This window comes from Coptis chinensis, chromosome 7 (genome assembly GCF_015680905.1).
Source record: "Coptis chinensis isolate HL-2020 chromosome 7, ASM1568090v1, whole genome shotgun sequence".
NCBI classification, from domain to species: Eukaryota; Viridiplantae; Streptophyta; class Magnoliopsida; order Ranunculales; family Ranunculaceae; genus Coptis; species Coptis chinensis.
This window is the reverse complement of record NC_141462.1, coordinates 19,692,532-19,760,834: the sequence shown is the minus strand read 5'-3', so window position 1 is coordinate 19,760,834 and position 68,303 is coordinate 19,692,532. Positions and strand designations below refer to the sequence as shown.

General features: G+C 37.4%; 4 protein-coding genes and 1 pseudogene across 4 annotated transcripts; 3 read left to right on the top strand and 2 right to left on the bottom strand.

The window, feature by feature from the left end:
• Positions 1 to 33,598: 33,598 nt before the first annotated feature.
• Positions 33,599 to 34,956, bottom strand: LOC147486484 (uncharacterized). Its single transcript, XM_086573748.1, has 3 exons — positions 34,776 to 34,956; positions 34,203 to 34,680; positions 33,599 to 33,608 (listed from the first exon to the last, which is right to left on the bottom strand). Exons 1-3 carry the CDS (start codon positions 34,954 to 34,956, stop codon positions 33,599 to 33,601), a joined length of 669 nt encoding a protein of 222 aa, XP_086429874.1.
• A 77-nt stretch (positions 34,957 to 35,033) lies between these two features.
• On the top strand, positions 35,034 to 36,269 carry LOC147486483 (uncharacterized). The gene is made up of 2 exons (XM_086573166.1): positions 35,034 to 35,559; positions 35,642 to 36,269. Exons 1-2 carry the CDS (start codon positions 35,503 to 35,505, stop codon positions 35,930 to 35,932), a joined length of 348 nt encoding a protein of 115 aa, XP_086429292.1. The 5' UTR covers positions 35,034 to 35,502; the 3' UTR covers positions 35,933 to 36,269.
• A 2,458-nt stretch (positions 36,270 to 38,727) lies between these two features.
• LOC147486482 (uncharacterized) lies at positions 38,728 to 39,300 on the bottom strand. Its single transcript, XM_086573747.1, has one exon. The coding sequence runs from the start codon at positions 39,298 to 39,300 to the stop codon at positions 38,728 to 38,730; it is 573 nt and encodes a 190-aa protein (XP_086429873.1).
• A 14,602-nt stretch (positions 39,301 to 53,902) lies between these two features.
• Positions 53,903 to 55,693, top strand: LOC147486480 (copper transporter 6-like). Its single transcript, XM_086571677.1, has one exon. The coding sequence runs from the start codon at positions 54,960 to 54,962 to the stop codon at positions 55,449 to 55,451; it is 492 nt and encodes a 163-aa protein (XP_086427803.1). The 5' UTR covers positions 53,903 to 54,959; the 3' UTR covers positions 55,452 to 55,693.
• LOC147486481 (copper transporter 2 pseudogene) lies at positions 54,039 to 54,491 on the top strand (annotated as a pseudogene).
• Positions 55,694 to 68,303: the final 12,610 nt, after the last annotated feature.

The following is a 68,303-nucleotide window of genomic DNA, read 5'->3' as shown; positions in this document are numbered from 1 at the left end:
TCGGTTGGTCTAAACCTTCGAACTCATGTGTGATGCTAGTGACTATGCAGTTGGTGCAGTCTTGGGACAAAAACTAGATAATAAGTCCACTGTTATTTATTATCCTAGTAAAACCTTAAACGATGCTCAACGGAATTATTCAACTACCGAAAAAGAATTCTTAGCTGTTATTTATGCTTTAGATAAGTTTCGTCCTTATTTGGTTGGTTCTAAAACTTTAGTTTACACGGACCACGCAGCCTTTGAGTACTTTCTTGTAAAGAAGGATGCTAAGCAGAGATTAATCTGATGGATCCTTCTCCTGCAAGAGTTCACATTAGAAATAAAGGAGAAAAGAGGGGTCGAAAACGTAGTTGCCGACCACTTATCTAGACTCACAAACGACGATCAGAGTGATTCTGAGTCCATAACGGACTCTTTTCCTGATGAGCATCTATATGCGATTTTTTCAGCACCATGGTATGCTGACATTGTAAATTATTTAGCGGCTGATGTTATGCCTTATAATTGGTCAAGAAATGAATATAAGAAGTTCTTGGCCAGAGTTAAGTTATACTACTGGGATGAGCCATACCTTTTTAAGTATTGTGCGGATCAGATTATTCGTCATTGTATTCCCCAGTGGGAATATAATGAAGTTCTATCGTTTTGCCATGACAAAGAGTGTGGTGGCCATTTTAGTGGAATGAAAACAGCCGCTAAAGTGCTTCAATGTGGATTTTATTGGCCTACCCTTTTTAAGGATGCCCAAGTGCATTGCAAGATGTGTATTCGTTGCCAACAACTTGGGCGAATCACGAAACGTAATATGATGCCATTAAATCCAATCTTGATAGTATAAATTTTTGACGTTTGGGGCATTGATTTCATGGGTCCTTTCCCTGTTTCCCACGGTTTCATTTATATTCTAGTTGCCGTGAACTACGTGTCTAAATGGATAGAGGCCCTAGCTTGCCGTAGCAATGACCATAAGATCAAGTATTTTTATTAAAGAATATATTTTCTGTCGGTTTGGCATTCCTAAAGCCATCATTAGTGATGGTGGAACACATTTTACAACAGAGTTGTTGCATCCCTAGTGAAAAGTATGGAGTTACACACAAAGTAGCAACTCCTTATCATCCACAAACTAGCGGACAAGTAGAAAGTTTCTAATAGGGAAATCAAAAAGATTTTAGAAACAACTGTAAACCCCGATAGGAAAGACTAGTCGGTCGAGCGCCTATCGGATGCCTTATGGGCGATAGAAGTGCTTTCAAAACTCCTATAGGTATGTCTCCCTTTAGACTTGTATTTGGGAAACCATGTCGGCCCGTTGAATTAGAGCACCGTGCTCTCGTGGGCTATAAAAAGCCTTAACTTCAATATTGATGAGGCAGGTGTCAAACGCAAGTTGCAATTGAATGAGCTTGAAGAAACCGTGAGCGATTCTTACGATCTCGCTAGGATTATAAAGCTAACATGAAACGTGTTCATGATAAGCAAATCTTCGCGCAAGAGTTTGTGGTTGGTCAAAAGGTCTTGCTTTACAACTCCCGCCTACATATTTTCCTAGGGAAACTAAAACCCGTTGGTTTGGCCCTTTTTTGGTTATCAAGTCACCCCTTACGGGCAATCACCTTGGTAAATCCAAATGACAACAATACCTTTCAAGTTAATGGTCAACGGTTAAAACATTTTCACGAACTTCGTCCCCTCGATGTAGAGGAAGTCCTTTACAGACCCCGCTATGAGGATTGACCTTTGTCATTGGTGTACTTCCTTTCACTTCCATATAGTGGTAAGTGCACCATTCAGTAACCGGCCCCTCCCTATGGAGTGTGTGGCTGTAAGTACCGGATCCTAAGTCCACGGTTAACATAATTCACGTTTTCCACTTTTGCATGTTTTCTCGGTTTTTGAGACATGTTTCTCTATGGGGTGAATTATGTATTTATTGTTTTTTGTTTTTCTTATAATAAACTAAAAAAATAATAATAATAAATAAATAAATAAATAAAAATAAAAAATTCTAAATAATAGAAATATTAATCCAACACATCTAGGGAATCTGACTTTAAACGACCCGCGTTAGAACAAATTTTGTGTTTAAAAATTTGTTTGGGGGTGGGCAATCGGTCTTTCCATCTGGATTGCTCGAACTTTCCATTTGTGTTGCTTAGGCCCATTACTTGTAGTTCAATTGGGTTGACGTAATCTAAACTTATATTTCCTTCGTTCGCATAACTTACGTCATACACGCACTTCGAGACATTTTTCCACCCTTTTATACGTCACCCATGGTTGGAATTGAGTGTTTTATGGATCATTGGATTGGAAATTCTCTACTGATCATTTCCATAACTCATTCGCCAAAATCGGGCTAGTAACGAAGCGGCAAATTGAATTTGAAATTGCGCGAAAAATCAGAAAATTTCGGAATTCAAATTGGACTTGGGCCCAAACCGCACGCACGTTTGTGCGTCTCCTTCCTTTCCAAAAACGCACAGTTCTTTCCTTTTCAATCCCGCCAGTTACCAAGGTTTAAAACAAACCTTAAACACCAAAATTAAAAAAAAAAAAAAAAAAAAAAAAAAAGGAAACCTAACTACACCCACGCCAAGAAATTCAAGTCCAACTAAAATCCTATCGAAACCATTACCACCACCAACCTAACTCCAAAAAACAGCCACCAATTCAAGTAACCACCGCCACCACTGTTGTTTTTAGTTGTTTTTCTTCAAACTCGCCTCCCCCACAGTCTACAAAACCATTAGTTGTCTCAGAAACTTCAATGGCGCTACGACGAAGAATTTTGTCGGAGCACGCGTTTGCTGCCGACAGCTTCGCGCCATTTTACGACGCGGAGATGATTAGGAGGGATTGGAACGGACTGTGGTACTCGACTGAGGAGTTCTATCACTATGATGTGGTAGAACAGTTTTATAAAAAGCGAGAATTGGAGGGGGATAGGATTTTTATAAAGGTAGCAGGAACGAGGAGGGAAGTAACGAGACAGTTGTTGGCTGAACTGTTAGGAATTACGCTTGAAAGCAACCTCGTAACGACAATTCAGGAATCCCAGTATACTGGAGTTCCTGCTTTGATGAAAGATACTATCGTGGGGGGGTGAATACAATCCGACATCTCATTGCGTCCGCCAATCGACCGAGAACCAATCAACCGGCTGAGCTCGGTGGATTGGTAGGAACGCCTCTGAAAGACAAAGTCGATATCGGCCTGCAATGTCCGCGACGTTCTCTCGGATTTTGCAAACAAATAAGTATAATTTTTGCATCCTCGATTTAATGTTTAATGTGATTAGAGGAGTGGGAAAGACCTTGGCGCCTCTTCCCGTATTGATCACTAAGATCATGCTCCCTTTTAGAGCTGTCGCAAAATCTGCTCCTATTAAGATCAAATTGCATTCTAATGCAAGTATCTATACGGATTGCATCCAAGAGATGTGGCCATTGTCTGAAGGAAAGGTTGTTGAGTCGGAGGATGAAAGGGAGGATATGACATGTCTGGATGACGATGCATTAAATACTTGTAGTTCTAATTTAGAACGCATGCAAGTGTTGCAAACTGGCCTTGCATTGGCGTTTATGGTATTTGTGAAGATATCCGAGATAGACAGATTGTAGTTCGAAGAAGCAAACGAACCTTCGACGAGACTTGAAATGCTTTCGAAGGGTTCGGGACGATATCTTGTCTAACATGGAGACTATCCGCCAAAGATCAACAAGCCCAAGATGCGCGATCGACCGAGATGGATGGAAGCTTTGTTGTTCGAATAGAGATGCTACGACGCATGCCACCCGTGGAGGACTCTGTTTCAGCCGAGTCTGACAGGCATGAGCGTCGTCGCCGAAGGACAGATGGTTCAAGCCATTCTCCATCCCAGGGCCAATCTCCATCTCAGGGTCCATCTTCATCACATAACTAGGTGTTCACCATCAGTTTGTGTTCGCTGTTTTTTCATGATTTTGTTTTATTAGTTGGATTTTAATTCAGTTGTTAAATTTAAATATTAAGGTGTTTGTTTTATGTTGTTTGGTTTTAAATTTTAGTTTTAATATAATTCGCTTATATGATCATCCTGGCGTAAAGTTGTTTTTTGGGAGGAAAGGTTGAGAATTTGGCCGATATCGCATATCTATGATTTGTGTGGTGGTAGCAAGAAATGTAGGAGAGTTTAGAAGTTACTATTCTAAATCCAATATGAAAGATACCGTGGATTTTTAGAAAATCACGAAAATGGTTTGTTTCCGCTTTCGGTTTGAATTTTTCTATTTCTCGAAATTGCCTTAAAACAATTTGGGAACTTGCCGATTCGCTTTGGAAGCTCGTAACCTATTTAAACTCCCTTCATTCTACACTAACAAACCACACTACACCCCAACATCATCCCCGCGACTTTCACTCCAAGCCTTTCCTTCTTTTTCCTCTAAACTCCTCGCTTTCAAAGATTCTACGAAGCTGCCTGCATTACACTTTCACAAAGTTTAGTCGGATGACCAGCGCCCTCTCCTTGAGTCGCGACCCACGCCCAAACTCTGTAATTCTAAAACTCGAGCGACCAATTCGCTTGACCTGCTTGACTTCTTCTGAAACACCGTAATTCTAAAACCCACGAGCGACCAGCGCCTTCAAAGCGAAGCGCACCTGCCCTGCCATCCGTGGAACACGGAAAGTTCCAATTTTTGAGGGTCATTCCGTGATTTTGAACTGTTCAAGGAGTCGCTCGGATGACATCTCTTATAGTCATACCTCGAACAGTCTTTTCGAGACGTGTTGGGAACCGGTGACCTATGGCCATTGGTTCCGGCCACGGATCCTGCGCAGATTAGGATGGCGTCATCTACTAGTAAGTGATGACGATTCATATTCACCACAACTTACTGCTTATTTCTACGACCACGTTAAATTCTATTGTAATCAGGATGGAGAACAAGAATTCTCCGTCGTAGTTGATGACACGACACATAAATTCAATAAACATGTGGTCGCTTTAGTTTCGTGGATTACCAATACCTGATCCTGCTCACACATGGGCATATATGACCGATAATGCATATCTTTATGATTATACATATTTCCATGAGTATTATGGGGGAGGGGTATTTCGAGTAATGGACTAGGGGCGATATAGCATTGCCCTTGGTAGCCTTTCCCTAAACGTAGGCACCACCATGTTATTCATCCTGATGAATATTTTGGGAGAATGGCAATTCATTTCTGCAAACAGTACTGCTGGTGACATTTTCCTCGCTTTAGCTGAGGGACGTCGCCGATATGACATTCCCCGAGTTTTAGTCGCTAGTCTTAAGAGAGCCCAAACCTTGAGGTGTAAGTATCTTCTTATGCCTATGTTGGTAAGCCGCATCATGCGTAGTTGTTTACCTGTATTCTGTGCACAATTCACAGATAGAAAAAGGGTTGAAGTCATGAGACCCACCAATGGGGTAGTTCACTCATTGCGAATAATGACTTGGCCGGGATGGCAGGTGCAGCCTTATTTGGTCGCCTGCACATCCCATCGCATATAATAACACTTAACGGTTAGCATTAGTAGATGATAAATGGCGGCAAGCTTGGCAAGTTATAATGGATGGCGGGATCTTGAAGGAACCTCATCTCTTTAATGAGGAGGAGGATGCTGCTTGCGGGGAGATAAGGTAAGTTTTTAGTTTTGTTATTGTCTGCTTATGTCCCAAGCAATTTAATTCTGTTAACCCCATAATGGGTGGAACTCTTATAGAGTTCGCGTCCAGGTTTTTATTTCCTATATTAGTATGTTCTAACCTTGTTTTGCAGATATTCCAGAATTTCACGCATTTCCATGGTATTTTTCTACCCTCTTTATTTAAATGCTTTGAGGACAAAGCAGACTTCTTGTTTGGGGGGGGGGGGCATAGAAACATGTGTAATAAATTAAGGCATCTGTTAGGATATAGATATGTATAATATGCATTTGTTTTCAAGTTAAAAATTTCAAAAATATAAATAAATAAGTTTATGTTATACACTTAGGAATATTGGTATTGTTTTCTTTCTCTATGCTCTTAACAATCTAGAAGTCTCACATAGTTTTTGCATCAGAATAATTGTTAGAAACTTAGGTTAATATGTAGGTAATAATCTTTGCATCTATCTATAAATATATTACATGAGTATCTATGATTGTTAGCAGTAAGTTTCTGAAATCTAGGCTAAAGTACTTATTCTACAAATCCTGTGAGAATATAGCCTAAAGCCTTATATGAGCGAAACATTTGAGAAATGACACAAGGGAGAAGTATACTCCGAATAGAGAAATCACACGTCCACTTGCTTGATCACTATGCCATATCCTAAGCGAGAATTTAGGCCCTCTTTGGATCGATATAGTAAGAAATTCAAACCTATGAATTATTTTCCGCTAGTCGCCCTCTCGAGCCTTTCCTTAGCCTTTCATAACCCACAAAAATCCTTTACCCCTTTACAAAAAACAAAACAAAATAAAAAAAAAAAAAAAATCAACCTACCCAATCTAGAATAAGTCCGAGAATAGAATGAGGAAGAAAGAAGAAGAGAAAACCGTGTAAAACAAAAGTTAGTTAATTGCTTTAGAAAATAAAGAAAAGAAGTTTCCATCCAAAGAAAAGAAAAATAAAAATAAATAATAAAAGGAGTTAAAAGCCAAAAAAAAAAAAAAAAAAAAAATGGCTAAGGATGGAAACAAAGTGTAGAAGCAAAAAAAAAAATAACAAGGTTTTCTCTAAGTTACATAATATGAGACTCTACTATCTCGGACTTGTCCTTTTGAATATCCATTTCCTTCCTTCTTAAACCATCTCCTAATCCCATGAACACCTAATAAAGACCTCTAGCTCAATTAGGAATAGGTTAGTGTGATAGTAAGTGGCGATGTGTTTGATCGACTCCGCTTCCTTTGTTGTCATTGAGATTGTAAGGTAAAGTGTGCCCAATCAGACAATCGGAGTAGCTAAACTTGGCGAAAAATCAGTGTGGTTTTCGCCTTGACATTTATGTGAGGACCTACTTAAGGACGCTTATTCGAAGTTTTCAGAAATGAACCCGCTAGGCATTTCATAGTATTACTCATAGTATTTATATTTGTATCATAGATGATTGATTATTATGCATATATTAGCTTAGGTTTTGACTTGGTTATTCTTATTCATTTGCTAGTGAGATGTATAGATAGTTGGGACATGAATGAGGAAACAATAGTTTTATTTCTTAGTCGTTGTAGTATAGTTGAAGTTTGTGAGTACCTTTTTCGAAAACTCTCACGAGGTTATAACTTCGTCCACTAGGGAATTCCTAGTGGTTTATGGCCTTGTCTGTTGATATGGTCAATACAATCGCGACTCAAATAAACGAGAGTAGTTAGAACTCCATTTTTGGTCACTTATTCTAATTTCTCATCTTTGCTTAAGGACAAGCAAAATGCTGTTTGGGGTGGTTTTATAAGAGCCCAAAACTGTAGTTTTAACCCCACATAGTCATACTTTTAGACCAATTATGTGAGTAATAATTAAGAGTTAACACCGACATTACGTTTTTATGCATTTCAGGTTTCAAAGTCCATTATGTGCAGAAATGTGCCACTTTAGCGAGATAAAGGAGCAAAGGTCGGTTACTAAGGAGTTATGTGATTAAAGGCCAAGATTCAAGAAGACAAAGCCTTTCTAAAGCCCGGTCAAAAGCTGAAAAGTCGACGCAGGCAGAAATAGCACACAAGTCAGCAGAACTTCCGAAGGCCGTATCTTTGGACTCAGACCTCGGAATGGGGCCTACCTTATGTCAAAACGACCGGCTCGGAAAGAGCTTTCCAATGGTCTAAGTCTTGATCCAATCAGAAGAGCAAAAATGGATAAAAAGTCTGTTGAAGCCAACTGCAGCTGAAGAGGCCTTTTTGGACTGAAAGAATTGGGTTTTGGGCCTGATTCTCTGGCCCAAAACATGGCTCCAATCCCATGCACGATTTTTGGATCTGAAAGTATAAAAACCAAACCTTAACTCTTTGTTAAGGGTAGCTAGTTAGACCTAAAACTATATAGAACTCTAGATCTAGTTTTCAGTAGAGTAATTAAGTTTAAGTTCCATTTCCAATTCTTGTTTTAGATTAAGTCTTTGAATCATTGTTCTTGATTGATTAGATAAATAAAATAGTTATTTCTGTCAATTTTGATTTTTGTTATGTCAATTTATAGATCTAGTTTTAATTCTTGTTGATTATTATTTCATAGTTTAAGTAGATTGAAGCATTGTTAGTTAAATTAGTTAAGTTAGAATTTTAATATGATGTGTAGTTATAATTCAATGGGAAATGATGGGTTGATGACTCAAGGCTAAAACCTCCATTAGAGGGGTTGATGAAGCTTTGATGAAAACTTAGTGGTATAGTGTAGAAGCATTGTAGAATCTATTCCACTCTAGAAGGTCGTGATTCGCCATGAGAATGGGTGGACGACCTTACATGCTAGTTAGTATTTGGTAGAAATGCCATGAACACTAGGGATTAGAATTTGAAATTCTTGATGTAAGAACGTAAGAATCGAGATACAAGAATCTATGCTAGGTTATTAAGTTGGATTCGAGGTGGATTCAATTCCCCTGTAATCCTTTATCTAGATTCAAAAAAACAATCATATTTCCATAGCATTCGTAGTTTAAATTCAACATAATCAATTTCAAATTGTATCGTAGTATAACACCCTTCGTAAATCTCTCATTAGACTTAAGACCGATTAATTAGATTAGAAAACATTCCATGCTAGAGAACTAGGAGTGGAACGAATTTGTTACTCCACTCTATTTCGATAGAATAGAGAGTAGAAACTTTGATAAATATAGACACGTAAATAGTTTTAGTTTACTTACGTTTTGAGTTCATCGTTCATTTCGTAGGTAAACTATTCATTTTAACGTTTATCACATTCCAAGACACGGAGTTTGCGTTTGTGATACCAAACTCTGTGCATTCAAAGTCATAGAGTTTGCGTTCGTGATACCAAACTATGTGCATTCCAAGACATGGAGTTTGCATTTGCGATACCAAATTCTGTGCATTCAAAGTCATGAAGTTTGGGTTTACAATACCAAACTTTGTGCATTCGAAGTCATGGAGTTTGTGTTTGAGATACCAAACTTTATGCATTCATATCATGGAATCAGTAATTGCAGTAACAGACTGTATACATTCAAGCCATGAAATTTGGTCTATGATACCAAAAAATATACAATTAACACCATAAACAGGTTAACATTTCAATGTTTATGCTTGAGTTAATTATAAAAGTTATATGAGCATTACGTATTCTATTTACTGATTTAAACAAATCAGTGATAAGATTCCATTTTCGGCATACGTTCAATTGGATATACGCTAAATGATGTCTTAGACTTTTTCAATAAATGATCAGTGGAATATCCAAGTTAATTGGCTTATTCATATCAATCTCTCAAACAATATCAACAACAAGAGAGTTTTTTTTTTTTTCACTAGGTTCTCGTCGAAATTTAATGGATAGTTCACCTTAATTTGTTACCTTGAAACCAAAAGAGGTTATGTTATTCAAAAATCTCAAAATGAAAAATCTTCAACGGTTAGAGACTGTAAAGGTGCAGAGAACATCAAAATTGATTGATCAACATGTACACAAATCTTCAGTCATAAGCTAATATCAACTGGTTTGGAAATGGAAAAACTAGTGTTCGCCTCCATTTTGTTGTATTACCCTTGCTTTGGCAACAATCAGTCAATCACGTAGTACTTACATAACAAAGCTAAAGCTATACAATTGGATTTGTTGATGGTTGTACGTGAGTGGGACATTCCCATTTCTAATATTTTCATCCAGATTTCAGATGGTAGAGTTTCCACTAATTGTCCCTTGACATGATTTTTCTGTCCTGAAAAACTGAAACCTATAAGAGCATGGAAAACCTTCTATCTCCATCTAATATTCTCCTGAGAATGGAAGAATAAAATTGTCACTTCAGTTGAGAATAGGCCGGTATAATTAGAGAATGATATGTCAAGTAGCTTCTGAATCTGACAGTACCAATGGAGCTTTCCAATATTATTGTTGGCATGGGTACACTATGCACAAATGCACAATAGTAAGCTTCCATCACAAATATTTGGCAGCGTAACCTCCCAATTAGAATTCTATTCACTCTGTCAAATAGTTATTCTAAATTGTAGAATTGTCAAACATGATCGAATAAGAAGACACACACATCCATTTTCTCTATCCGAAATCTTATTGTAATGCATAGACTACTGTTCCTATGCTACCATAATTACTGTGACAAGGTAAGATGTCCTCGTAATAACATCCATGTGAATTATACATTTTGGTGGGCACCTATCGCGGCATGTGTCCTAGCCTTCCTGTTCACTCCTGCAATTAGCATCATAACTGCTACAACAAATTAGACGCCAGGGTTGAACATCATCACAGAGTACTTGATGGGTCTCGTGCACAGGACATCCTATCGCTAATGTGTGCTTTAAAACTTATGGGTATATAAGCATGGCTCAGGCTGTCTCCTTTCTCAGTGATTTCAAGCTAGGCCACTACATGAAGATCCTGGCCAGTTAAAAATCAAATGAATCTGTTCTCTTGTCTCAGTTTCATTCCAAATGTACATTGAAAAAAAGGAAAAGAAATTGAATCCCAATGATATGGTATCAAGTCGCTATTCAGTAGTTGTCAATTAGCATTTCCCAACAAGTAATAACGACTAGTTTGCAAAATCATCATAGTTTAACACTCATAATCACAAATAGAACTTAAATACTTATTCAGCTCATTGCAAGGGTGTCAAAGTGTCGACTTATTCTAAAAGTGAGGAACTCCAAAACTATACAAAACATATACGATCTAATCCGGGCAAATAAATTATATATTATTGAGAGGGAAATCAGCTGGTCTCAGGTAGATGAGTAGATGACTATAACGTAAATACTAAGTCTACGACAAATAGTAACAATTTAAGACGACTGTTCGTCTTCTTCTTTAGAAGGGGTAGAATCTCCTCCTAAATCAGCTTCTAAGCCGAGATCTTCAATGGCGTCTTCTATAGCACTAGGAAGAAGTATACCATCATTTTCTTTTAATGGACGAGAATCATATAGCAAAGTATAATGTTCCAGAGTGTTTTTTAGCACATCACGCGTTCCATTCAGCAAGTCAACATTCTTCTTAGCTGAAGACTCTAGCTAAGTGTTTTCAAGCAACGCTGCGGAGAGCTTTGGATTCAATGCAGCTAGCGTACCTTTTTCAACGCGCAATTCTCATGCAATTTTCTTATAATCTGTCTCTTTCACTTTTAATGCTTTCTCCATAGCCATTTTTTGCTGCACCAAACAACCTTTTTCATGCTCTAAAGCAGACACTCGTTCTTTTAAAACCGACGACTCATTACTAACTTTGGCAACCTCAGCTGTAGCCTCGTCTTTATCATTCTGAAGCTTCTCTATCATCCGTGGTGATAGACCCTGTTTTTTTTCTTTACCAAGCATTATCATTGCTTTAGCAAAACTCTCTTTAGCCTACAAAAATAAATTTATTACTACAATAAACTATGATAAATTCTATAATTTAAGTGCAATGGAATACTAACCTCTTGCAACTTTTGCATCCCCATATTGCAAAAATCTGAAGTATCACCTATACACATCAAGTTACCAGATAGAGGGTTCTCTCCAGAAGTGGGCTGCATCAAATGTTTGTTAACATAATCATCGAGCATATCAAAATCAAGAACTTCAGTAGTTCTTAACGCATCTATCATGTCTTCTTCCAGAAAACCAATTGAAGTGGGTGCAGTAGCTTCCATTATTGTGGCATTTACAGCTTGTGAAGGGGCAACAACATCTTGCGTAGAGTATCAACAATAGCATGAACCTCATTGGCCTGGGAAAGTCCACTCCTTGAAGGCTGCAGTTGGGTATCTTCAGTTTCTAAGCTAATTTCTATAACAGGTGAAATAGTAGTTGCTGCATCTTTGTTAGTTGCGACGAGGAATGCTTTAGCAGCACTTTGAGGAGCATTATCTTCACATGCTTTGGGCTCCACAACATCAATAGAATGGCTTTGTGAGATTGTGGACTCAACGCTACCGCTAATAAAGTTTTTGTCAACTTTTTGTTTGTTCCTTCTATCTTCCTCTTCTGATGCCTTAGTTGACACTTCAGGCGTTTTTCAATCTTCCCAATCATCATCTTGCACTTCATTGGTTAGTTTTCGCTTCTTTTGATTTGAGCCCTCTCCAGAATTGAGTGATAATTTCCTTGGCAAGCAGTCACTTCTAAGATTCGTTCCATTACTTCGGCGCCTATCTGCCAATTGATCTTTGGATGCAACATATTGCTCTGGATGCGTTTTTGCCCGAAAAGTTTCTCTCGCGATCATTTTGTCTCTCGCTATGCCAACCCTAATAAGCAACCTCATTAGGCCAAGATAAATCAAGAATGTGTTCCTCACGGTCACTACTAAAATAAAATTGTAAGTTCTATGCAGCTCGTTTTCCAATCTCGATATTTGGAATAATAGGGCGTTCATCTATAGAGGATCACAAATAAATAACGTCATTTAAACATACAAATATACAACAATCAAAATCAATAAAACTCAATATGAGAATTTAATGCTTTTCGTACCTCGTATTTTATTTGGAACACGTATTCCATGGGGATTCCATGGTCCTCGGAGGAGAAAACAATATTTATCCCAGTCTTTGTAACCTTTCGGTAAGCCTTTAAACTTCTTCTCAGTCTTCCAGTCCACGGTAAAATATGATGACCTATCTTCCTCAATGCGACGTTGCGGTCGCAGCAAAAGAAACAATTCTTCAAAACCAAAGGGACGCTTGTAGCTTTTTGCCAAGGCTTTAGCTCATGCAAATACCAACCATAGCGGCATCCCGATTTGTATTGGTGCAATCTGCCATAAAGACAATAATCGTGCAGCGTCATAATCTAGCGGGATTGTTAAACCTTGGTCCATTTGCGCACACGTTACGACCATTTCTCCCTCTTCCACGGGATGATTTGTGCTGAAATTTTCAAGTTGCTTGACATCAAAGTTCTTCAGCTGGCAAAGACCCTTAATTCCTTCTGTACCAGTTACGCGAATAATAGATCTTGGCACAGGCGAACGCTCTAACCATCGCCGTCAAATAATTTCACCAGTACATGTTACCATCGACATTCTCGCATCTTCATGGCTACTTCGGACTTTCACGTCATATTTATTTCCGCTCATAATTACCATATATAACGATCGGGTATGTTACACTTAGAAACGATGTGTTCCTTAAACACAAGTGAGATACTTACTCTTACTTAACAAAAGTGTATGTAACCTTTTATAAAGATAAACTATATTAATCCTTATTAAATAGATAAAGATTAATCCTTTTATAAAGCTACCTCCTGGTAAAATGGGATACATGCTCTTACTTCAAGACCATCGTAATCCAGTTTTTTCACAGTCCCTATTAATCAAAACACCAATTCCACTTTGATCCAAATTAATCCTTATCTATTTAATTATCAAAATATACCAAACAGACCCTAATTCCTGGGATGATCCGTTGTCGTTCAAGCCAGTGCGCTTCTTAAGCTCTGATATTGATTTTAAGGGGCAAGCTAGATTTTAAATTTATTCTGATTGGAGCAGGACGCCGGATGTACATGGGCATAACAATTGCGGAACGCATGCTCCCCCTTGCGATATGTATAGTAATTCATTGTTTTGAATGAAGTCTTATAAATGGTATTGCACCAAAAAATATGGACATGAGAGAGAAGTTGGGTATCACATTGTGAAAGACCAGTCCATTGAAAGCAGTCGTGTGCAAGAAATTACATGCAAGTATCCCAATACATGGAACAGAAACTGGTGCTAATTATTATTTTACCTAATTGGATATATGAAACTGCGTGCAAGTTCTGGGGTTAAAGTTCTGTTGCTTTAGATTAAGCTGTAATCCTTAGGCTTAGGCCTCTAATTTTATATCAAATATTCCTAATCTTGCTTAAAAATAATTGATTTTCATCCTTTTTATCTTAATCATGCCATTTAGGCATATATTGTACATGGTCTAAACACTATACCAGTTATTATGGTTCTGTTTCTTTTCCCTATTTATTCTTTGCCACATCCAATCAATTCCATATGACAAAGAGGGGGCAATGTACGTACCTCCACATTCGTACCCTGGCTAACGAATTCATTAGGGACTTAGTCTTTATATTAAGTCTAAGTGACCGATCCTCGGTTACCTGGACGGCTCACAGTTCCAGTTAGCCACTTGGACGGCTCACATGTCCACTTAGCCACCTGGACGGCTCACAGCTCGAGTTAGCCACTTGGACGGCTCACATGTCTACTTAGCCACCTAGATGGCTCACATGTCCACTTAGCCACCTGGACAGCTCACAACTCTAGTTAGCCACTTGGATGGCTCACGTGTGAAGTAGACATCGGGACGGCCCAGTCAGTCACCTGAGCCAATCACATGTTCAGTTAACCAGTCCTATCTAGTAAGAGTCCTTGTGCTCTCAGGACTCTTATTTTCTATTTCTATAAATAGGACTCTTCACTTAACAAAGAACTACGCTTTTTAGAGACTTGATTCTGGATACATATTCTGGATACGTAGGCAGCCATTAAAGGCACAGTCTCATTCTTTATACAATATCTCCCCTTGCAGATTCAATAGTGTGTCTGGGTGAATTCTTACCCAAACAGTTATCTATTGTAAACGTCAACGCACACGCATATCTAGAATATCACACACTACACATGCATCAATGGCTGAAGAAGTAGTGACTCCTCTATCTGATTTTTACAAAGCCCTAAACGATGGCCTTAAGTCATGTATCATTCTTGCAGACCCAGTGGGGGATTTTTGAATTCCCTCGAATATTTTTAATTTGTTACCCATTTTTCATGGTTTAGACCACGAAAAGCCTTATTAGCATATGCGTAGGATTGAACAAGCTCTTACTACATTCCATCATCCTAACGTAGGTTCTAAACAAATTAAACTGATGGTGTTCCCTTTCACCCTAGCCGATAAGGTGGCGTCTTGGTTAGCTTCCCAAACTTGTTCAATTGTTCATGGAACAGTTTTACCCACCACTGAAGACAGATGAAATAATTCAAAAAATTTATTTCTTCCGTCAGAACCTTCATGAATCCTTTTCAGAGGCCTGGAACCGGTACATTGATCTTCTTATAGAGTGTCCACATCATAACCTTGCGAAAGACACGCTTGTTCGTGCCTTTTTCAAGGGGCTTTCACATCATCATAAGGAGGTTCTTGATATAATGAATGGGGGTAGTTTTCTTAGTAAAGGAGCCTCAAAGCCTTATAGGTTTTTAGAAGATCAATCCAAGCGTAATAATAACTATGGGGGTAACGATATCCCCCGCTCCACTACTTTTTCTTCTTCCACAGCTAAGGTTGTCAGTATGTTTGAGGTTAAACCCGATCCCGAGCTTAGAACTCTAATTGAATCCCTCACAAAAAAGGTAGAAGCCATTTCTATTCAACATAAGCCTACTCCTGTCATGAACATCAACTCTCTTCCATGTAATTTTTGTTTTAGTCTTGAGCATACCGACTCCTATTGTCCTCTCGTCTATGAACAACCACCCGCACAGCCGGATAATATTTGCTCTGTAAATAGCCTTTCTAAGGTACCTTGGAGACAAAACCCCAACTTCAGTTGGCGAAATAATCAACCAGTTACACCTCCAGGGTTTAATAATCAAAATGTTAGGCCAGCAAACAACTATAACCCAGCTCCACCAAGACAAGTACAAGGACCAGGTAATTATTATAATAATAATAATAATAATAGAGGTATCGTCCCAGTTAATAACAACTATCACAACCCACCCGTTAATAATCAACATGAGATAGTTCCTGTCACACCACCTGTGGCCACTACACCTTTACAACCGGATCGTTTCGATGCCTACATGCAAGCTCAACAACAGATTCTACAATCCATTCAACAATCTATACAACACTTAACCCAAGATAAAGCCCAACCAAAAGGTGTGTTTCCAGGTCAAGCTATATCTAATCCTAAAATGCCAAACACACAGCCTTTGAAGTAACCGGTAATACTAGTAACACAAATTTAAATGTAGGTGAGTTAAATACCATCACCACTCTCCGTTCTAGCAGAGTGGTTGATAACACTGTAATTATGCCCATTGATACACCACCAGTGGTTATTGAAAATGAAAATTGACTAGATACCAAAATAGAAACTGAACATCCCACCCTTGTAGAGGTACTAGCTAAACCACAACCCAAGAAAAAAGCGGCTAAGGTTGAAAATCCTATTGACCTATATGCTAAATATAGAGAGAAACCACCGTTTCCCTAGAGACTAGCCATGTTAAAAAAAGATACAAATTTTGATGAGATTAGGGAAGATTTTAAAAATCTAACGATAAACCTACATTTTTTTGAAGCTATTAAAAAATTACCACAACATGCTAAGTTTCTAAAAGAGTTGTGCACTACTAGGTGGAAAACAAACATTCTAAAAGATGCCTTTTTAACGGAACATTTTCCCACTCTATCTGAACATAATGGAATTGTTAAATACAAGGACCCTGGTCATCCTACTGTACAATGCACCTTAGGGGATACTCACATGACAACTACTCTATTAGACCTGGGGGCGAGCATTAACTTACTCCCTTATTATTTATATAAACAAATAGGCCTCCAAGAGATGCAACCAACTACAATGACGTTGCAATTACCTGACCGTTCTATTAAGTATCCTAAGGGTGTTGTTGAAATCGTGCTTGTTGAAGTTCAAGATTTTTACTACCTAACCAACTTTGTTATCCTCGACATAGAAGTCGCTAACGACTTTGTTCCTATCATCTTAGGGCGTCCTTTCTTAGCAACCACCAACGCGCTCATAAACTGTCAGCGATGGTTTGATGTCCATGTCCTTTGGACACCTTTCTGTTGAGGTGAATATTTTCAAAATGATGCAATAGTTACCTGATATGACTCTCTATGGAGAAGTTAGCATGATCGAGAGTTTAGCTCAAGATTATTTCAACAACACATTTCCAGAGAATCAGATGCACCAATTCCTTTCCTTCGGAAGTTCAACTTCGACGATGACTCCTTAGACGTAGATGAAATCGAGGAAGATTTCTTTCAACTCTTTTGCAATTCTTCTTTGCCACCTCACGAGTCCCCCCTATCAATGATCTAGAACTGAGAGCACTAGCTGGGCACCATTTACCCACCTCGCATCATCTTGTCACTCATTCACATTCCATAAATATTCCCTCCCCTCCACCTTTTCAAAGAAACCTTGAGTTTGCACTTGACCCTCTTGCTTCTCCTGTGCTTCATGATTTTCTAAACTCTCCTAGTAAGAAAATACTACCCAAGGACAAGCCACCCGACCCTTTCATTTTCAACCCACACCACCAATGAGTTTTGTGCTAAAACCATATTCTCATTTTTTTCCATTCCTTCATTCTAAAACTTATCCATATCTCACATATCTTCCATAACCATCCATTTTTTCATGATCACTCACATGGCCACCCTTTCGTTGGAGAAAAAAGAAGAAAGTGCATGTTAGGTTAGGTTCTAGATCTATCTGTATTCACTCTCATTCCGCTACGCCATGTCATAGGAAATCTTGGTGCCTAATTCTATTTGGATTTGCAGTCCGTGTTAATTATTTATGGACAGACCCACAACTTTTTAGATTGTTGATATATGGTAAACTGCATGTTAATACATGTTTTAGATAAAGTCTCGAGTATATGACTATAAATGACTCATTTTATTCTTTTGTGTACTCCATTCCAACCTTATATTATGGGAGTGCACCATTAAGGTAACCGGACCTTCTCTTTGGACTGTGTGGCTGTAAGTATCAGATCCTAAGTCCAAACCCAACGTAATTCACGTTTTCACTATTGTATGTTTTCTCGTTTTTGAGTCGTGTTTCTCTATGGAGTGAATTACATCCTTATTGCTTTATTGTTTCTTTTTATATTTAACCTTATTCATAAAAAGTAAAAAAAAAATATTTAAATCCGATAAACTTTAGTCTATTAAGTCTTGGGAATTTGACTTTAAACGACCCACGTTTAAAACAAATTTTCTAAACCCTGTTTTCAAAAATTTGTTTGGGGGTGGGGTGGTTGGTCTTTCTATTATTGATTGCTCAACTTTCTATTCTTATTGTTTATGTCATTAGTCATACTTTGATTCGGGTTGACACTATCTATGAATTTAGATTTCTTTCGATCATATAACTTATGCCATTTACACGTTTCGAGGCATTTTCCATCTCCTTATGTGTCAACCACCGTTAGATTTGAGTGTTTTTTTTATAGATCATTGGATTGTATTTTCTATGCTGATCATTTTCATAGCTCATTTGCAAAAATCGGACCGTTAACGAATCAAGAATTTTAGTTTTAAGTTATACGATGCATAAGACAGGATGGGTATTACGGATTTGTTTTTGGCTTGGGCCCGAAAATTAGAAACCCTACCAGGTCACATGCCACGCACGTGACTCCCTATTTTAAAAACTTCACGCATTTTTCTTCTTCTCTTCCTTGCCTCCATTACAGAACACCGCCTGACCCTTGAAAATCATAGAGTGTGCACGCCCTCACATTCAAACCATCTTGAGCGCACCCGCGCCCTTACCTCCACACAGCTACGCCCCAAATTTCAACTGAGTTATTTTTTACTCTTCCACACCTTAACCATCACCACAAATTTTGTTTCCAAATCTCCATGGCCCCTAAAGCCCCAAAATTCTTCCCGAACAAGTTTTTTCCAGTGGACAGTTTGCACCTTTCTTCGATACCAAAATGCGTATTAGGAAGTGGGAAGGGTTGTGGTATTCCACTGAGGATTTTTATTACCCTAATTTGGTGTTTTCATTTTACAAGAAGAGGGAGATTAGTGGTCGTAGGATTTTTCTGGATGTCAATGGTAGTCGTAAGGAGTTGACTACAACAGTATTGGCTGAGATAACTGGCATTGAGGAAAGAGACATCGTAATCACCATGAAGGAATCTCAGCTCGAGGGTATAGGTCCGCTGATGACAGAGACAATGTTGGAAGGACGTTACAATCCTGGGTTGCATTGTGTTCGTCAGACGTCTCTGAGAAGAAACCAACTGGTAGTGGCTCAGTGGGTTGGTAGGAATGTTATTGCCACCACGAAAGCCAGTGACATCAATTTGAGTTGTCTGCACATTCTCTGAACCCTTCAGAACAGAAGGTATGGGTTTTGCATTCTTGAATTTTTATTGAATGAGATTATAGCAGTTGAATTTTAATTTACACTTATTAATTTTTTAATTTATGATTGTATATGACACTATATAAGTTGTGCAAGACATTATATAAGCTGCGCAAGACACTATATAACAAGTCCGTAAACGGACGTCCGTTTAAGAGCCGGGCTATATATATATTATATAGTAATTCTCTAAAAAGTAGTTACTTAAGTTAACTTAAAATAAGTACGTACATAAAACTTTACCTACAGAATTAATTCAAACCTAATTTTTTGTGGTTATGAAGCACTCACCATAATGATTATCTTTCCAAAATTTCAGCTCATTTGGAAACCTCTAACATAGATAAAAATTGTTGTCATCTTTTAAAAGAAATCTAACGGTCCATAAATGTTGTATTTTTGTAATTGTTTTTTGCCAATGTTAGAGGTTTCCAAATGAGCTGAAATTTTGTAGAGATGATCTTAATATTGAGTATATCATATCCACAAAAGAATAGGTTTAAATTCATTTTGTAGGTGAAGTTTTACGTACGTACTTATTTTAAGTTAATTTAAGTAGCTACTTTTTAGAGAATGATATATATATATATATATATATATATATATATATATATATATATATATATATATATATATCGGGCTGACATTGACATACATAATTGACATAATCCTACTTACCTACATAATGAACTAAAAGTCTCCACAAAAAAGCAGCTTATTTGAACATGTCTAACCCTACCAAAAATTGTTTCTAAGTATTAAACCTAACCAAACAAAATTTCTGCTATGGAAAACACAGTTTTCGGAGATGATTGAAAGTCATGGGTTGTTAGGCTTTTATCAACAAATTAGTACCCATGCTTGATCAAAAAATCGATGCCTCCAATGCGAAGAGGACCGTGAATCCAGATCTTGCATCATGGATTCAGACTGATCGGCTCGTCAAAGCGTGGATTGTTTCTTGCACACTATTATCATTAGTTGGGTCACTTCCACTGAAGTTTGGAAATCTAGTGGCTTCTCTATGAAGTTTAGCAATGGATTTGATTTCTCATTTTTAAAAGGCACACAAAAGTCATTGATTGCCATAAGAAGGCATACAAAACATAATAGTCGCATATAGAGCCATCATCATAGGAATACAACAGTAACAAAATAGGTACTTGATTAAGGCGAAACCTCATGACCAGAAAAGGAAGCTTGTTTAGTTGTTTTGAAGGCTATCTTCAAAAAGAACTATAGAATATTGCTTTTCATGAAAAAAATCTAGTAATTTCAACTTTGTCTTCATAGCGCGCCTGGACCTCATTGAAATATTGAATTAGCATAACCAGTTCTTTTCTTTGCATGCTTTCAAATGTGTTTAGTCAAAGTAGCTACATGCCATAGTAATGTTGCAAACATACAAAATGAAAAACATTCATGAATTGACCATGCATGGATAAAAATAATTATAAAGATTCATAATGTCTTAACTTTCTTTGGTAACTCATATAACAAAGTTAAGCCTCTTCACCAAGCAAACATTTCAACAAAAACAAACTACGACATCAAACACATGTATTTACTTCTCAAGTTAGTTATCATGCAAAGTTTTTGTTAGATATATCTACTGAAGCTTTAACCCGGAACCCTGAAAATTCAACTAACCCCAAAATTAATGACAATACAAAGTCATTCCACAATTATTAACGGGTTAATCCCCACTAAAACACCTTTTCTTTTCCAGAAAGGCATGACTAAAATATTATGTAAAGTTGGTATTTGTTCAGTGCCATTGCAGATCTTGCATAATGTTTATTAGCTCACATAGAACTAGAACACCAATCTCGGCTGTTACACCCTCTCTTCGATAAATGAAACATTGTCACCCAAGAAAATATCAAAATTAATCATCAGTAACAAAAAATATGTGAAAGTGAGCTGGGAACACTTTCCAACATACTTACATTTTTATTTTCTAGTTGTTAATTTCGAAAGCCAATTAAGAAGTCCAATGAGGTCTTGAAACACCAAGTCCACACAATCCTTCATAACACTCCTTGTAACACTTGCACTTGGAGTCTGTAAATATACAAAACGACATGCAACTATATCAGAATTAAAAAAAAAAATCAATTGAATAATGCATATCAACTTGGACGCTGTGTCTTTGATCATCACCGATCTTTCTTGGTTTTCACTACAGCATATGAAATTGCATATACACTCAAAAAACTATACACGTCTGGTTGGCATTAGTACAACCTCCAGTGAATTTGAAGCAGCAAAAAAGCTAAACTTAGTTGTCATTTCTTCCAATATACTCGCAAACTGAGTATATTTAACACCTAGGTGACCTACGGTTTATAAAAGTAAGATATGGATGGAACACACATACTACATCATTAGTTCTCAATATTGTATTGACAATTGAGAACACGTACCATGAAAACAAAAAATCTATGAAAACCTTTGATTCCTATAATGGTCTTTTCGAAATGTATGTAAGCCAAAAACACAAAACATTCTGCATAACTTTCTTAGTTATCCAAGTTGAATGATGCAATCTAAAACCATTTCGCAACCTGAAATAAGGCTTGCATAGTTTCATTCAAACTAAAATAGCTGAATTCGAAATAAAAAAAATGAAAACTTACCAAATGTGAGCGAATTCGTTGAACTTGTTCAATTATAGAAATCAGAAAATGGAAAACTTGCCAAGTGAATTGGAATTGTATAATTGTATCGTTAATAAAAAGAAAAAGAATGAAAAACTCTGCAAGTACCAAATTTAATTGAATTATGAAATTGGAATCAAGATTCGCCCAATGAAGAATGACTGAAAAAAGTTCCAAGAAATTGCCGAAGATAGGAAGACTTAGACAATGATATTGGAAATTGCAGTTGTCTTATACCTTATAGAACCCTTCTAGATAGAGTTATGGGGGATGATTACAGCAAGTGAGTTTGAGCAAATTTGGGAACATGATCGTGGGAAAGAGAGTGGGTTCTATTGAATAATTGAATTGAATAGGAGAGGAAAACGGAGAAACGGGGGAGTAACGACTATACTAATGGTAGTCTTGAATAACCAAATTAATTTTCTGGTGAAGAAAAAGGAAAATTTGGATTTAGTATTGGGAGAGAGGAAGCCGAAGAGGGAGTAATGACTGCCATGCACTAATGGGATTCTTGAAAAATCAAATAATTTTTTTGGCAAAGAAAAAATAAACTTCAATGACTTCGTTAGTTTGGAATACAAACTGCACACGTTTGCTAGGCTTTCTAAAGAATTGAGTGCAAAGTCTTTCTAAAGTACTCGGCTATTTCAAATTTTTTTATTGTAAATTTAGTGGATGCTAAATGGTTTTTATTTTTTTAATTTTGGTAACTCCTCTTGGTGTTTCAAATAATAGGCATTCAAGACTCATGGTGTCATAATTAGTCTGGTAATGCTTATCACGAAAGTTGCCAATTTGGCAATTCCATGAACATATCTACAAATCCCATTATTCTACTCTTACATTGGAATTTCCAAAAGCAAGCCCTAGCAAACTTCTGTGAATTCCATTTCTTCCATAAGCGACATAGCCTTACATGGCTTCTACCATGCACACAAATAGTAGGATTATAACACCAAACAATGTTATAAAATTTTGAGAATATTGGCTCACAAAAAGAAAAGAAAAAAGAGTTGAGTATATTGATCGCATCATAATTAAGAAAAAAGATTAGAGAAAAAACCAAAAGAAAAAAGGAATGAAGCTTGGAATGAAAAAATATGTCACATCATAGGGGATACCTGATAAGTAACTTAACTATTTACGTTTGAAATGCTAAAGCAAAATGGTATACATGTAAGTGAAGTTGGCTACGTATCTTCGAAACAAATCCACAATAAACATTTACCAACTTAACAACTTTGTTTCGTATCTGGTATATTCTACTATTGATGCTTATCACGAAAAACTAATATCATTAACGATGCATAATGATTGTTCCTCAATCACAATTACAAAGCCCTCAACCCTTAAGCCAAGTCAACACTATTGTAGAAAACATGGTACATGCTACAGAGACCTTCACCATGCAAGTTCACATCATGTATTTCTTCCTCTTAGCAACCCCCCACGCCACTACACACAATTAATAAAAAATAAATAAAAATTACAGCTTTCTAAGGTCAAAATAAATGAAACACCCTTTCAGAACATAGCTTATGTGTTTATTTGTCCATCAAATATTTAGGCAGAGGACTTTCCTCTTCTTCTTCAAAGCTATGGATAAAGTAGTCCATACTAATGACTGTTTCAAATGGTCATTTTAATTTTGGCCAGTGTGACATAGAATTATATAGAATTCAATTATTTTCTTATCTACCCCTTGCCCAACAACAACTTGAGAATTCTAGCATATGGAAAAGAAGTTAACAGAAGATGAGTAAACTAATAAGAACTTTCCAAATGGAAAGACGTTGGTATCGATATTGAGGAATGCATGAAGCCGTTGAAGGCAAATAGCTAGGGGCCAGGGAAAGTGTCAAATCTATTACTCTTAATTTATAAGTGTGTCATTTTGCCTTCAATTGAAAATAACAATAAAATTTAAATGGTGAGGTTGGATTTTCATGGAAATGTCGAGGGTGTTACAATGATACATGGGACAGAAGTAACGGGCTTACCAATTTTGCAAACTAAAATATGCCAAGAAAGAACTATAGTTTTTTTTAATGGAAAAACTTTAGATATACACACCATTCTTGTGCAACTGTGCATGAAACTCCAAGCAAGCAATCCTGCATCTAAAAATTGGGAGTAAAAATATTATTATTATTGCAAAAAACTAATGAAATCTAGCAATAAAAAGTAATTGTGCTTGGGTAGAGTGTTACTTTAGTGGCAGTAATGGTTGGAGGAGTTTTGCTGGGAAGAAGAAAGAGTAGTTCCCAATAAATATATAGAAAGGGAAGAAAGCAAAAAGTGGAATAAATTGTTTTTTTTTAATCTAAAAAGTTTAGGGAGTTACAAATTATTTAAGAGAGTAAGGAGAAGCTTAATGGTGTTTAATTGTATTTTTCCGTTTTTTTTCGTTCTTTTTTTTAGCCAATTGGGGGAGAGAGGCTGTGAGGAGTGATTGATTGGGAAGGCAAATATGAAGGATATTCATTAAACTATTCCATTTATCCCAATTAATTTGCAGCGGGTGGAAATTAATTGACGAATTCAAGCCAAAATCTAAAGCGATCCCCACCACACCTACCCTCCATCAAACACAGCTCCCCATAAAATCCCCACCGCCCTTTGTCTTTCCCTTGTTTTGTTAGAAAGGTTACTCCAAATAAAGCACAACGTTAACTAACACCCAATCAATTTTAGATGTCATCATACTTAAGTATAGTCTACTAAAACGAAAGGAAAATAATCTCATTGGTAATAATAGAGATGCTTCCACATGAATGGTTGAACATGAAACTACCGTGTGCAATCAAGAAAGATTTCCAGAAATTTCTCAACCTAATATGAAACAAACACAGTCACTCACATGCCTAATTAGGCAGTAAAAACAACAACGCTAATCACTTTTTAACACAACTAATTATACGCTAATGATTCAAATAAGAAAACATGTCACATCCATAATATTTGTAAGCAGGGTATATGAAGGACTCACTTTCCTTGTCTCAAATCACTGTATAACTTGTCTCGAGTCTCTAATCAGGTATTTTTTTACGCTTCTCCAGTTTCTGAAATTCTTGATCAATGAAAGCTAAGTAATATCCCAAAAATAAATACGTACACAAATAATATAATGTTAGAGTAAATAGATTATTGCGTTGCCGCTGAAAGACATGGAATCACTCTATTATTACATGGATAATGACTAATAAACTCCATAATTCACTAAAAGACATCAATAGAAAATGAGCGAAAAAAAAAAAGTTGAATAATTAGAACTATAACCGGAACCTAATATAAAGGTCTAGAAATAAGACATAAAACAATTACCTTGAAGAAGGATCAAAGATAGAGAATACAAAGGAGATGATACTGTTGTTTCCATGTTAGCAACAGAGCTTTTGCTGATTTTTCAATAATATAAGAATCTACGTACTAATAAGTGATGCTTTTTCACATTCTCAATTGGACGGATCATTTGACTACACGGAAGAGAGATTTTACAGAGACAGAGAAAATAGTGAGACTGAGAGAGAGAGACCGGGAGGTGTAATAAACCTTTTATATACCTTTGAGAACATGAAAGTCATTATATTTCGGGCGGAAATTGAGGAGAGATTAACATTATTTAAGACCATCTATGGAGCGTTATTTTTCTCAGGTCATTTGAGGTTTTATTATGGGTTGGCCTTTCAGAACTAAGAAACGATGAGAAGTTTGAGACTTTTACTACAAATAACAGCCCTTCCACCCAAAGCCCCTCTTTTTTTTTAATGTTTTTAGGAATTAAATGAATATGGTCAATTGGTCATCAGTAAGTCCTCCATAGGTTTCAGTTTTAATGGGGCAAATACACCCATCTCTTTTTATATTTAAGGGAACTCTATATTTAATTAGTCCCGACCATTTTTATTACAAAACATTTAATTTATTAACTAAGTAACATTTTAAATGTTTCAAAACGTTCTAAGCCATACACGTGTTTATGCAAATCCCCACGCACACCTAACTCAGATCCCCACGTGATCCCGACCACCCTTTGTCCATCCATTTTGTTTTATTATAATAAAGTTTTAATGGGGCAAATACACCCATCTCTTTTTATATTTAAGGGAACTCTATATTTAAATAGTCCAAACCATTTTTATTACAAAACATTTAATTCATTAATTAAGTAACATTTTAAATGTTTCAAAACATTCTAAGCCATACACGTGTTTATGTAAATCCCCACGCACACCTAACTCAGATCCCCACGTGATCCCGACCATCCTTTGTCCATCCATTTTGTTTTATTATAATAAATATGGAAAAAGTGTAAAGAAAGATGTGAACATTTGTTTGTTGCTTGTGAAATGTGATTGATCGCAGTGTCGACTAGCAAAGTTGGTAAAACCTTTGGGTGATGATACTAGAGGTCTGGGGCTCAAACTCCGCCAACATCAAAGAGTTATTGATCTCATTTAAAATAGGCTTACCAATAAAAAAATAATAAAAAATGTGATTGATCAGAATTGACATACGGAAATGACATACGCATTCCAAAAGCGGACTTCCACATTGAACTAAGGGCTGAATTTTAGTAAATCTAGATGACTTACCTACCCAACAAAAATCAGCTCAATTGGATGTTTCTAGTCTATTATTATATTATTAAATTACTATCACTTCTATTGGCATATTCCAATATTATGATTTTATCAACCAAAAAAGAAACCCCACTAAAGCCCTACGTACAAGAGGCTAAAAAACAGGTACATGTATAGCCAGCCTCTTTTGAACCAACGCTAAATCAAAAGACCTCAAAGAATTCACCACGAACAAAACTCTTAAAACAAAACCTTTTTGATGTCACCATTAAAACCTTAATCGCTCCCTCCCTCTCTATCTCTCTCAATCAATTTCACTTCGTCATCAGCTTTGTTCACCTATTAAATAGAGTTTGCCACGTTGGTAACTGACAACATTGCAGTTCTAGAGTTCCTTTAGGGTAATCTTATTCACTGCAAATTCCGATTGATTAATTTACAGTCTCTCCACTGCCAGCTCTCAAATTTTTTATTGGCTTATCATATTGACCGACAAAGAAGGTAAAGAATAAATTGCAAAATGGGGCATTCATTTTTGGGTATTTTATGTCACGTAAGTAACCAATTTAATTATTTGCAAATTTTAATGTCGCCTTTTTAATTGTTGTCACACAAGCAACCAATTGGTGATTGGTTATCACTATGCAGAGTAATAATACTAACTTTCTTATTTGATTGTGGAATTGTAATTGTACTTATTTAATTCAATTTCTTTTCCAGTACCAATACTGATTGCATAAAAAACTAAAAAATAAAACAACGTTATTTATTTTTATTTTTTAGTTAAGCATTATGTTCTTGCATTCACTCATTTTTTAAATGTGTTTGTCGTCATTTGACTTGCTTGAACGTTGCACTCCTTTGGTAAAGTGCCTTTCAAACCTACATGTGGTGATCAGAGATGATTCTCCAAATATTTAACAAATACTTGATGATTCAATTGGAATTCGAGATGAAATGAACTGAATTTTATTGCCTGAAGGTGTTCTTTACAATCTCTCTCTTTCTCTCTCTCGTTTTAGAATTTTTTGGGGTGCAACACATAATGATCTCTCTCTTCTCCTTTGGTTATATAGTCCTCCAAGCTAGCTTCACTCCAATCATATGATGACACGTGTCCATTCTTCTTCTTCTCCACTTTCTTCCCGTTCATACCTGCAATATTCAACTATAGAGAGATATCGATCCTTATGTCGATATGTCGATATTTTAATGAAACATTAGGGCTGAAATATTAGCCATGATATTTGCCCATGACATCGCACCCTCTCAAAATCTTCAAATTTCAAAAATAATTTAAATTTTGAATTTTTCGAGAAGTGGTTATTGTTTGGATCCCAACAGTTTGGCTCAGAATAGAGGTATAAAAACTCACGCTGTCCATTTCTCTCTTTTTACGTTTCATTTCCAACTTCAAAACAAAACAAAACAAAACAAAACACAAAGAAGCAGACACGATTTTTGACCTATCACTATCCACTGCTGCTTATCTTCTACACTCGAATCTCTCTTTCAAACTATTCTCTGCTCAGGTTAGAACATTTAAAAATCTTATCTTATGTCTTACGTTTTTACTCTAATCTTGTATGTTCTTTTTCTTGACTGAAAAAGCTAGGGTTAGGGTTAGGGCTTTTATAAATGCTATGATACTATGATAAATTTGAACCGTTAACCTTTTTGATACTGTGATAAATTTGAATTGTTAACCTTTTTGATACTATGATAGCTTGTAGGGTTTTTAAATTTATGATTTTACCTTGTTTCAGTTATGGCTAGGAGAAATTTTTTTGGTAATTTTAGACAAATTACATCTATGCGATTCTTGCTTTGACACCGAAGTCTTATGACGAGATGTTAGATTCTACCTATAAGAACGCCATCACCACCACCTCGACACTTCGACATGTGTTTTATAAATAACATAATGTATGATTGTAATGAATATAGCAATAGCAATACCGATAGGGGATATAGTTTTAATTCTAAATTTAATGTTTCTAGTGATTCCGAGATGTCGAGTGAAGACACCAAGTCTGAAGTAAGGGTTAGTACCTCCGCCTCGGCCTCAACATCTGATAGGGATGTTCGCAACGACCAAGCCTAGGAAATTACTTACTTGGATGATGGTCTCCCTTGCCATCCATTCGAGATGGTGACCTCCGAGTCAAAGTGGTGATATCACCGAGGATACCAATATATAGAGCCGTGGACTTAACCCTTACTTCCCAAAAAGTCCCAACTTAGAACTGGTTCGAGCAGCATATTGGATAACCGACAACGTCCAACTTCGCCACTATGCTGGATCGAGGAGAGGGACGAAATGCCAAAGTGGTGATCCTTGAGCCATTATTGTAACCGTCGGACAACTAGCTATAGGGTTATGTTTTTTTTTTTGCTAACCGGGTGTCCGGGCCATCTTACGCGCACCTTGACTAATCCCGGGGCCCTGGTTGGAAATTTGACTGGGTACTGCCTCGCCAGTGGCCTTGAGGGGAATCGAACTAGTGACCATTGGGGAGCAAACCCAAGGTCGCACCAGTTGTGCTACCCCTTCCAAGGTTACGCTTTCCCCTTACTAGTTTCGATCGCGAAATGCTCAATCACCTAAATATCTCTCCCGGCCAAGGCATGGGAAACTTTTGGAGACTGATGCATATATGTAATTATTACAATGCCCATTTATCCCCCGAAATGCAGGAGTCGAAATGAATTAGATTAACCAACATCCTAAACCATTATACCTTTGTTGAAGGCACCTTTAAACAAATAACTGGTCTAGAAAAGTATATTGGCTACTACTATCCCAAGAAACAAAATAAGACTGAGGTTAAAGGAATCATATGGGTAAACCAAGACAGTGGCCTTTCTATCCTATCATCATCTCTGGCCAATGGGAATCAGTCGAAGCTGAAGTTATTCCTCCCTTGGTGCATCATGTTTTCAATCTTAGAGGTACGTTACCTTTTATTACCTTCTTGATAAAATCCCAATTGGTCGACATGCCATACTGACTCCTCATATGATCAATCCACTTGTTCTAATGTTCACAGTGTTAAGACTTGCCACTTCAAGGAGTAAGGGAAATTTGGCTAGAGTCATGGAGCTTTTGAAAGGCTCCAAAGAAGAAGTAGATGCCAAAACCGGTGCCGATGTTTATGGGAACCCAGCTTCAATGTCACTTCGCACGATGCACAACACTATCTTGCTCATTTATATGTTCTCAAGGGTAGTGTACTCAAAATGGATCAAAACCGATGTCGAAACCCTAGACCAACGACCAAGGCTCAAGGTTCCTTACAACCTTGCTTTTCTCGTGCTTTTTGAAATTCGTTTAATTTGGAACTCATGGGAATGTGCCTTAATGTTATTTTTATTATATAAATAGTGGCTTAGTAATGACTGAAGATCTTTTCCCCAAAATTAAACAAGAAGTCCCAAATTTCTATAATTATGCTCTTTTGCAAGATGTGTTTGATGACCATTCGTTATTGTACACAAATATGACTTCAAGAATTGGGAAAAGCTCAAATCTACAGGGGTTCCTGTCTTCCCTACAACCACAAACTGGAGGTGAAACCTCAAAAGCTCCTTCCCAAGATAAGGAAGCTCATACCGACTCTGACTTGAGTCGAAGAAACAGAAAGAAGACCTCTGAGACCGAGATTGATAAGACTGCCCCCTTTCCTCGTACATTAACAATTGCAATATCTCGCCCTCCGATGGCTGCTACTTGATAAATTAGAGAGAGAGATTGACTGGAGAGAATATTTTCTTGATTAAATTATAAGAAGATTACAAGATGTTTATATAGAGATCAATACAAGAATCTAAAATAGGAAGTAAAACTAAAACAGTTCTAAAACAGTCGGTGGGTTTCTAGAGCATACGCTGCGGGACGCCATCATGTAAAGGATGTCGCTTCGTCTACATCGTTCCATAGGTGCTGGTCGCGACGTGTAAGGTAAAGATGTCACGCTTCGTCATCATTCCCATAGGCTGGTCGGCTTATGTTAGAGCGCAGCGCTCTCCACTATGACCGCTAAGAACGACCGCTAATACCCCCTCAAGTTGAGAGTGAATATCAAGAACTCCCAACTTGCGAATTAATCTCGAGAAAGTGTGTCCTTGCCGAGAGGTTTAGTGAAGGCATCCACACCTGATCGAGGATGAAACGAACGTAGGAGATAGTAACTTGGCCTCAGATCTTGTCGCGTAAGAAAGACAAAATCCAATTCAATGTGCTTCGCTCGCTCATGAAAACTGGATTTTGAGAGAGATGAAGGGCTCGCTTGATTGTCACGTAACATGTTCATCGGAGAAGAATGAGAGATGCCTAAGTCAGAGAGAAGATACTTCAACCATTGAAGTTCACATGCCAGAGTAGCCATGGAACGATATTCGGCTTCAGCAGAAGAACGTGATACAGTGCTCTGTTTCTTTGTTTTCCAGGATATAGGGCTAGAACCAAGAAAAGTGCAATAACCACTAGTAGAACAACGAATGACAGGGCAGCCAGCCCAATCAGAGTCACAGAAACCGGAGATGTGTAAAGAACTATTAGCGGATAAGAGAATCCCTTTGTTGATCGAACCTTTAAGATAGCGGAGTATACGATGAGCAACATCTAGATGTGGAGTCCGTGGGGACTGCATGAAACGGCTGAGATAATTAACATAATAAGTGATATCTGGACGTGTAACTGTGAGATATAAGAGACGCCCAATCAAGCGGCGATAGACAGTAAGATCCTGAAGTAATGTGCCATTATCGGTATGGAGGTTGATGTTTTGTTCCATAGGGAACTCAGAAATACGACCACCAGTGGTACCACAATCAGACAGAATGTCCAAAAGGCATTTGCGCTGTGTAAGAAATAATCCTTCTTTGGAACGAGCAACCTCGATACCCAAGAAATATTTTAGACGTCCCAAGTCCTTGATATAGAACTTTGCTTCTAAAAATTTCTTCAAGTTCTGAATGAGAGATGGATTGTTGCCTTGTGATCGTAATGTCATCCACATATACAAGGACAAATGTAGAATCGTAACCACAAATATTAGTGAATAGAGAATAGTCGGACTTAGACCGAAAGTGAAGCCGGAAAGATAAGAGTGGTAGATAGTTTGGCAAACCATTGCCGAAGCCTGCTTGAGTCCATATAAGGACTTCTTCGAGGCTTACATATCCCCGTTCTCCCCGCTTTGGCGATCTAGGAGGTAATGTCATATAAACAGTTTCATCCAAATCGCCTTGGAGAAAGGCATTGTGGACATCCAGCTGATAAAGAGTCCAATGTTTGATAGCAGCAATGGAGAGAAGTAATCGAATAGTGACTAGTTTTGCAACGGGTGCAAAAGTGTCATGATAGTCTTGGCCTTCAATCTGATTGTAACCCTTGGCAACAAGATGAGCTTTGTAACGTTCAATAGAACCATCTGAATGATATTTAATCTTGAAAACCCATTTACAACCAATAGGCTTATGATGAAAAGATGACGGAACAAGAGTCCATGTGTTATTTTGTTCCAAAGCTGCAATTTCAGCAGCCATAGCAGCTCTCCATTCTGAAATTTTGACAGCTTGAGAAAAGGATGTAGGAACAACTGAAGAAGACACTTTAGACAAAAAAGCTTTATGACAAGGAGAAAAGTTAGTGTCAGAAACATAAAAAGCCATAGGGTATGGAGTGGAAGACCGTGTTACCTTAGAGTCCGATTGGAGGAGGTTGGCCGAACGAGGGACTGTAGGTGCCTTGGTGAGAGTAGGACAGTCATAATCTTGGATGAGGAGTGGTGGTGGTTATCGCATTCTAGTAGATCGAGTTGAGGCAGGAGGATTGAGATGGGATGGCTGAGGATCTTCCAAAAGGGGGGGTGACAGAGCTGGAGGAGTGGGAGTTTGGGCTGGAGTAGGTCGCGCTCCATCCATTGAAATTACATGAGATGATTGAATGTCGAAGGTTTCATTGTCTGGGATAGGTAAGGGAGAAATAGGAAGATGTGATGGGGAGATAAATGTTGATAGGGGAATACAGTCTCATGGAAAATCACGTCACGTGAAGTATAAATTTTCTTGGAAGATAAATCATAAATCGATAGCCTTTTGAGCGTAAGGATAACCAATGAAGATGCGGGTTTCCAGGTGATCAAACTTATTTTTAATGGAAGTGTTGTGAGCAAAACATAAACAACCAAAAATACGAAGATGGGCAAGAGTGGGAGGTGATGTAAATAGAAGCTCATGAGGTGATTTGTTATTTAACAAGGTGCTAGGAATTTTGTTAATGAGATAGCCTGTGGTGAGAATGCATTCACCCCAGAAGGATAGTGGGAGGTGGGCTTGAAAACGTAATGCTCGTGCAACATTGAGTAAGTGACAATGTTTTCTTTCAACAACAGCGTTTTGTTGGGGAGTAGCAACACAACTACGTTGGTGGATTACCCCATGTTTTGAAAAAAATTGTTGCGTGTTATGGGATATAAATTCAGAGCCATTGTCGGAACGAAGGACTTGGATTTTATGAAAATGGTCATCAATGTTGCTATGGCCGGATATGAGTAAATGTATTGTAGAATGAAATTGAGTATGAACCATGGCAAAAAAAGATTGTAAATGCATGGCAGTTTCAGATTTGACAGTCATAAGATAAATCCATGTAGCACGACTAAAATCATCGACAATAGTTAAGAAAAAACGAGCATTAGAAGATGATGGTAAATGAAAAGGACCCCAAATGTCACAATGAATCATTTGAAAAGGTCTAATGGTTTTTATTGAACTATGAGAAAAAGATAAACGAGTTTGCTTAGCTTATGGACATACAAAAGTAGCATTATTTGAACTAGAAATGAAAGGAAACTGCTTAGCTAAAATCTGCAAAGGCGTGGAAGATAGATGTCCTAGGCGATAATGCCATAAATTATTTGTGGAGGAGTTGTGGGATGAGCAAACTGAAGCTAGTTGGAGATGGTAGAGTCCCCCATTAAGCCGTCCCAATCCAATCTTCTTCTTCGTTAACTAGTCCTGAAAAAGGCAAGAATCATTAGTGAACGTGATAGAGATAGGGTGAGACTTAACTAGTTCACTAATGGAAAGCAAATTAAAATGAAAGGTGGGAACAAAACGAACGTTGTCAAGGCTAAAAGGGAGAGAGAATAACACTACCAACATGAGTAATTAAATTGTCCGCTTCCATCCGGAAGTTTAAGAGTAGAATGTGTTAAACAAGTATGATAATGAGAAAATAGATGTAATGAAGAATGCACATGATTGGTAGCACCCGAGTCAATGATCCATATGGATTTAGAAAACACGAGAGAGATATACATCCGCCGTTTGCTTGTGAAGAGGTACTACCTGAATCAAGCAAACTGAGAAGTTGGTTGTATTGTTCTATGGAAAAAATAGGAGAATTGCAGTCTGTAGCAACCGAATTAGCCTGAGCAAGCTTGGGTGGATAACCGTGCAGTTTGTAGCATGTACCAATATGATGTCCAACTCGGTTACAATAGTTGCAGAATGGACGAAATGCTGCTCGCCTCTAGCCCCACAGATCCGGTGGGTGTGCACGCCGAGGTCGTGGCGAACCACCAGGCTTCTGTGGAGGTTTAGACAAACCTGATTTCGAAGAAGAAGCCCAGTTGGTCTTCTGAAAATGAGTACTCGGCAGCAGCAGCCCGAGCGGATGGAAGAGAGAGTGCATGGATCTCTTGTTGCTTCTCCTCTTGTCGGATTAAAGAATAAATCTTAGACATACGAGGAAAATGATCCATCAAGAGAATTTGACTGCGGATGGATTGAAAACAGGCATCTAGGCCTTGCATGAATTTCATAGAATGACCGTCTTCAACCTCTTTGGCAAAAATAGATGCATGACCACAAGTACAAGCAGGCATAGTAGATAAAGAACTTAATTCATCCCAAAAAGATTTAAGTAAGGTGAAATAAACAGATACCGAACGATTGTCTTGCTTGAGAAGAGTGAAAAAATCCTTCAGTTGAAAAACCTTGAGTGCATTAGTTTGTGAAAAACAATCACCTAGATCTTTCCAAATTTCGGATGCAGAGTCGGCATAGAGGATGCTACCACGGATATCTGGAGTAACAGAATTGAGAATCCATGAAGCAACAAAGTCATCACATCGCGACCACTTGGATTTTTCTTTGGGAGTGTTGGGGGAGTTACAGAACCATCGACAAAACCAAACTTATTCTTCGCTCGAAGGGCTCTAGAGATAGACCGTAACCAAGTTGGACAATTGTCCCCTGATAACAGAGGAGATACGAGGATAGCCGTGGGACTATCTGAGTGGTGAACATAGAAAGGATCATCAGAATCTGTAGTAGAGTCATTATTGGGAGTAGAATCCATTGAGAATTGAGAAGAGGCGGAAACTGATAGAGTTTAGGATTAGGGTTTGGATCAATATTAGGCTGATACCATGATAAATTAGAGAGAGATTGACTGGAGAGAATATTTTCTTGATTAAATTATAAGAAGATTACAAGATGTTTATATAGAGATCAATACAAGAATCTAAAATAGGAAGTAAAACTAAAACAGTTCTAAAACAGTCGGTGGGTTTCTAGAGCATACGCGAAGCGCGGACGCGCTCATGTAAGGCGCATGTCGCGCTCGTCTACTGTTCCATAGGCGCGGGTCGCGCTCGTGTAAGGCGCATGTCGCGCTCGTCTACTGTTCCATTGGCGCGGGTCGCGCTATGTTAGAGCGCAGGTGCACTCTCCACTATGACTGCGAGGAACGACTGCTAATACTACTACCGCTTTTGTGCCCCAGTTTCTTCTTGATAAAGACCAGAAGATTCCCCTCCATGCTTCTCTCTTTGCTGAAAAGCCGATACCTGGGATCAACCGAACTCTTACCACCATTGGTGTTCTTCCCAAAGACCGATCAGTGATGAGCAAACTGTCCGATTTTGATCGTTTCAACATCGTTTGTGATTCGGTGGAAAAGGTATGTATTCTTTCCTCCATTTTTGAGGTATTATATAAGGCTATGTAAGTTTCTAAATAATCATTTATTTATCTGATCGTAGTTGAAAGCTGCTGTGGTGAGCCAGTTCGAAGCCGATGCTGCTGCATCTAGTATTTTTAGGCGTGAGAATGAAATTCTGAAGCAATCACTTGCTAGGGAGAAAAACCATTCTGGTCTCCTAACTACCCAACTTGCTGCTCCAGAGAGGGCTAAGAAAACCTTGGGGGTTGAACTTAAGATAATGGAAGCTGATCGAAATGAAAAAGAAGAAAAAATGAAGAAAATGGAGGTAGAGCATGAAAAAGAAAAGACTAAGATCAAGGCTGTGTATGAAGCTGAGGGAAAATGTTAGTGACTCAGATGGAATACTGTGTCAAGGTAATAAGAAGCTTTGCACCTCGTTTGCCTTAGAAAACTAATTGACAAGTATAACCTTGGATCTAGCAATGAGAAAGAGGATGCAACTAAAACCGGCATGAAAAAAATGGTGATGAGGTTACCGAAGTTGTGCCATCTACCAATACCGAGACCACTGCACCAACTAACCCTGAAGATGTAACCCTTAACCCCGAACTCCTGCAGGCTGGTGTTGAGTTGGCTGAAGTTGATGCTACTCTTGATCGTCAATCCAAAACATAAAAATGTAATATTTGTACAATATTGGTGGTTGTGTTGAAACAATATTTTGCTTTCCTTTTTGAAGTATGAAATCTACTTTGATGGCTTTTATTATGCATATATACTTATCCAAAATCTATTGCTATTTATACTGTTGCCATCTGTCTTAATGAAACAAACAATGTTTTCCAATTTGATACACCCAAAACATACAAACAGTATCAATTGATAGTTAATATATTTTACTAATTTGAGAAGAAATTCTTGATTTCGATACTACCATAACAGACAAATAATATCAATTGGTACTTAATATATTTTAATTTGAAAAGAAATGTAATCTTCGATTTCGATACTACTATCCCAGACAAATAGTATCAATTGGTACTTAATATATTTTACTACTTTGAAAAGAAATCTTCGATTTCGATACTATCATAACAGACAAATAGTATCAATTGGTACTTAGTATATTTTAATTTGAAAAGAAATCTTCGATTTCGATACTACCAGACAAATAGTATCAATTGGTACTTAATATATTTTAATTTGAAAATAAATCTTCAATTTCGATACTACCATAGCAAACAAATAGTATCAATTGAAGCAAAATGCTATTTGGGGGTGGTGATCAACTCCCAAATGTGCATTTTATTACCCTTACATTACTGCATTACAATCTTTTTTATGTATAATGAAAAGACAACTCATAGTTTTTATTGCCTTTTTCAAAGTTCTGAGTAATTCATTCATACCACTTATCATAAAAGCTGCGTCTTAGCATCAAAAGGAGCCTTATTTACACTTATTATGAAAACTCGAAGCTGCTATGAAAAAGTAATGAAAAAGTCAAAATCAAAATCAAAGGTCAAAGGTCAAGGACTCCAAACCAGAGAGTTGAAAGTCTAGTCTTTAATTCAGAAGACCAGAGATAGATGTCCTTGACACAAAATAAGACTTTCTCTAAAACCTATCTTGATCAAGAAGAAATCAAAAAGCAAAAGGAAAAAGCATAAAGCAAACTTGGTAAGGTGTCTCAAATGTAGAGGGAGAGGGCAAATCAGTCTTTTGTAAAAGTAGGGGTATAAGAACTCAAAAGTAGAATAAGAGAATACACCTAGACTTATTCTAGTGTCATGTAGGATTTTAATTCAAGTCATTTACTTTTTGTTCTTCATTTTCAATCTAGTTATTTCTTCAAGTTTTTGTTCTTCATTTAATCAAGTTATTTATTTCAAGTTTGTTATTCATTTCAATCAAGTTATTTCTTTCAATATTTGTGCTTTCAATCAATCGTTCAATCAACAAAGTCTTTTCTAATGGTATTCAATTCAACTAGAGTTAACAAAACAAGTCCTAAAAGCTAAGAAACTTATCTTTTTTACTTCAAGACTCCCTTTCATCTAAGTTCTAAACAATTTATAGTGAACCTCATATCAATACTTTTTAATTTACTCACCACTAGACAACATCACAAGCCATTAAATACTGGTAGGCTAATACTACTAATTTTAGATTTATCGTTTTATGTAGGTCTTCTTTTGTAATTTGATCATTCACGCTCTTTTGTACAACTATGCCCCTGCTTTTTGTATTCTGAAACTAATTATTTTGTAGTTTTGCATTTTCAATCACATATGGAGGTGTTACTCAGTGTTATTAATGTACTCAGTGGACAATTACCTTTCACTCTATTGATAGGAAATATTCAAGTCATATTGTATTCAAATTCATTAAATTTATCCATTCAGGTTTTATTATATGGATGGTATTATGGGATTGTATAACTTAGATCAGCTAATAGGGATTGCACATTATGTTATGTGTACTTTATCATGTGAAGAAAAGGAAAATGCAACTGAAATGGTGAGATATGGAATGGTGGACGAAACGAAGGCAATTGTCATCGCGCCTAAAGCAAAGAGTATATCATTTTGAAAGACAAAAGTGGAGAAAATGAGATAGAGCTTATCAGATATTTGCTAGAGGGATTAAGAAGGGACATCAAGCGATATTTATGCTTGAATTTAATCAAGAAGGTAGCACGAATTACTATGTTTTGATGTAGAAGTTGGTTTTGAAGTTCGTTACACATTGTTGAGTTGTTTCCTACTCCATGTAAAATCTTGTAGTGGTTCTCGATGTTTGAACTTTTTGTTTACAAGCATGGCATAGTCTCTCAAATTTAGAAGAGCATCTGGCTGCCATCATAGCTAGTGATAACTATAAAATTGCATATAGTAAATTGGATTTCTCCTTAACTCGATCTATTGTTTCATAAGATTATTATATCATCATATTATTTTTAGCAGTCAAGAATTTCTATAACGGAAAATGTTTTAACTTTAACTAGAGATGGAAGCCATGGATTCTTCTAAAAACATCTAAACCAGCACTCACAACCTCAATATTAACTTTCTGCAAAAATATTGTCACGGTTGAAGCTTAATGAGGATAATTTGCACTCCTTCATGTTAATTTTTTTTTCCCAAATAAGCTAGGGTTAGGTAGACCCCCACCTGTATTAGATCAATTTTTCCTTACATAGATTTTTCCATTTGCATCCTCAATTACAGTGTTATGTAAAGCAAAATCTAAAGGATTAGCAAAGTGTACAATATTCAGCTCATGATTATGGACTAGTCCAGCAAGATAATCAGCTACCCTATTCACTTCCCTAAAGACATGTGAAAAGGTTATGTACCCAAAATTAACCTTTTTTCTTTCAATTGCAGCCACCACATCTCTACAATACCAGGGAGGTTTCTCTATCTTGTTGATTGCATTAATAGCTCTCATGGAATCTGATTCCACTTCAACCTCCGTAAAGCCCTCGAGTACACATCTCTCCAAGCAAGCATCTATCGCCTTTAGTTCTTGAAATATCACTGATCTATGTCCTCCAAACCCCGTAAAAGCTGCAACAACTAAACCATCTTTGTTTCTCATCACTCCCCCATGGCTTGGCCCATTTTTATTCAAGGCCCCATCAGCATTCACTTTGATTCTATTGCCCCTAGGAGGGTCCCAGGAGCAATTAGATTCCACTTGTTGCTTAAACTGAGTGGTTATGTTAAGCATGAGAAAAAGGTTTCTAACCATATCGGTGTCTCTGACATTCGGTCTTAGTACTTGGAGATAGTTCCTTAAGTCACGAACTAACTTGTGAAACACTGCCTCCGCTGGCTTAGTAGTTTGGCAAAACTTCTCATCATTCGTCTCCTTCCATATGTAGTTGACCGAAGCACAAAAGAATACTTTATATATCTCACCCACTTCTGGTACTTTACACAGTCTAAACAAAGATTCTCATTCCTTATTTGCATTACTATTATCTGTATAGATGCCCAGTAGTCCTTTTACTCTTAAGAAGAAATCTTTAGAGTATTGGCACTCGAAGAATAGGTGAGCAGAGAATTCCCTACTAGAGGAACAAAGACAGCATGCCGATTGTGTGAGAATTTTCTTGCGGACTAACCTATCTTGTGTGGGCATACTGTTCGAAAATAGCTGCCAAGTGGTGAAGGAATGTCGTGGCATCACCCATCGTCCCCATACCATTTTACACCATCTTTTCTTCTCTCGCTCAGGAGACAAAGCTGCGTAAGCACTACTGGAGGTAAAATTTCCACTTTGATGAGGTGTCCAGACTACGAAGTCAGTGTTAAGGTGCTGATTTATCTCCACTGCCATTATACTTCTCTTCAGTGCAGGAGATTGTATCCCTTGTACTTCATCATTCTAGCTTCCATCAGTCATGAGAACACTCACTTTAGAGTTCAAGGGAAAATTCCACGCAGCCATAGCTTCAACGTCTTGGATCAACGGAGATCGAGAACACCATATGTCAGGCCATAGGAGAGTGTTTTCCTCATTTGCTATTGAATACTTGATAAACTTCTTTGCCACCACTCTAGTGTTCAACACATTCCTCCAAGTCCACGAGCAGTCTTTTGGTATATTCATGGACCAGAAAAATTTGTCCTTAATATGCTGCTTCCATGTCCAATCAACCCAAATGGTATCCTCTCTTGTTACCAGTTTAAAAATTAATCCACAATATGCTCCTATATTCCACCTTTGTAGATTCATAACTCCCAAGCCACCCTCATCTTTGGGGAGATAGACTGTACTCCAACTTGCTTGGTAATGGCCTTTCTTCATGGTCGTACCAGTCCATAGGAATTGTGCACATATCTTTTCCACTTGCTCAAGAACAGTTACTGGGAGAATAAAGGTTCTCGACCAATAAGTATGGAAAGAAATAAGAACTAAGTTGATCAACTGCAATCTACCTACATGAGAGAGTAACTTTGATTTCCAGTTTGTAATCTTCTTCGTGATCTTCTCGACAAGAGGTTGGCACTCCCTTATTCCCAATTTGGCTGAAATGAGTGGTAGGCCTAAGTATCTCACCGGAGGTTTCACAAGTTCCACCCCCTAAGATATTTGCCAAAGCTAGAGCATCTTGATAATTCAACCCTCCGGCTAATACGGAAATTTTGTGCTTGTTGATATTCAACCCCGTTGTTTCTCCAAAAAAATTTAACCACTCTTTAACAGCATTCACCGAGGCACTATCTCCCTTACAAAACAAGATTACATCATCCACAAATACTAGATGTGACAGTCTCACTCTATTACATTTTGAATGAAAAGAAATGGCTTTGTTGTTGATGTTCTGCATTATCACAGAGCTGAGAATTTCCATCACTAGAACAAACAGATAGGGTGGTAAAGGATCTCCTTGCCGTATACCTCTCTTTCTTGCAAAAATAACCTTCTGGGGCACCATTGATCATGACGGAGAAAGAAGGGGTTGCAATGCACATCTCTTCCCATTTAGCCATTGTAGGAGGAAAATGAAAAACCTTGATCATAGCTAAGATAGCATCCCAGCTCACTGTATCATACGCTTTCCTGATATCCAATTTGATTGAGCATCTAGGTGTGCCATGTTTCCTATCATACCCCCGGAGAAGTTCATGTGAAAGCAAAATGTTGTCCTATATAGATCTGCCAGGAATAAAAGCTGATTGATTAGCCTGCACAATGTCATTAATGACTAGCTTTATTCTGTTCGCTACAACCTTAGAGATGCATTTATATATGGTATTACACAAGGATATAGGTCTAAAGTTTTCAACCTTTGAGGGGTTGTTAACTTTGGGAATGAGACATATAAAGGTAACATTGACACCTCTAGGAAATCTACAAAATTTAAATGCATTAAGGATAACACATGTAAAATCGCCACCAACTGTTTCCCAACAACTCTTGAAAAAGAACGAAGTAAAACCATATGGCCCAAGAGCTGCATTCTCTCTCATCCTAAAAAGAGCTTCTTTAATTTCCACAGGAGTAATATCTGAGTCTAGAAGAAGATTCATGGCAGGTGAGATGATATCTTTAACCTGAATATTGTTGAAGAACTCCATACCACAAATTTCCCCTGCCTCAGACTCCAGAATCTCAGTATAGTAGCCCACAAACGATTGTATAACCTCAGCCTGCCCAGTTACAATATCCCCATATGCATTCTGTATGCACCATATGCCATTCTTAGCTTTTTTTTTTCCTCTAATGATTTAAAGAAATACGCCATGCATTTGTCTCCATCTCTAGCCCATAAATCATCTTGTTTACTCTTGATTTCAGCCGCTTCTATTCTTGCCAAGTCACTATATTTCTGAAGAGCTTCCTTTTCCTTTTGTCCCACCACCAAATCCCAAGGTGTGGCTTGCAATTGCCTTTGCACATCATACAACACTTCCCTAGCTTGCTGAACTCTACCATGAATATTTGAGAACTGAGCTCTAGCCCAAGGTTTAACTCTGGCCTTCAAAAGTTTTAGTTTCTGCATGAGGACGTACATGGGATTTGAAAACAATTGTACCTCCCAAACCTCTTGCAACATGCCTTGGAATTTCTCTTGTTCTACCCAATAATCCTTGAATCTAAAAGGTAAAGCTTTCCTGTCATAATCATGCCAAAAGAGAAGGATTGGTGAATGATCCGATACCCCATGGGGTAAGAACTCTGCCTTTGATAACGGATACACATCGGTCCATAAACCGCCGACTAGGCAAAGGATCAATCTTGGATCATTACGCCGCCCTTACCTTTTACCTTGTTATTCCAAGTGAAAAGAACCCATTAAAACTTCGGATAAGACAATCCCCGACCTTTGTAGACATTTCACAAATCCCTCTACTTCTCTAGGGTGCAAATGACTTCCCCCCATCCTTTCCTCGGCTTTAGTTATGTTATTAAAATCACCAACTACCGCCCAAGGAAGCATAACTGAGCTTTGAAGAACATTTATATCCCGCCGGAGTTTGTCTGGAGACCTTTAGAATTTCTAGCATACACCAATCATTAGCAAAAAGACTTCATTGGTAGGCTTGAAAGTAACTTGACAATGGATAAACTGGTCAGAGTCCTGTATCTTCTCAATACTTATCAAGTAAAAATCCCAACAAATCCAAATTCTGCCTACTGGATCTTTACCATAATTATTTGTGTGTTCCCACAGAGGGCAACAAATGTTTCTTATATAGTCATACTTGTCTTGCCTAACTTTGGTCTCAAGTAGGCAGAAAACACTAAGCTTTTTATTTACTCTTACTTTATTTATCTCTCGCGCTTTCTCAATGTTATTAGTACCTCTGACATTCCAAAAACACATTTATGTAATCATTTGTGATTTTTATTCTTGGAGCACTATGGTCTGCCCCTTCCCTTTTTACCACTGCTTTGATTCTTGGCTGGTGCTTCTTTGTGCTTTTTGCTGGATTGCTTACTTGCTGCACTACAGACTTTACCCGATTGTGTAACAACACCATTGGCCATCAATGGGGTATCTGGCTCAGCTTTAGTATCGTCCTTCTCTAGCAATTTGTCATGAAAAAATTGAATTTCCTCTTGCACTTCCTCTAAGTCTGATGTTTCCTCCTCCTCAGTAACATCAGTTAGCACGTGAAACCTACTAGCCTCCATGTTAAAAGCCATAGCCATTTCCTGCTCTAATATCGCATTCATGCTTCTTTCATGGTCATGAAGGACTAGAGCTTGCTCCTCGACTAAAACTGAATTCTGCTGCTGCGCATTCCATACAACAATGTCAACTTCCATTTTCTGCTGTCTCAATAGGCATGTCCACAATGCGAGGAGAGATATCCGGTTCCATAGGCTCTGGAGCTCTTTGTACTACCTCCTCCACCTGGCAAGAAATGGAAGGAGTCTGCACTATTATAGAAGGACCTGATCCTTCATCACTTGGTTGCTGCATGTTTGTAACTAAACCCATGCTTGCTTCAGAGTTGCCTGTTGCACCAGTGTCTACGTCAAAGTTAGTTGTAGTGTTTACAGGTCTCCACTCTGTGGCCTGATTCCTTCTCTTCAGTCTTCGTCTTTGGCTTTTAGACAATCTTACATTGTTTTCTTCCCCCTAAGCATCTTGTGTCATCATTTCCTTTCCTTTGTATCGAGCTTGCTGCTGTGCTGCGGATACTACCTGTTGGGGCGTAGTAGTTGGTGCATTATTGTTGGGTGCCTGCCGACACTCTGCTACTAGATGCTCAACAATTTTGCACTGGTTACAAAACTTGGGTAGCGATCCTATTTGAACTTTTTGCCAAAACTCGATCCCTTGTTCCGGCACTTCAACATATATCTAATCTGGTATAGCTTTGGACAGATCAACATCCACAAGTACGCTAGCATAGTAACCATTATTGCGTTCAAATAATTCATATCAACACGAATAGGGCTTCCAAAACCTCTACCCATACTCATAAGAATGTCCACCTCCCAAAGATTCAAACGGTAGTCCTCGAAACTTGATCCAAACAAACCCGAGGTTTGTCCGTGAGTCTCTATGTTAAAATTTTTGTTCATACTTAAAGCTCATGTGTTTTTTTTTAATCTTTTTGGGTATAATGGGAAATTGGTTTTACATGTTCTCTTAATCGGATATTGAATACACTATAGCTATTATATATGTCGAAAGTACACACCATAAAGCAATGTGAATATACATAAGTGGCATTGTTGTGAAAGAAAGAAGGGCTACATAGTTGTAAAGTAAGGGCATGAGGATATGTCTTAGGATGGGATATATAACTCCTGGACTATCCATGGAGTTAGATTGAGTTGTTTGGAGAATTATAGGGTAATGAAATGACAATTGATATATGATTTTAAGGATTTGATATGCTAAGAATGAGGATTTGTGGTTTGATCAACTATAACAAACCATGTGCTTATTATAAGAAGCACTTAGGATCCTATTCAATTACTCATGGAATGGAGGCCCGACAAGATAATAGGAAGCATCGTGTGACATTGTTAGGGATACCATAGTGGTAAAAAAACCTATATAGCGAGGCTTTATGGGGTTGAACTGAGTCTATTGGCTTTCTTAGACTGTTTGTTTTTATATTGACATAGGGTGCAATGCATATCATGGACAATAACATCATCTCGCATAGTGTTTGATTTTGTTAAAGGGATTAGAGCTTCACTAAAAGCTATGTTGTTTAAACTATATATCGCTTGTTTACACACCAATAATTTATGCATCGTGATGCTTATTTAATGCAAAAGGTTTTGAAGGGAATACATGGAAACAAACCGAGTGGGTAGGCTTCGATTTATACCAAGCACGCTTTAAATGATTAAGAATTAATGAGATGGTGATCATAGAGATAATCAAACAACTAATATGGTGCATAATATTAAAAAAATGAGGGGGCCAGAGTGCTAGTTAGAATTTAACTGAGTAGTTATATAACATCTTTTTAAGTAATAATTGTTGGTTCCCTTACAAAAGATTTGAAAAGATGGTTGCAGAATTGTAACGCCCGTATTTTTTTAAATACGTATTTTTATATATATTAATTAATTAAATTTAATTATTTATTTTCAAAATTCGTCGGATTGGACTCGGGATACGTGGGCCTGGTTTTTGGGCCCGAGTCGGTGTTGGGCTTGGGTTTCGGACCCAAGTATATAAACACATTTTTCTAGAAAATAGGGTTGAGAAAAAATAATATATTAAAAAAATGGAGGAGCAGAGAGAAGCTAGTTTCTTTGGAGGGTGGAAGCCACGGCTCGGACTCGAGAAATTCGTGGAGCCGTTAAGACCGCGGAGTAGATTAGTTTTCTATCTCACGATAATTGTCTTGCTCAAAGTTTTCGCTCATTATTCGGTTATTGTTATTCGGATCCAGTAGTTGTTACATTGGTTAAACTGTATTTTCAAACACCGGTGATACTCAACTTAAAAACGGTCAAAGCTCAGAAAGCTTGCACGGTTCCTTAATGGCAACAAGACCCCAATATCGTTTTTTTGTATTCGTTGATTGTTGTGTTGTTTGTTTTGTTAAACCGTGATTGAGTCGTCTGAAGGAGGGGTCTTTGAACCTTGAAGTTGTTAATGGCGGCTCGCCTAAACACCCGGAAAGAGGTGTTAACCGTTTTCGGTTGTGTGTGTGGTGGTGGGATGGAACCGTGGTTGGGCTGTTTTCTTGTTTAATTGGAGTGTGGGGTTATATGTTAGACTAGTGTATTGTTGATTCGGAGTGAGTGTCTTTGTTAGGGCGGTTTGAAGCTCGAACATCCGTCCAATGGCGCATCGCCATTATCGCGTTCTGGAGGATTTGGTTTGATCGTTTTAAATTGTTTAAACCGTGTTTTGTATGGTGGGTTGATGGGATGATGTTTGGTGGTAGTGGGGATGGTTGGGGCTGTCGATTTGAGCTTGGAGCAAGCTCTAATGGTGGCCAAAAATCCGATCTAGATTTAGGAATAGTTTTTGGATTGTATGATTTGGAGTTTTGCCTTTGTTAAAGTTGGAGGGTTTTCTTGATGAGTAAAACCGATGGGGTTGAAAGGGGTGGTTGTGTGGAGGTTGGTGGTGGCGGATTGGGTTTCTTGTTGGTGGAGGGATGATGAACGAGAATTTCAATTTCGATTTGGGCTTGGGCTGGTCGGTTTCCCTTGGGCCAAAACTCAAATTTGATGTGGGCGGTTCTATTTTTTATGTTGGGCCGAGTTCATTTCTATTTTGTTTGGGCCCAATTCTATTATTTTGTTTGGGCCCCGTTTGTTTTAGTTGTTTGGGCCAACCTCTTATTTGTTTTGTTGGGCGGTTTCGCTTAAATTTTCGGGCCGAACTCAGTTGTATTTTGGGCCGAACCCATGTGTATCTTTGGACCAGTTTAATTAAGTTTAGTTTGGGCCCAGTTTAAGTAAGTTTTGGGACCAGTTCTAATATTAGTCTATGGGCCCGTTTCATTTGTATTTTTGGACCGAACCACTTAATTGTTTTGGGCCAGTTTCTAATATTGTTTGGGACCAGTCCATTGGACTTAAAATAGATCTATTTGTGTCTTTACATGTTTAGACTTTCGGGTTCTAAGGTTTGGGCTTGGCCAGTTGGGTCCGAACCATGACCTTGGTCATGAGCCCATGAACCATGCACCTTTGACTTTAGCCATGAACCATGGCTATGACCATGAACCCGTCGAACACCTAAAACGCATACCGGTTTTGACTTTGACTAGAACCCGGTTTGACTTTGACCATCGACCGTTGACTTTGATGGTTGACTTTGACCTTTGACCATGGACGGTTGACTTTCACCTTTGACCTTGACGATGACAGTTTGACCTTGACCATGACGTGTTGACCGTTGACCATTGACGGTTGACTTTGACCGTTGACTTTTCCAGTTTTTCACATATTTGATCATATGGATATATATAGTAAGAAAAAATATTGTTGATATTGATAACTTGGTTGGTCATTATCTAATTAAGATTTGACGTGAGTAGTGTGTAAAGTATATAAATATTGGGCTTTGATTGTAGACTTTTTTGACTGTCTAATTGTGCTACGTTTTATGTTGTATATTGTATGGACAAGCCATAAAATAAAATGGTACGGAAACCTGCATAATTGGTTAGTCACCGCCTAAAAAGATTTGATGATGATGTTGTGTATTTTTGACACGCGGACGATATTGAGATGTTAGGAGACATTATATTCCTAATACGTTATAATAAATAATGTATGCGATACGTGGAAGCATTGTGACATGACATGATATAATACGTTATAATATATTGATGCAATATCTTGGAGAAATGTATATACACTCCATTATTTTATATGTGAGATGCTAGTATAGCATTGGTGAATATTTGCCCACCTGGAGTGTGGCGTTGTCGCAATAATATATTGGCACGTGAAAGAATGAAAGTGACGATGAGATATAATTGAGATATTTCTAGATATTATGGCTTAGTGCAATAAGGTAATTGACCTGCACGTGATATAGTAGAAATGTTTATGAGTCATTAATGTATGACACCTGAATAAATTACATAACGAAAATCCTAGAACCTGACTACCACAACTCATGTGATTGGCCCTTCTGGCGTTTCAGTTAATCTGAATGGCCTTCGGCGCCCCTTCCGGGCGCTTCAGCTTAAAATTTGAATGGCCTTCGGCGCCCTCCCCGGCGAGCCGAATAGTGGCTTGATTATTCCGTTCGCAAAATAGAACGATGATGCGATATTTTATGCCGAATAGTGGCACCGCTTACATAGATTTGGCTTCCGTGTGAGGATTTACGGTGTCGCGGCATCCCGCCAGGGTGGTTACGCACGGAGTGGCTCATTATGTAAGGGAGGCATGTGGATGTACATGTTCGGCGTTGGGTTGCGATTGTGGTAGCCAGGGAAACTAGGTAAGACATAGATACGACGTGATTTTAGGGACACGCAAAGAAAACCTTAATTAATATAATTATGGTAATATATTTGTTAATGATGTATCTGTAGATAGATGATTATATATGGTTTTGCAGAAGGGTGGGTCAAACTAATTACTTTGGCAGAGACGACCCACTCTGTGATTGAGCATGAAATGAGGTACGTATATAATACGTTTGTTTGGTTATTTGTTTAGTTAGAATCTAAGGCGCCTCGATGGAGGAACTACATGCCTTATTTATTATGTGTATAGTTTGTTGTGTGGTTAGTGGGAAGTTAAGGCGCCTCAGTGGAGGAACTATCTGCCTTAATTATTATTCTTAAGGATGTTGTATTTGTCGTTGAAAGTTAAGGCGCCTCGGTGGAGGAACTAACTGCCTTGTGGATTGGGTATATATATGTATAAGTATATTTGTATTTTAGGGCTACTCACACCAAAGATTGTTTATAATGTCGACCCGATTTGCATGTTTGCTTATCGGGTGTGTTCATTAAATGAACATAGTTGATAAGTCTTGACAGGTTTAGTGTTGAAGAAGATCGGTTGCTGCTTGTGGTTTGCATTAACGTTGCATCTCAGGATAAGTTTCCTTTTCCCTTGAGGTGATATAGATTTTCAGTTGAGATAAGGTTATTTGCATTTTCATTTGTAAATTGTTTTTGGTAATGAAGATGACTGTTGTTTAAGTTAAAAATTTTATTGGTTTTTAATTATCCGCATAGTTTAAAATTGTTTATGGGTTTTTGGGAGTGGAGAGTGCGTCACACCTCGGAAATCGAAGAGTCGGGAACAAATAATGTTTTTCCGAATTCTGTCGAAATTCGGGGTGTGACAAGAATGATCTAGAGAAGTGGAATCAGATGGAACTTTCAGTAGATTACACAAGGAACAACGTACTTTCCTGACAACCTAGGAATTTCAAAGTTTTCGATCATTTGAGGTAATATGTTTCTTCTTCTTCTTTTTGATGATTAGTAATATGTATATTGCTATATATGCCAATATTTATGTAACTTCTAACTTTGCACACGACTTTCAGTCAAACTATTGAAAGGAGAAGAAACACTGCCATTCCATCCTGCTCTAATGTCTATGTAAGGTTTCTCCAGAACTATAGTTTAAATTTAGGATAATCCTCTCATAGAAATAAAATATTTGAGTGTTTCACTATAGAATTAGTATTTATATGTTCGTTCTCCAATAACTACCTTAAGAGAGTTTGTAAACCTGAACCACTTCCTGCTACCTTTGATCTCTCCATTTTCACTTTAGGGAAATACTTATGGACTTTTAGACAAGAAAGAGAATTGCTGTGGGTGTGATGTTGAAGAGGTCTTTTAAAGAGTTTGGATTGAGCTGCATGTTCACATTTTTATGTTATTGAAACGTATCACACAAGGAGGCTCAGTATACAGGCTTTGACATATGACCAAGAGACTAGTACACGAGTGTTAAGGTAAAAGGCAATTCATTCTTTTACTAGCATAACTAGAATGGTAAATAATGTTTCTCATCTACACTTATGATAATGAAGTTAGAGGAAAACAAATAGCTTGGGATTTTTTAGCAAGTAGGCTCGGTAATTAACTTTTGAACTCCTTTCAAGGAAAGATGTAGTTTCGATCCTTAACACAAAATGTGAAAAATTAAATCAGTAAGTGGAATGTTGATATATATTTTTTTGGATAAGTAATCTTTATTCAGAAGGTGTGCAAAGCACAAAAAAGTACAACAGGTGAGTGAGATCCTCACTTGAACATGAAACAAGGAGAAGAAACTACACCTGCATTGTTCTTTTGATCTGTCATTTTAACTGAAATGGAATCAACAACTTTTGAAAGCTTTTTAAACGCGTCGTACCCATTCGCATTTTCTGATCTTATATGGATCAAGTTTGCACCGGCTCAAACGTTGTGATACTCTTAATACACTACAATTAAGATGTTTATATTATTCCCATATCCATCTTTAAGTTCCTTTATGTCAGGGGAAGCTCAGTGCTTTGAGAAGTCCCAAGCATATGGGTACAATGTTTCTTGAGATATATAGTTTTAATCCAATCAAGATCACTTCAAGCTAAATAATCTTTTCTACTGAAAGTAAAGACACTCGAATATGTGTCCATTACTTTCATGTCTACTTAATGTGCTCTAGTGACATTGTCTCTCATCCAAATTAAACTCTTCTAATTAACATTTTACCATATAGGTTTGGATTAAAAATTATTTTAAGTTATCATATTATTTGTCCTTCATGTGTCTTTGCTCTTTCTATGTATATATACCAGTGTAGTAAAGGTCGTTAAAGCGCACCTAAGGCGCAACACCTTCCTGTGCCTTTAGGCTTAAGCGCTGAAAGTGGCTAGCGCTAATCGAAAATGGAGGCGCAATAAAAAAAAATAGATATATCAAATAAAAATAAAATAAATATTAAATATGACATGAATTATTACTGATTTGCTTAGCCAAACTTTAAAATTAATTTTATGTGATTGTAAACATAAAACCATTGTAGTCATTTAAAAGAAAAATCTTAAGCAATAAGTAAAGAGCAAAATAAAACTCAGATCTCTCAATACAATTTAGCTCAACTTCAATAAACTAAAATAATGAACCGATAGAATTGAGTCAAATGAGTTTTTCATAAAATAGAACACGGATTCAATTTTAGAATCCGTAAAACTTCATTTAAAATTTAATCCATCTTTGTGTTTTCTCTCAATCTATACAACTTAATATAAACTAGTCAAAATTAAGTTTAAAGTGTACTCCACAATGAAACTTACTAAATTTGTACAATTTCTTATATCATACAACAATTGGATCGAGTGTAAATGTGTCACGTATAGCAAAAATTGTAAAAAAAAACGAAAAAACTGTAAAAATTGATAAGGCGCGCGCCTTGACAAAAAGCGCAAAAAAGCGCAAAAAGCGCATGCCTTACATTACCTCTCGCGCCTTGGTCAAGGCAAGGCACTAAAAGTGCGCCTTGCGCTTTAAACGCGCCTAGGCGAGCGCCTTGACTACACTGATATATACATATACATCTGTAGTAGAAAGTAAACCAGTTAACTCAGGTAGGCATGAATATGATATTTATATTGCATTTCTTTCGAACTGATGTGAGAAACATTTAGGTTCCATTGTGTCATAATTTTTTGATAAAATCAATATTTATGGTAGATGTGTGTGTCCCCTATTATGCTTTATGACCAAGTCTCTCTTAAACTTTTTACAAATTTGACATGATTGTTTAAGAATGACTGATAGACATATCTATATGTAAAAGCTTCATAATCTTTGAATTGATGAATAAATTTTATCACGTATATGTCATTGAACCCTTTTAAAAGGCGTTGTGCTAACATCATGCTTCCTTTGAATTGAATGATATGTTTTTTCAGGAATTTCAAAACTTAATTTATCAGGATTGAATTGGAATTTGATGAAAGAGGACCAAAAAAAACACATCATATGTACCTTTATTTTGAATTGTGAGTGAGAGGTTTTTGGATATGATACTAGCTTCTTTAGTGTGTATCATCATTTGTTGTAGTGCTCAAGGATCCGGTAGTACTACTTGAAATCTAGAACGGATGAAGATATGTCTTAGCCAGTGTAGTCAAGGCGCGCGCCTAGGCACGCTTAAAGCACAAGGCGCACTTTTAGTGCCTCGCCTTGACCAAGGCGCGAGAGGTAATATAAGGCGCATGCTTTTGGGCTTTTTATGCTTTTGTCAAGGCCACTTATCAATTTTTACACAGTTTTTTCGTTTTTTTTACAATTTTTGCTATCATGCGACACATTTACACTCGATCCAATTGTTGTATGATATAAGAAATTGTACAAATTTAGTAAGTTTCATTGTGGAGTACACTTTAAACTTAATTTTGACTAGTTTATGTTAAGTTGTATAGATTGAGAGAAAAAACACAAAGATGGATTAAATTTTAAATGAAGTTTTACGGGATTCTAAAATTGAATCACGGTTCTATTTTATGAAAACTCATTTGACTCAATTCTATCGGTTCATTATTTTATTTTTATTGAAGTTGAGCTAAATTGTATTGAGAGATAATGAGTTTTATTTTGCTCTTTACTTATTGCTTAAGATTTTTCTTTTTAAATGACTACAATGGTTTTATGTTTACAATCACATAAAATTAATTTTAAAGTTTGGCTAAGCAAATCAAGAATAATTCATGTCATATTTAATATTTATTTTATTTTTTATTTGATATATCTATTTTTTTATTACTACTACCATTTTCTTCGATTAGGGCTACACACGCCAAGCTTTGCTTAAGGCAAGGCACGAAGGTGTTATACTTTAGGCGCTTTTAACGCCTTTACTACACTGGCCTTAGCAAGGAATATAGGTTTAGACTCTTAGTGAGTTATTCAGGTTATAAAGAAAGAAGATTGTACATGGAGTTGCTACAATCTAACACGGTACCACATCTATCACATAAAACACGCAATTGGATTTATAGTTGCATTGGCTTCAGATGGAGAAGCTGAAAGGAGAGTCGCCTCTTCACCTACCTATCACCTTCCCTTTCTTGAATCTCTACTCCCAAGGGCTTTGCATAGAGAATCGATACAACAATTCTCAGACGACATGCACAAAAAGCTATGGCCTTTTTTTTTTTTTTTTTTTTTTTTTTTGGCAAAGCTAAGGCTTATACTATAGTAGTTTTCATTTGAGATGTAATTTATGCGCACAGTGTTAGAGTGTGATGACATTAGATTGTATAAATCTTTGACTGTATTATTGTTAGATTATCGAAAGTTTACTTTTCAACTGATATTGAAATTGTCATATGAAACTCTGCTGCCGGAAGTAATACTTGGAATGGAGATCTAATAAATGGGTCTTGAATTTGGCATTAGTTAAACAAAATTGTTGATGATACCAAGATTGTCCAGTTGAAAACGTGGAAAGAGCCTATCTGAAAATGAGATGGAGGGGTGCGTGCCTCTTGGTTTTGGAATGCAAAAGTTACAAGTGGGGCACTAATCGGAAAAAATATATGAATAGGTAGGAGTTGGTATGCTCATCAAGAACTATAGATAATATTTGTTGATAGTGTTTAACTGTTCGCCAAATTTCAAACATACAAATATATAGGGCTTATGAGTTAAGACTATGAAATCCTTTCAAATGAGAAGTAGAGAGTGTTGGAGTGATTGTAATTATACAATATGGACTACTTGAGAATGTTAACTCAAGAAAAGCTTTCTTGATTGTAAGATTAACAGATTTCATAGGTTGCAACTAATGGAAAGTATCACCTATGGTAAGTTATTGAAAATGTTTAACTCAGGAAAAACTTTCTTAATTGTAAGATTAACAGATTTCATAGGTTGCAACTATTGGAAAGTATCAACTATAGTAATTTATTGAAAATGTTAATTAAGATGAAATATTTCTAATGGTAGTATTCATTTTAATTATTTATTTGAAGCCGATTAATGTTGATTATCAATGAGAGACTATTGCCTTTCGAAAATACAGACTGTTTAATTACAAATAATTGGCGGATTATTTTACAACAAAACAATCATTTCATTTAACTGCACCGGTTCAGTAGTACTACGCTTATTTGAGGTGGGGGACTCTGGAGTCTGGAACCTTGGAAAGTTGAGTAGCGGCCCATCTTAAATAGATCCATTGTGTGGAAAATGTACTATCAACAGTCCCTTTGGCAGTACAGTACAACTGTACAACTGTACAAGACTATTTCGTAATTCGTACTAATCAGGATGATATGACCAAATTGAGAATTTAAACATTCTAAATCTAATCGCAATTATTCCAATTTTAACTTAAACAAAGCCTGATATGATGTGCTGGAATCATGAAATTAGTAAATAAACAAGAATTACAGATATAGGTTCCGGAACTATCTTACACACGTACTTCCCCATTTCCACATGTACGACCATAGCCAAGTCTTCTTATAACAACTTCACGAGTTCATTCTAATCAATCTACACACCAGAACTACCAGTCTAAGAAAATCTTCAAAAAGACCAAAAAAGATCCTTTAAGCTAACATGGATGGAATGCATCATGGTATGGGCGATCATAACATGTCAATGCCAATGCCATCAAACAACAATGGAACAACCGTGCAGATGCACCATAAAATGATGATGCACATGAGTTTCTACTGGGGAAAAAATGCTGAAATTCTTTTCTCAGGTTGGCCTGGTACAAGCACTGGTATGTATGTATTATCCTTAATCGTCGTCTTTCTGCTGTCGTTGCTCGTCGAATGGATTTCGCATTCAAAATTCATCAAAAAAGGATCTAGCCATGTATCTGCAGGTCTTTTAGAGACTCTCATGCATACGATCCGTTCCGGGCTATCTTATTTAGTTATGCTTGCAGTGATGTCCTTCAATGGTGGTGTCTTTATTGTTGCTGTTGCTGGGCATTCGGTCGGGTTTTTGGTCTTCAGAAGTCGGGATGAGAAACCAGGACACCTTCCTCCTATTACTTGCTGAGTTTAAAATTCCTGTTTTCGTTTTGTTGTGATTTGGGTTTTCTAAATTTTGTTAAGATGGTCGTTGTATCTGTTTGTCTTAGAAATTTTAGCTAATAATTTTGTTATAAACAATGGATCGTCATATCTTTTGGAAATTGATTTTTCATGCATAAATTGTACTACATTTTTCTGCTTTTGTAAACATCTCTGAAATTCCCATTTCCAGACTAATTAGGGTTTGATTGGAAAAATAGAAAAGGTCAATACTGGACGAAATATTGAAGGGGGAATTCCGAAATATATTTTTAATATTTCAACCTGTTTGTCGGCACATTAGAGTTCTATTTAATTTCGCTGGAATAAAACAACAAAACATGGCCCAACTCCCTAGCTTCGTAACAGCATCCTTAGTTCCTCACCTACTCATCTTCACTCCAGCAAGCACAAAAAAAAAAATCTCCAAACTTCTCCCTTTTTTCAAACCAAGATGGATGGAATGCATCATGGTGGTATGATGGGTCATCCTGTCGTGTCACCACATGACGTGATGCAATCAAACACCAACGGAACTACCATGGACATGCATCATAAAATGATGATGCACATGACTTTCTTCTGGGGAAAACATTCTGAAATTCTCTTCTCAGGTTGGCCAGGTACAAGTACTGGTATGTATGTGTTGAGTTTGATTGTGGTTTTTTTTCTTTCGATGTCAATCGAATGGCTTTCGCATTCTCGATACATTAAACCAGGTTCTAGTCATGTATCTGCGGGTCTTGTACAAACTCTCATGCATATGATTCGGGTCGGGTTATCTTATTTGGTTATGCTTGCTGTCATGTCTTTTAATGGTGGTGTTTTTCTTGTGGCTGTTGCTGGGCATTCTGTTGGGTTTTTTATTTTTGGAAGTCGGGTTTTCAAGCCTGAAGAAGTTGCTCAGTATGAGAAACAAAGGGACATTCCTCCAATGACTTGTTGATTTGGGTTTATGTTTGTTGTTGAGAAATGAGAAGATGGTCTATTTGGGTTGTAACTATTAGCAAAGAAATTTCTTGAAAATTGATACGTTTCATTTGTAAACTCTTTTTTTTAGTCGCTTTCTGTGTGGTTGTGGAGTGCTGACTGCTGAGAAGGGATAAATATCCGAAGTCCAATCTTTGAAGTGAATTTGATTGGGTTTTAATGAATTAGAAATTCTTCTCCAAAAATAAATTCTAAAAAGTAGGGGTTTTAATCAGGAAGAAGATCGTGGTTAAATGTTTATGCGCACCTTAATTTTGTCTAAAATGCATAGATGCTTTATGCACCTATTTGGCCTAAAAATTGCTAGACGCCTTGTGATCTTTTAACTTATGTTGCAATTTCTGTACACTAGGGTTTGGTTGTTATTGTTTTGTACTTTGAAAGTGGCAACAAGTAACCACACCTAAAGTCCTCAAGGCAGGTCTCAAGTTCAGACTGACAGACTGTCACTGGAGACCCATGTTTTTCGGGGAATGCTGGCGCTGCCAGATCGGGGTGGGCGGTTGGTCTAGCACTCAGGTCCCAACTAGTGCTGCGAACTAAGAATCACATTGACTTGTAGTAAGTGGTAACATGATTTCAATTGAAGTGTGCATCATCTTTGAGAAGTAATTTTCAATCAAAATCATTGTGCAAAAGGAAATTCCATACACTTCTCTTAGTTCTTTCTACCGAAGAAGTTTGGATTTTGCGTTTGCGCAGGTCATGGTCAATCTTCGATATGTATCAGAGAAATTCAGGAGTCCAGTATATTGGATGACCAACGAAAGTTCTGGCCTGGCCCTTAGGTATATCGTGTATAACACGGTGAGAGACGACTGAGGTCGATCTGAGGCCAAGTAACAATCTGAGTTATTGAATCGTTGCATTGCCAAACCAAGTGATACGCAATTCAAGTCATAAGATAAGGTTTGGCAACTGGCAACGGGCCTCCAGTCCTCCATGACAAAAAAGGGCTCCACCTATCTCTCTCCGTGACTCGTTCTTTGTTCATTTCATCATCAAAGAGGAATTTAGGTTGAGGACTTGAGGCGCACTTCACGTGAACTTATCCACGCAAAGAATCTCACATAAATTTGGCGGTTTTGATTTTTCAAATTTGATATTTTTCTTTTAGGAGAGAAAAGTGACAAGGGTCTCACTAGTCACCACACAAAGGAAATTGACCTGGTGAATGCTGATCACGAATTTACAAATCTATGCAACTTATATTCCAAAATTTTAAGAGCTACTGTTTATTAGTTGAGGTGAATTTTTTCGACTACATGCCAAGCTAAATTTTGGATTTTTTCAACTATGTTCCAACAGCTACGAGATGAATTTTTCTTTCTCTTAAAGTAGCTTTTCCGTTGGATAGGGCATGAGGGGCATCCCCAATTTCACCCTGGGGGTTAGGGATATAACAACGTCGAGGAAGGCCGGGATGCAATGTATCATTTTGTATAGTACGGCATAGCGGTGGATGCTAAAGCATGGCGCATGAACACGCTCATGGGCATGTGTGTGGGCACAAGGCATGCTTAGAGTGTGCACAGGCGTGTGCCTAGAACCCCGTTGTAGTCCCCTGATCTTACAATGGTGTGACGATGGAAACTACGAGTCATGGGCGGGCCAAGGCAGGTTGGCATGGCCTCTTTTGATACTAATTAAGTATTTATTGGCATATGCGAACTATCGAGTCATGGGTCGGGCCAAGGCAGGTTGGCATGGCCTCTTTTGATACTAATTAAGTATTTATTGGCATATGCGAACTATCGCAGCTTCAATTCGGGTGCATCATCGGGCTTAGCATGCTTAACTATATGACCTAGAATTAATTGTTAGAAAAATGGATGTGCAATTGAAAGTTCATAGTGGAGTGAACACATGAAATTTGGATTTTCAGAAATCCATTGAGATATGAATAACTAATTTGTCTTTCAAGTTACTCCACTTGAGATGAAATGGATTTCCTTTGAAACAGTAAATAGAGAAAAACCTTTATGAAATAATACAACGGTTTGAAACTTTGCATTATGCCGAAAAAGTGCGACCTTTGGAAATAAGCAACAGTTCGAAACGTTGCTTTAAGCGGAAAAGGGCGGAAAAGATGTGTTCTTTGGAAAAGACAATGTGTTGGTTCTAGGGGTGACTTTGGATCGGATTAACCTCCTTCGGAATTTTTTCAAAAAATTTTCGGAACCTAATATACTAGCCAAATCCGATCCAATTTTTTTTCGGATTCAAAATATATTTCCAATTTGAACTTTGAATAACTTCGGAAATTTCGAATACTTTGGTAAATTTTCAAAGATCTCTTTACTTTCAATTATTTTTGGAATATCATATGCAATGTTCATTGTAGTAGGGAGAAAACCATGTCCACAACACCAATGTACCAACAACAATATGCACTTGTTTATCGAGAAAACCCATTTTCATTCAAACAAGTGATCCAAGAAAAAAAACGAGAAAAATAACCTGCGACCACCAATAGCAAGCATTGCATTCTCGTTGAGGTCCGGGTATTTGTAATAATTCAATCTTTTACGTGTGTGGAAATTGAAGGCGTGAAGTGTCTGCATAAATAATGGATTATGGTCTTGGACTCTAAGTAATTTACATAATATTCTATCTATCGGAATTTGGCTTTGGATTAGTCCGGAAGTCATTGTATGACTCAATGACATTTTTTTCATATTATTGTTGTTATGGCCGCGGTGTGTAATGACAAGAGAGAGTGGTCCAATTCAAGTGGGGAAGTAGCGGCTAGGTTATGTTTTTGTTTTGTTTTTGGAAGTAAAAAACTAGAAAATGAATGAACGGTCAAGATCTAATCAAGTGGATAGTGAGAGAAGTATATATTTTCAGAATAAATTGGCAATAATATCGGAATTTTTGGAATTTTCGGATCGGATCGGATTTTAGAATTATATCCAAATCCGATCCAATTTTTTTTTGGAATTTTCGGAAATCGGAAAATCGGCAAAAAGAGACACCCCTAGTTGGTTCGAACAGTCACTGTGCATATTGTTTTGAAAAAACACTGTGTTGGTTCAAACAGTCACTGTGTTATTTCGAAAAGGCACCACTCTCATATAAATATCGGACTTTTTTGCATGAGGAAAGATATCTCTTGAAAACATCTCTTTTCCTCTCTATTCTTAGTCAAAACACAATGTTGAGTTTGCTGATTATGTGGAATTGAAGTGCTGCTTTTCATAGAAGAAAAAATTCGTTCTCTCTTGAGAGACAATTTTCTAATTCAACTTTGATGCAAAGGGACATAGTGAATTTTCACTAGGTTCGGATTGAAAATTTCATACTTAGTACATAAGAGAAAAAAATTTGTACTATTGTGGTAATTGGTAAAGTGTAAGTATAATTGTGTTGTGGTTCCTAACATTGATTTGTTTGTGCTTATTAAGAATGTGCCAAACATGCACGACTCAGGACGTTAGTACGAGCAATGGGGAGCCATTTCTTGTGCTTCAGACCGTACATACATATATATAGCAGTTGGTTGGAACAGTTGCGGTGGTAATAGAACTGCCACACAAATGGCAAAGGCTGCACTAGCAGGGCGCGCTCTTTGTTGGTTATGTGTCTTGCAAATTTTTATATATGGATCATGTTTGGGCAGTATTCTAAGCTTGTAACACATGTATTGCAATTGTAACTAGGCATCCATGATCTTGAAGAGGGGGTGATATATCCCAAAGTGCGCAGAGGGCCTTCTAATTGATCTCTAGTACGTGTTCCTGTGTTGTGTGTGTGTGCAGGAAATCTCAAAACTTTTGGGCAGGAAATCTCAAAACTTTTGGGGGGGTGTCGTCGTCTCTTGCCTGACACTAGGTGTGGACTTAGTGCCATCGTAGTGCAGAAAATTTGGTGCATGTGACACCTACTTAAGGTCCGAAAGGGGTGAGAACGCTGCCACCACCAGCACGATATTTAGTCTAGACAATAAGGACGAGGTCTCCCGGGTATCAACAAAAAAAGGCATCAAAAGACTGGGATGATGGACAAAATAAAGGAGAAAAGAAATCCGTACATATTCCGGCAACCAGCAGATTAAGCTAGCCGTGATGACAATAGAATTATGCTGAAAATAAGTTAGCTAGAAGTTTAGGTATATCTGTTGACCTGTTGTGAAGTCTTGAGATTTTAAAATTTTCGTGGTTAAGAGTTTAGGATAGTTGAATCGAGGACGTACTACTTGGTGGTGATTCTACATTTCTACCGTCAAAACCCTCCAAAAGAAGATGCATAGACATAAAAGTTCGCAGTTTAGATGGCAGATTTTGACCTTTGAAATCGATCTAGTTGATGGTCTAACTGGAAATTTTGCAAAGTTGATTGCCTTTGGTCTTCCGGTACTGGTATGGTATGTTATGGTTCCCCTTTAACCCAGAACAGATAGATGCTGAATATGTATACGAGGAGAATTAGGGTGTTTTTATTGCAAACTCCATTCTCATAAACCCGTAACGTACTACCACCCACCAATGATACATTTCCATCAAGGGTGAACTAGTGTTATCCCCCACTAGATGAGCCAATTAGGATTCCCCCCCCCCCACTAGATGGAAAATTAGGATCTCTCTCCTAAATACACAAAAAAAAAAAAAAATCAAATTAGGATCAAATTGAAATTTTTTTTGTGTGTATTGAGGGGAGACCCTAATTTCTATCTAGTGAGGGATAATATTGGTTAACCCTTCCATCAATATGTAAAATATTTACACACAACATTAACGTTTGGTTCTCTAAGGAAGCTTGTCCAGATTCCAGAGCAATGAGCTTAACTGAATCTTAACAAGATGTTTTGGATCAGCTAGAATTGAAGGATTGCTTAACTGGACTTGTATATGTCTGTATGATGTGAAGTCAGCTTAGCTTATTGGGTCAAGCAGCTGAATGTCTTGGCCATAAAATTGACTTGCCAAATACAGACGCATATAGTCAGCTGGTGAAAAACCTGCAGTTTTTCCAGGAAGCTTCATTTCATGCAAGATCTCATCAGATTAATGCTTATTACTGCTGTTTGGGATCTCTTTCTTTTCGGAGAATAAATCTATGTAACTGGTGGACTCATAGGTAGACAAACAAACCAAACAGTATGCCGAATGTGGTGTTGAGGTTACTGTCAATGCTAAACTCTTTAAGTCACAGGAGACACAAGTAAAGTGCCAAAGCCGTCCAGTTATTCGTTTCGATTATGCACTTTGGACTGCAAATTTGAAACCAATGCCACACTGGAATTTCTGTGAGACCAATTACACATTTAAGACCTAGTAATCCATCAATATAGACCCAGAACAGGACAATATCCGTCTAATACACTCTGTACCAGTATTAGTTAAACTTGATCATCAATTGCAGTCATCTTGAACTAACAAATATCTTAATCCAACTGCTACATTTCATGATCTTGAACGAACAAATATCTTAATCCAACTGCTACATTTCATGATGGAAAGAAAAAATTATCTCGATTGTTACCCTGTTGATACACAGAATCGAAAATTTTGTATTTGATGAAACCAATGAAGAAGACAATCTGCCACGCGTGTTTATACTGAGGTATGACGGAATGCGACTAGGAGCATCAAAAAATTCTCAAATTTGAATATTACATTAAGTGACCCACACGGCACACACCTCTATTATAACGGCCAACTCTGTTGTTACGATACAATCTAAATCCCCCCTTGTCATGCCTGCGCGGACAAGCATATATTACAAGAAGAGGGTCAGGCAGGAATTGGTGTTACATTTCTCTTCAGTATAGTTCTTACGTACACAAATTGTACTATATATTAACGTATAAACTTTGCTCTAGGCTGTAACATTCAGCAAGGATAATGGATATGGGTTCGGGCTCAACGTCTATGCAAATGACCTTCTATTGGGGTAAAGATAGTGAACTTCTATTTTCAGGATTTCCAGGTGAGAAAACTGGTATGTATGTATTGGCTTTGATTCTTGTCTTTGTGATTGCTCTACTTGTTGAATTCCTTTCACATACAAGACTCACCAAGGGTGGGGGCACCAATTATGTGGCCAATGCACTGGTACAGACTTTTATTCATGGCGTTCGTGTTGGACTCGCTTTCTTAGTCATGCTTGCTGTTATGTCCTTCAACGTTGGTGTATTAATCGCCGCGGTCTCAGGACATACAATTGGATTCTTGTTTTTCGGTACTGCTCTTTTCAGGTGAGAGAAAATTGGTGTGAGGGGAAGCACCCCGTGCATATATGATCATATCTTAGCTCAAGTGCTATTACGCACTTAACTGTTGTATTTCGGACTTGTTAGCATATCTTTGTTACGGATGAGTTCATTATTGAAAGTGGAAAAAATTAGTGATCGGTGTGAAGTGTGCGTGAGATTTTATTTTTACAACTAATTTTGCTATGGAACTTGTTTATATAGTCAATTACCTTTGCCTGTGGCTGTATATATTCAGGAATCGTTGAGATTGTAATCTATATCTATATAACAAGATACACTAGTACACTTCATAATTGAGAGCACATTCTTTCAATGAAACTTGAGTTATCTAGATCTGGAGTGGTAAGCTTAACTTAATCATTTTTTTTCCGATAATAGCCCTGCTTATATTAGATGTTTGCTAAAGGTTTGATTGAGTCATAGACTCATACAGGAGGAGGTCCAATGCCTGCATATTTTTGAGCCCATTTACATAGCTCATGGGCCCTAGCGTTGTCTGTTCTCTTAATCCAACAAAACTGTACATTAGTATCCAAAAATACAGAATTTAGAGACGAAGCACTCCTACTGATAGAGTCCTTGCACTACCATCCCGCTCCAACTCCTTTGCTTATGAGCATCTGCATCAGGTATTTATTATCTCCCAAAATAACCACACGATCTATCAGCAGGCCTTTCATCATTTTAGCTGCTATCTCAGCTCCAACACATTCTGACTCCAAAGCATTTGTTTGCCTTGAATCTTCTATATACATCCCTTAGCAATTTCCCTTCTTTGTCCTCGACACACAAAAGCAGCTCCCTTCCAAAGAATCTTGTCATAAGCACCATAAAAAAAAGTCTTATACCAATCATGATAAGAAAAATCCCCTATGCTATTTTCAAAAAAGCTAAACACTAGACCACTATCAGGGTTGCTTTCAGAATGATTTGCTTCTTCAGACACAGTTTTGAGGACCTCTGCAGTCCTCCTCCCGACTTTCTCATAAATCAAAAGATTCTTAGGACCCATATTTTCAAACCATAGGGCATTTCTACTCTCCTATATCTCCCTAAGCATCATAATACTGTAGAACCTTGCAAACTTGAGGTTTTGACCCTCCTTCTCTCAGACTCCACTTTACAAATTGTTCAATCCAGATTTCAAATTATATCCATACGCACATCTGTTCTCAACCTTATCTGGGATCCAAACCAAAGTTGTCTAGCCCATTCACAATGAATCAACAGATGATCATCTGTTTCTATAGCCTTCCAGCACAGCTTACAAGAGTGGTCACCCTTAAACTTGTGTTTCCAAGCTATTTCTCCAGTGGGTAGTCCACCCACATAGGCTTTCCATAGGAATTGTTGGGCCCTTGCATCTAACCCAAGCTTCCATATTTTCCTGATAATCTTGACATTAGTGTTAGAGAATTCTCCTAACTTATACTCCTTTGTCAGATATTTATAAGTTGATTTGACAAAATATCTACCTTTAGGATCCCCAAACCAAATAACTTTATCCTTAGTCTCCAGATTGAACTTCTCTGAAGTAATTCTCTAACAAATAGACTCAAGAAACAATTCTCCCAGCCTGTCATAGTTCCATTTTGAGTTGTAGGTGTCAATAACTTAATCCACCCTCAGAAAGTCAGGGTTGTAACCTGGGAACACCTTATCTCCCAACTATATAGGTGAATTATTATGTAGAATCCAAGGTTCAGAGAAGATAGGTATTGCAGCTCCATCCCCTACCTTCTAAACCAAACCCCCCTTTATTTCTTGCATAGCCTTGATAACTCCCATCCAGAAATAAGATTTCTTACCCTTTGTAGTCTCTGTTTCTTTTCTCCCATAATGCCAAGTATATTTACTATTGAAATACCTAGCCCATAGGGACCCATAATCTGCTAGTAATCTCCAGCAGTGCTTCCCTAACATGGTTGTATTCATCTCTTTTGCCTTCCTGAACCCCAAATCTCCTTGGCATTTTGATTTACACAACTTATCCCAGCTCAGTGTATGCAATGCATTTGATTCATTTGACCTATTCCACCAAAAATCCCTATTTATCTTGTCCAAACTATCAGTAATTTTCACTGATAACTTAAAAGCACCTATGGCATATATGGGCACTGCTTGTCCTACACTCTTGATCAGGGTAGTCATTGCTGCTTGAGACAAAATCTTTGCCTTCCATCCTGAAACTTTCCTTTGTAGTGAGTCCACCAAGTAGGAGAAGGTCTCAGTCTTCTTTCTCCCTATTATCATAGCCCCCCCCCCCCCCCAGATATTTATCCTTCACATTTAGCCTTTTAACTTTCCAGAATCTCATCAGCATTCGTTGGTATCTAGCATGAACATTCTTGTTGAAAAAAACACTAGACTTTTCTAGACTAACTTTTTGCCCAGAGGCAGTACAGTACTTCTCCAAGATAGTATTTAAGCAAGCAACTTCCCCCAGGGTAGCTTTACTATACATAATGAGATCATCCACATAGAGAAGGTGGGAAATAAGAGGAGACTTTTTATTAGCCTTAAAGCTAGAGAGATCCCCCTTACATTCAGCTTCCAAAAGCATCCTAAAGAGAGCTTCAGACACTAGGATGAACAAATAGGGAGATAAAAAGTCTCCCTGTCTGAGGCCTCTCTTAGGAAGAATAGTGTTAAGAGGAGACCCATTCAAAATCACTCTGAAAGAAATTGTTTCCAAACACCTTCTGATAAAATAAATCCATTTTCTACAGAAACCAAGCTTTTCCATAATCTGATAAATGAACTCCCATTCCACTCTATCATAATCTTTCATAATGTCCATTTTGACTGCCATCTACCATTGTTTTTTCTTTTTTATCTGCTTAAAATTATGAAAAATCTCACTATTTAGACCTATGTTATCTCCAATAAACCTTCCTTTCACAAAAGCTCCTTGGAAAGCTGAGATAAATTTATGAAGATAGGTCTTGAGTCATTGGCAAGCAAATAGGATACTATTTTATAAGTAAAGTTACACAAGCTAATAGGTCTGAATTTAGCTATATTGTTTGGGTTGGGGATCTTTGGGATAAGGACTATGAAAGTTTCATTTAGGGATGGATTGAGTTGTCCTAAAATGAAGAAATTTTGACAGTTTCTTGATGATAGTCTCTCCTATTATGTCCCAACATTGCTGGTAAAAATACCTTGAAACCATCCGCCCAAAGTGCCTTTTAGAGCTCTTATCTTTTTCATCACCTTCCAAATATCAGAATCCAAAGGAACCTCGCTTAGGATCTTTGTATCTCTATCAAAGATGACTGGGTAGAAAAGATTGAGGATATCGAGATCGGTGGGGTTCCCGGGTGTTAAAAAAAGCTCTAGAAAACTCATTTATCATCTCTCCCACTTCTTTTCTTCCTTTGCTTCCATTCCCCATTTTCATCTTTTAACTTTGTGATCCTATTTTTCCTTCTTCTATATAGGGTAGACAAATGGAAATATTTTGTATTTATGGCATAATCCTTTACCCATAGTTACCCCGATTTCTATCTTCATAAACTAGCCTCCCTTTCCATCATCTCTTTTAGTTTCTCCCTCAACTCTAGCCCTTTTATTATACTTCCATACCTGTAATGTGGCCCACTTAGGATTCTCTCTAGTCTTTGCTTCTTTATCCTCTTAATCTCCACATATATATTCCCAAACTTTTCTTTGTTCCAAGTTTTTAGACTCTCCTTTGTAACTTCCAAACTTCTCTCAGACATTACTTCCCCATGTAACTTGTTCTGAGTGCCATGCCTCCTTAATGGTATCCTTACATGTGCTGTCCCTCAGCCACATCTCACAGAATCTAAAAGGTTTGGCAACAGGTGTCTCTTGTGAGGACAGATTGATAAAAAGGCGAGGTGTGATCGAGAGACACATTTGGAACATTTTTAACTGAAGCTTAACTTAATCATTAAACAAATCATTTTAGAATAGTAAGTTAAGAATAGATTGAAAAGTTTTCTTAACTTAAGTTAATCCTGTTAACAAAGCTATTAATTAATTCAAAGAAGCTAGACAAATTGGCTGGAAAGCATGAAAAAGCTAAAATTTTGTCATTAAGCTAAAGTTTGTGCATAATATTGTTGTTTTGGACTTTAGCTTTTTACAATTCTTTTGGAGTAACAAAAACGAAACCATTGTCAAGGCAAATCACTTTATGTCACTGGAGAGTGGAGACACAAGTTAAGTTCCAAAGCTGTCAAATTATTGTTTTCTATTAAGCAAATGGGAGTATGAGACTGTAGAGACGAAGCCAATTAATGCCACACAAGATTTTTTTTTTGAATAAGTTTTTGGGGTTAGCTAGGCAAACCCCTACCTATATTAAGCTCTTATATAAACTTGACCTCTTTTATCTGCTTCCACAATACATGTCAGTCTGTTGTTATCCGCACAAGAATCTTTGTGATACCAATTACACTTTTTTTTCGCTAGGTAAGTGGAAATTGTATTAAAAAGAAAGTAAAGAAAAAACTTTACAAGATTAGGATAGCTCATAACTAATCCATTATATAAAACGACAACTAAATTTCAAATAGCAGCCATATAGAACCTCCTATTTATATAACCATGGGGGTTGCTCATTAAGTACAAGAGTTTCATCTTCTTGTATGTCAGCATGCACCATGTTTGGTAGCCAAATTTGCTTCCCTCCAAATATATGACAAGTGGAGTCAGGAGTGAGTGTAATTTAGATGTACCAATAACTCATTTCTAGCCAGGAAATCTATACATTTAGTCCCACCACAGTGATAGGCCTGCTTCACAGTCTCAACTCCCAACTAGCGCTCTTTCGACTATTATAGTAATTAGTTGGTGTTTGTTTTAAGTGGTGGATGTTAAATGGGGAGGCGGAGTGGAGGACCGCTTAAAAAGTTTTTGAATGATAAATCGGACGTTCTTCCTGCCTGCAACCAACATTCAACATAAATTCTTGCTAAAAGGTCTGCATACTGGATTAAGCAATTATAAGCATATACCACCTAACATTTCAACCAAACACCTTTGAATTCGCAACTAGATTCAGTAGTCAGCATTTCAAAATTTTGAAACAAACTTGATCTTCGATAGCACTCATCATGGACTAATAAATCTCTTGATCCAATTTATATATTGTCATCATTATTGTAAAGGTGCATTTTGGTCACAACCTTATAAATCTAGATGATTGGGGAAGATGATGTTATGACTGAGTTCGAATGATCAAACTTCCTATGTATCTAGTTCTCTAGTGAACTGGAATCAAGTCGGACGTACTTCATGTTGAGTGATTGGGTTGGAGATAGAGAGAATGTGAGCATGAAGCTCCCCCTTCTTTGGTTACCACCTTGTCTTTGTATCTTCTGATCTTTGGTGTTCCATTAATTGCCTAATGAATGAGATCCACCTTTTTTTTTTAAGATTAAGCTGGGGTTAAGGTAGACCCCCACCTGTTATTATTGCAAAAGGTTAAACCTTACAAGCCTCTCTAAGAGTTAGATCATTAAAAGGAGGAACACAAAGACTCTATACCTACAGGCTTCAAGCCTAACATACATAGTCATGATATCTTTAACAATCTTAGTCGTCCTGCAATCGAACCTAAAAAAGTAGAGATAGTAGTCCTACTTCCTAGTCATGATATCTTTAACAATTTTAGGATGATCCTTCCTAAGACGAGTCTGTGCATTCTCATAGTTGCAAAAGAAACCTTCGCAAGCACAACACACATAAGTGAGTCCCAAAGTATCATCCAATTTTTTTTTGGTATAGTCCTCAAGATTTCTTATCTTTTTGTTTTTTAGTAATGACTTTACTTTTTTCATCATTGCCAGCGTAGGCTCTACTTCTCCTGAAGCACGCTCTTAGATCTATTTGCTTCTTTTTGACTTCACAGTAGTCCATTAATTTTGATCCTTAGAAGGCGTTACATATCTTGATGAGCTCTTTTGCAAAAACAAGTGTTGGGGATACCGCATCTGTAAAGAACTTAGTCTCATTCTCTGAGAGATCATCATCTTCATCCTCATTTCCATCAACTAGCCCTTCATACATGTTTCGTTCTCTACTACATGGCAGTTGGTTAATCAGAATAACTCTAGGCTAACTCTAGATTGGTGTAACCATATTACTCTTATCTCTCTGGTTACTTGAGGTTCCTCTTTGCGAAAAAGTGTTCACATGAGGAATATCCATAGTTTCACCAATTATATTTATTATAGGAGTTGTTATCTTAGCAAGCACATAAAGTACTAGCTGAAGTCCAATGGAAGGATCGGTTCTAGTCTCATGTATACCAATATTGAGCTCTTCAACCTTTGTTCCATTCCCCTGAGCAACACTACTCTAGCTATTTGGTTCATGCTGGGCAGTTATACCAGTAGGATGCTCCCTGAACTCTTTGCCTCTATCATTTCTTATGGAACTTGTTCCTGCACCTTCAGAGAGGGCACTAGGACGACTCCTAACTCTCTATATTCTTCTATTCACATCTTTTCCACTTCCATAGCCAACATACGTTACAGTATTCCTCATAGCATTCTCATAGCTTACATTGGCATTAGGAGTCATTCTTTTATTCTACCTTCCTTCCTGTGAATTAGT

What these genes read in the sequence shown, in the direction of transcription:
- LOC147486484 (XM_086573748.1), bottom strand. Translation starts at nt 34,956, where the DNA reads ATGGATTCTACTCCCAATAATGACTCTACTACAGATTCTGATGATCCT. An exon ending in TAAGTTTGGTTTTGTCGATG is followed by an intron (nt 34,681 to 34,775) that starts GTTCTGTAACTC and finishes CTGTTACTCCAG; the next exon opens with ATATCCGTGGTAGCATCCTC.
- LOC147486483 (XM_086573166.1), top strand. Translation starts at nt 35,503, where the DNA reads ATGAGCAAACTGTCCGATTTTGATCGTTTCAACATCGTTTGTGATTCG. An exon ending in TTTGTGATTCGGTGGAAAAG is followed by an intron (nt 35,560 to 35,641) that starts GTATGTATTCTT and finishes ATCTGATCGTAG; the next exon opens with TTGAAAGCTGCTGTGGTGAG.
- LOC147486482 (XM_086573747.1), bottom strand. Translation starts at nt 39,300, where the DNA reads ATGGTTAGAAACCTTTTTCTCATGCTTAACATAACCACTCAGTTTAAG.
- LOC147486480 (XM_086571677.1), top strand. Translation starts at nt 54,960, where the DNA reads ATGGATGGAATGCATCATGGTGGTATGATGGGTCATCCTGTCGTGTCA.